Source organism: Nelumbo nucifera, chromosome 1 (assembly GCF_055504915.1).
Source record: "Nelumbo nucifera cultivar China Antique chromosome 1, China Antique-T2T, whole genome shotgun sequence".
Classification (NCBI taxonomy): domain Eukaryota; kingdom Viridiplantae; phylum Streptophyta; class Magnoliopsida; order Proteales; family Nelumbonaceae; genus Nelumbo; species Nelumbo nucifera.
Window position 1 is genome coordinate 69,854,524 of NC_142649.1, and position 72,089 is coordinate 69,926,612.

Sequence of the window (72,089 nt, forward strand, 5' to 3'; positions counted from 1 at the left end):
GATAAGGTTACCTTCTTGGTTCTGTATGTAGATGACATTCTACTCATTGGGAATGATGTAGGAATGTTAACTACGGTGAAAGTATGGCTTTCACAGCAATTCTCCATGAAAGATCTTGGAGAAGCCTCCTATATACTGGGTCTTCGAATCTATAGAGATAGATCGAAGCGGATAATAGGATTATCCCAATCTGCTTACATTGACAAAATAGTCAAAAGATACAGCATGGAAAACTCCAGGAAAGGAAATGTTCATTTCAGGCACGGAGTCACTCTCTCCAAGAAGAAGTCTCCCAAGACTTCTGAGGAGATTGATGGCATGAAAGACATTCCCTATGCCTCTACCGTAAGGAGCATCATGTATGCCATGCTGTGCACTCATCCTGACAATGCTCAGGCAGTGAGTGTAGTAAATAGATTTTAGGCCAACTCAGGGCAGGAGCACTGGACTGTTGTGAAAAACATACTTAAGTACCTTTGAAGGACAAAAGAGTTTTGTCTGGTATTCGACGGTAGCTCACTACAGATCCAAGGGTATATAGATGCCGATTTCCAGTCGAATCCAGATGATAGAAAGTCTACATCTGGATATGTTTTCACGATAGGATCGTGTGCTGTTTGTTGGAAAAGCAGCAAACAGGGGTCCACTGTAGACTCCACGACCAAGGCCGAGTACATTGGCGCAAGTGAGGTTGCCAAAGAAGCCGTCTGGATGAAGAAGTTCATTCACGAGTTGGGAGTAGTTCCGTCCAGCACATCACCCATTCCATTGTTGTGTGACAACAATGGAGCCATTGCTCAAGCTAAGGAGCCACGTGCCTACTCGAAGTCGAAGCACATCGAGAGGAAGTACCACGTACTACGAGAGATTGTTGGTAGAGGGGACCTAATTCAGAAAGTAGCGTCAACAGAAAATGTAGCAGACCCATTAACAAAGCCACTATCACAAAAAGTGTTTGAGAAACACGTGGAAAGCATGGGACTCCGGCTTGTACCTGATTGAACCTAAGTGCAAGTGGGAGCTGTTAGACAGTTTTGTATGCCCTTAGCTTCAATCAATATGATGTACTTTATGAGTTTATTGTAAATGAATAAAAGTGCATATTTGATTCATGTTCCCTTGGTATGTTTCTATGTAATACCCTTAAACTGGACACTTAATGAGACTCGTGTTAGTTTAGAATATTCACAGCCAGTGGGTCGGTCTGGGGAGACCTATCCTGATAAGGTTGACACTGTGGTGCCACCAAGTCGGTCTGGGGAGACCTATCCTGATAAGGTTGACACTGGGCAGCAGTTAGGAAGGTTAAGTGAGCACATAAGCTTAATGGGCCTAAAGCCCATTTCGAACTGGGCTATTTAATTAGTTAATTATGGGGCGAATTCTGAGATGGATTAGCAGATAGGATAGGGTTTTGGCCCTATCCACTAAGAGAGTCCAGATCTGAATGTGATTCAGATCTAAAAACCTCGTAGTGAGATTAGGAGAAAGCTAATCTAATCTGCAGATAAGATAAGGGTTTATCCTTATCACCTAAAGAGAGGGCTGATCCAAATATGATTTGGATAAGCAGCTCCTAATTGGATTAGGAGCTGATCTTTTGGGTTAACAAAAGAAGGAGGGGGCGGCAGCTTGAGACACAGATTCACATCCTCTTTAGTGCTAAGAAACACAGAAGAAAGAATTAAGCAACCCTGCAGAATTCTTTTTTGCCGCCTCCCTGTTCTTGCTGCCCTGTTTGCCAATTCGATCTCCAGTTGTGGGAGAAGTCAAGATTCGATCTTGACATCAGTTCTTGAAGGAAGAATTGATAGGAAGCTGTGCTCACGTGCCATCCTGCTGTTTCTTGTGAAGGACAGAGTTCTTGGAGAAGAACACTGTTGATTCTGCTCTATCCTGCACTGCGCCATCTTCAGTGGGAGCAGTCTTTGGATCCTTCCTTGGGCGTGAACACCTTCGTTGGGGGATAATGTTTCTCTGTATCAGGTATAATCCTCTCCTACTCCTTTTGGTTCAGATCTGGTTCAGTTTATGGTTCAAGAGTGATCCTTGAAAATATGATTTTCTAAATAGAGAATGTGATTCCCAGTTGAAGGGAGAGAAAAATTTTTGGAATTCGCCCCCTTATTCTGCAAGATTTGGGCATCCATACGATGGATCTCTCATCCCTTCACTATCGAGAAGTCCTACTTCGGGTATATAGCTCTAATAGCTCGGGTGTTAAGATCGCCTTAGCAATAATAAAGAAAGCACATCATACTTGGAAGAAAAAGTGGAAATTTCATTACCATAAATAAAAAAAAGAGAGAAAAATAACTAGGCAATAACCGAGCTAGACTGCTCGGGAAAGTTTGACAATCAAAGGGCACAACCGCCCAACCAAAGATCTTTGCAGGACCGGGTTTATGGTACCCGGGAACCACCAGAAGTCCAAGAAGACACTGCCAAAGCCTCAAGGATCCGCCTCCTCATCTTCGTCCTCCGGAGAGTCACGCTCCTCTTCCTCCGCCTAGTTAGCCGTCTCGGGAGACAGGCCCTTCATAGTGATGCCATCAAGGTTGAGCCCGAAGAATTTCTTCCAAACCAACCACCGTCAGAGCTTAAACCCAAAATGGTATGAACTCAAGCCGTATTCCACCTGGAGGTCGTGATATTCCTGGGAGTCCTTGAAATCCCAGACCGCCTTCTCTCGCTCAGCCTCCACCATCTGGTCAAAATTCTGAGTCCGATCCAGAAGAGTAGACTCCGAGTCTCGCACCTGCTGCCGGAGGAGTTCCCTCTCCGCCACCCCCCTCGACGACTCCTCCCTATAACGCGCGCTCTCTTCAGAAAGCTGGGCAATTTGTGCCTCCTGGTCGCGAACGAGCAACTCCTGAGATTCACTCCCCTTGCGAGTGTGATGGTGCTCGCCACGAGTCCGGTCGAGCTTGCCCTGGAGCTTCTGATTGGTAGCCCACTGGTCGATGGCGTCGCCGCGGTGGATGCGCATCTGGAGGGCCATAGCATGGATGGCGGTATTCACTTGCCAACAAAAGGAGGATCAGAAGAATGCAAAGGGAAGCAAAATGAGAGAAGAAAGGAAAGAATCACTTACCACCATGTAGTGAGAGGAGGTAAACGCGGCGAGGTCATCAGGCTCCATTTCCCCCCACTTGGCAACCTTGTCATTACAGATCGCCCTCCGGCTCTTCCGTCGAGCCACGATGTAATCATTCCCCCCCTCCCAGTTCCCCACTGGGAACCGTAGATAAGGGAATGGCTGGAGAGGTTTTTGGGGAGTCACCCCCTGCCGTGGGAGCTCGCCCCCTTCGAAGCCAGTCCCACTAGCTCCTTTGAGGGGAGGTGGCGGAACCTCAGGCGGTGGAGAGGATAAGACCAGCTCGGCCGATCCAAACTCGGTGCCCCCCAAGGGGGGAGTCCGATCGGAGCGCGACCTCTTCTCTCTTTGCCTCTGGTTGCTTGAAAGGAGGCGGCGCGAGTCGATACCAGACATGATGGCTGCCCAGAATAAACCACAAAGTGTTAGCTCGGTAGAAATGAAGTATATATAAGCACAACATTATGACAAGTGCTACGCGACCTAAAAAGGCAACCTACCCGGGCTCAGGCCGGCCTGCACGAGCTTCTCCTCGGTCAAGTAGTTCAAACAAAGGAAGCCTACTGATGCCCAGGACAACATCGTTTTTTGAGTATCAGGGTCCAGCTCGACCCCGGAGTCCTGGATGGTGCCCCTCCAAGAATTAGGGAAGGGCCACCCTTCAGGGTTGCGGACCAAAGACTAATCCCGCTTCCAAGAAGGAATCTTTTTCGGAAGCTCATGCAAGAGCTTGTAGCCACGGCGGGGAGAGAAGTAATAGAGACGCCTCTCCGGTGGAGCCCCGGGGGTGACATTCTTTATATAGAGGATAGCGGAAATAATATCGAGATTCAAGGGAAGACAATATTCCCAACATAAGGATATAGTCCCAACCATGTTCCGAGTGGCATTGGGATAGAGTTGATCGACAGTGACATTAAAGTGGTTTAGCACCTCCACTATCAAGGGGTGCAGGGTGAGACGCAGGCCAGCTTTGAGCTGCTCCTAGTAAATGACTATCTCCTTGGGACCATGCTCCCACTGAAAGTTACCTGTGGGAAGGCAGTAGAGGAGGTCCCTGGGGAGGTGGAAATAACTAATTTGGGACTTAAGTCTCCCCTCTATCATGGAGGAAGGGCCAAAAGTGTCGGGCTCCCTTCCCCGGGAGGTGGAGGCTCCTTCCTCGGAGGCCTCCCTGGCCCCCGGAACCTGCTCCCAAGCTCCCCCCGAGCTTGAGGGAGCATCATCGTCCCGATCACCGCCCTGGTGACGAATATGGTATGGATACCCTGACATGACTGACAGTAATTATGACTCACCGGAAAGGACGGGGTGAAGTGAGTTGAGGAACTCGAGTAGACTTGACAGATGCGCGACCTTAGAATCCGAAGACAACAAGATGGCGTGAGGGAAAATGAGACCCAAAGGGCCTTCCCATTTATAGCCCCCACGTCTCCGAATCAATGACCCAGATTTAAGCGGATCCCACGGTTCGCAGGCGTACTGACCGCACGCCTTCTGAAAACCGAAAGCGATTGGCTGCACATCTTCCATGATTAAGTTAATGACGGCTGCACGATGTCCGAAGTTAAGAGCCACTTCAGCATGTTTTGGGAATTCGAAAAGTCAGAAGATCTCCTGATTCCCACAAATGTATTTAATGTGAGTAGTCAATCAAGTTTGAATTCCGGTCAAATCACTCCGTCATACTTCATGAACTCCTCGTGCTAAGGCAACGATCTCAGCTCGAAGAGTGGGGGGCAATTGATGGAGGATGATTTGACCCGACCTACGAAATGGTGGCACGTGGATCTGACTCAGCATGAGCAACAACTCAACATCATGGCCTAATATGGCTAAGTAACGAGCCCATAAAGCAGATTGCTACGTCGTAGCTCGCAAAAGAAGGAGCTCGCCATAGTACGAGCTCCGGGTTCCCCGAGCTACCCCGAAAGGGATATTCCGAGGAAACTTTAGCTCGCGAGCTAGGGAAACCAGCTCGCTCGAGCCCCCAAGCAGATAAGTCATCCCAGGGACCAATTTTACTTAGGGCAACCCTGAAGTATTCTGAGCTTGCTACAAAGTAGCTTGGAATGAACGACACGAGCATTCCTCAGGAAGCTTCCATCTGACAGGCCATACCAATCAGACTGTGCCACGTCCCTTAACTGACGATGCAGTCCCTGTCCTTTCGACAGTCTGCACCCACGTCTCTCAGCAGGCGGAGGCACGCTTGCCCTTTGGAGACGTGTCACTCATCCGGGCAAGGAGTGCGTCGCAACGACCACCTGTGCAACACTGGCAGGTAACGACTGTAGCAAGGGCCAGTGGCGGTTACGCCCAATCTAACAAGAATGCCCCTATAAAAGCCCTCAGGGCAGAAGAGAAACTTCTTCTAGAGACTTCTAATCTCTCAAGCATAGTGAAAAAGTGCGACCTACACTCTTAGCTACTGCATACTTCTTTTCTCTTTCTCATGCGTTCTAACTTAAGCATCGGAGTATTCCCACCGGGTAAAAATCCCTGGGAATCCTTCCTTTCCGTCTTCTTAGGTGCTGTCCGTCGCCAACAAGGAGCCAGTCAATAGCCAGCTAGGAGTGCCCAGATCGTGGCGCATCAGATATATACAAATATATAATAAAAAAATATAAATATATAAAAAATATTGTGTTTTAAATAATAAATAATATATCATATATTATAAATATATATTTTTATATATAATTCATATTTATTAATTTATAATATATAAAAAATATATAATATACATAAATATATATAAAATATATAGAAATATATGTATACCGGTCAATTTGGTTAATTGCCGGTTTTCTAAATTGGTTAACCGAAATTGAACTAGTACCTTCGATTTTTTAAAAACACCAACCCAAAACCAAATTAATCGATTATGTTAACCAATTTTTCAATTCAATTTTGATCGGTTTTGTCGGTCAATTTGGTTTTTCGGTTTTTTTTGCTCACCCCTAGCTCCATCAGATAGTGGACCTTTGCTCACAAAACCCAATCGATCCCATTTAGCTCCATATATTAGCCAGCCGAATTAAGTTCTTTATTTTATTTTATTTTTGTAATTGTCAATTCAGAAGGTCATACTGTAAAAGGGTTTAATTATGGCCAAAGGGTGGCTTTGGATATTTGTCCCCATGAATAGAAACTAACGAGGTAAATAGGTGTAGGCGTGTAGTTCTCTTGGGCCCTAAACCAAGTGCAAGAACATTCAGGGGGTCATTCTAGAGTTCTCCAAATGAGTTGACCTGCAATCTTGCCCATTAAACTAAGGTCGTGTTTAGCAAGTCTTTCCGCGTGGTCTTCCATCTGTTTAGAAGCCCATAAGACTGAAAGTCGGTCTATTCCCGTTTGGTTCGCATCAGATCTCGCCGCTGAAAGATATTGCGCCAAAAATCCCAGAAGAAGCCCAATTTGGGCTGATTTCGGGAAGCTACGATTGTAGCTTTCAGACTTTTATGCCCTCTTATACGTGTGCAATTTCTCACACGCATACAAAATTGAGTAGTAAGCCCCGATGCTAAACCCCCCAAATCCCTCTCATTCGCACACTCGACACCTTTTCTCTCACTTCTCAAGGTTCGCTTCCTCCATTCCCTTCATCCTCCTCTTCCTCCTCCTTCTTCAATCTTCTTCTTCTTCTTCTTCTTCTTCTTCTTCTTCTTCTTCTTCTTCTTCTTCTTCTTCTTCTTTTGCCATCGCCATCCTCCTCTTCGTCTCTCTTCCGTGGTTCCACTAAAATATTTTTCCCCTCTTTTGTAGGAGATTACAAAGCATTTGGTGCTCGTGAATCTCGCGGCGGTGGTAGTCTATTATTCGGGTGGTGGTTTGTGCAGGTACAACCCCATCCCAATATGTACTGTTAGGGTTTTTCTGGAACATCAATTGTCTTTTTAGGTTTAAACTTCTATATGTTTACTCCTTTTTTTTTTTTGAATGTAGTTAAAAATTGTTAGGTTTAAACTTCTAATGTTAGGTTTGCTTATGTACAACCCCCATCCCAATATGTATTGTTAGGGTTTTTTTTTTTTCGAACATCCATTGTTCTTGTATCTGCACATCTTAGGTTTAAACTTCCATATGTTTACTCCTTTTTTTGATTATTCTGTATGATGTCTTTGCTATTATACTTTTTTTTTTAATTTTCATTGCTTTTATTTTTAATCTGAAAGTATCAGATTTTGATATTGTATGATGCTTGCTTTTATTTTTAATATGAAAGTATCAAATTAACTCCATCTATATCATCCACATCAAAATCAGCATCATGCATTGCTTGGCCTTGATCAAAGTCATCAGCACCCTCTTCAATATCCCCTCGATTTGCAACAGCCTCTCCTTCATCAATTTGACCTACAACAACCTCTTTATCATCATCTATGGTATATATGTTGCTATTGCAGGGCCTCTCATCAACAACACTAACCCTTACTTACTCTTTAAAAATCAACATATAGTATAATCTCTCTCAACTCACCATGGCATGCAAGCATCACTAACATATCATTTTCACATGTTAACTCTCAAATATTCTCTTCCAACTCCCTACCAAGAATCTTGTAATCAATATGAAAATATATGATCATGCTAACCAATATGAAAATGCACTCACTATATAAATGAGGTACATAAGCATGTAAAAGCACTCACTATATTTCTGATCATACTAACTGAGTTAATTTTAAATGCCCTATTAGAGGCTATGATTGGGATTCTTTCAAAGTGTACCATTATGTCTGATTATGCTAGCTACTATATACATTATGTGGCACAATGCATAACAAGGTATGATCATTCATCAACATGCCATAGCCATAAACATGGCTGATTCAATTATCAAATCACTAGAGAAAAATTCCAATCAAAGGCATTGACTTAAAAATTATTAGGAGGAAATGCACAACTCTAATGGATGCTCATCATCTTAAAATCAAGGAAATCCTATCATTTTTTTTATAGTAACCTAATATCTATTTTGACACATATTGGATGGATTCCAGGTAGATGAATGCAACACTTAGATGGTTTAGCTTCTTGTGGATATTGGTCTTATGGTTGGGGCTCATAATAATCTTAGGGTTTAGGCTTTTGATAGTAGGTAGTAAGGATTTACAAGTGCAGATCTAAATGTTAGAGGGGTAACTTTATGATGGACAAATATAGTTAGAACCAAGGTTGCACTTGCAACGGATTGTTTTCTTTCATGTATGACTGTTTGATGATCCAACATTATTTTCTTTCATGGATTACAACATTGTTTTTTTGCATGATCCACCTTAATATGCATTGTTTTCTTTCATGAATTTCAACATTGTTTTCTTGCATGATCCACCTTAATATGCATTGTTTTCTTTCATGGACTCCAACTTCTAGTAGGAGGACACCAAAACTTTAGACAACACATTTATCATTTAAGAAAAAAATTGCTTAAGCCATACATTACCCGCAAGCAAACATCTATCAAGCTAAGCTTCTCTTTGACAACCTTTTCCTTTTGTTATTGCTTTGTATCTGAACACTTACTCCTTTGTTATTACTTAGAAGAAAACATTCACACAAGCTTCTTTGCTTTGTTATTGCTTTGTTATTCGGTGCATTGGTTGTACATATTGGTTGATGTGGGTTGTACTGGCAATTTACTGAAGCTATCATACCCTTGTTATTGCTTGCAGGATTCTATCCACTTACGAACATTCAAAGGGAATAGCTACTTTAGGTGACTTATACAACCATCAAACCTTTTTTTTTTATTTTTTTAGTTGATTGGAAAAAAATATGATTATTCTATAAATTTTCAACAATATTGTGTCAGTAACCCAAAGTGTCATGATGATTAGATGGCAACCAGTGTATCTAACACATCTTTTGAAAGTGCCCCCCATCACAAATGCAAACTGGACACCTACACAAGAATTTGTTTTCATAGATTTACTTGTACAACAAGTCCAAAGTGGGGGAATGGTAGCTGGTTGTTTGAAACCAGTTGCTTGGAAAGAGGTGAGACATAGTTTTTTTACACAATTTGGCCTGAAGTTCAATATGAAATCGTTTAGTAACAAGATACAAGACTTAAAGAGTAGATACAAGGAGTTTACAAAGCTGAGATATGGGCAAACCGGATTTGGTTAGGATAAAGAGAAGCAAATGGTTGTAGCCTCACTAGAGACATGTGAAGGAATGAGAGATCCATCATATGGATGGCCAAACCCTGTAGGAAGGTTGGGAAAATTTTCAAAAATTTCCTCTCCCCTCGTCTGGGAATCACATTCCCTGTTTTATAAAATCTGCATTTTCAAGGATCAATTTTGAACCATAAACCGAACCAGATCTGAAACCAGAAGTAGGAGAGGGATATGCCTGATACGGAGAAATAGTATCTCCCAACGAAAGTGTTCACACCCAAATAAAGATTCCAAAGACTGCTCCCACCGAAGATGACACAGTGAATGTTGGAGCAGAATCAATAGTGTTCGTCCTACAAACCGAACCCTTTACAAGAATTCGCTGGAGGCTATGAGCACAACTTCAGATTAGCCTTTCTCCAAAGGTTGATATCAAGATCCAATCTTGATCGTTCCTACTTGAAAGAGGAGATCGAACTGGCAGTGTGGCGGCGGCGGCGACAGGAAGGAGGCGGTAGAGAGAAAATAGCACAGTGATGCTATGTTCTCTCTTCTGTAACTCTTGCTCTGAGAGTGAGGATGTGATCTTCTAATAGGCTGTCGCCCCCTCCTTCTTTTATAACCTTAAAGGGATCAGCTCCTAATCCCATTAGGAGTTGCTGATCCAAATCATATTTGGATCTGAATTTCCTTTAAGTGATAAGGATAGACCCTTATCTTTTCTACAGATTAGATCAGCCCTCTCCTAATCTTATTAGGAGGTTTTGCAGATCTGAATCTGTATTCAGATCTGGACTCTCTGAGTGGATAGGGTCTTTACCCTATCCTATTTGCTAATCTAATATAAGATCCGCCTCTTTATTTAACTGATCAAATCAGCCCAGTTTGAAATGGGCTTTAGGCCCATGAAGTCTTAGTGCTCAGTATGCTTCCAAACTACTGCCCAGTTGGGCTTCTTTGTATGGCGTGGGACCCAAACATTGATTTTCACATCAGCCACATGGGTTCAGCCCAGCTTCTATTACAAGGCCTGGCCGAATACACTGTTATGGACAGTGCACCCCCTGAGCCCATCACATGAGCTTCTAATGGGCCCAACACTTACGCTAAGTGGTCCTTGGGCCAAGCCACCTTATAAAAACCCAAGGACTATGGGCAGATGCAAGATTAGCCCATCAGGTATTACCCTCAATGGTCTTACACTCAACCTCTCAGCTCATAATGATCATGCACTACCCGACAAGAGAGGACCTCTCCCTCGGCTGCAAGGAACAGTGTTGCACTCTCTGCTCACATGGATCCCGGGAATTAAAACCTTTTGCTAACATTTTGAAACCACATATATATATATATTTATATCCGTATAAAAAATATATTTTGCAAAATAAATTTCAACGATTGAAATCAGCTGCTGGCAGTCTTGGTTTCCATCAGAGAGAGTGCATCCTCGATCATTGCCATTGTCCAACAAAGGGGCTAATCCTGTCACTATGATCACCCACTCAGATGAATTCTTGGATTGTCCCAACATACCCAGGTTTTGACCCTCGCTAAAGATCTCACTGATTGGCACATCAAAGACAACCCAATCCGACACCTAGTGCAGTATCATAATCGAGTCTAGGGGTCAGGTGTAACTTTCCAGTTTTGCCCACTAATCACCAAGGTTTAGGGCAATACTGGAAATCTGGTCTGGTTTAGGGTTTCAAGTAAACCTACACTGTATGTACCTCGGGTCTCACCCTGGCAGCTGAGACAGGCCACCCCAACACTTGGTGGCATGCCAGTGTCAGCCTTAGCAGGATAAATCTCCCCAGACTTATCCAACGGTTGTGAACATTCTAAACTAACATGAGTCTCATTAAGTGTCCAGTTTAAGGGTATTACACAAAAACACACCACAATAACTCGAATCAAATATGTACTTTATTCATTTACAATAAATGTCATAATGTACGTCTATCTGATTGGAGCTAAGGGCATACACTGTCTAACAGCTCCCACTTGCACTTAGGTCCAATCTGGTATAAGCCAGAGTCCCAGACTTTCCATGTGTTTCTCAAACACTTTTTGTGTGAGTGGCTTAGTCAATGGGTCTGCTACATTCTCCGTTGACGCTACCTTCTGAATCAGGATGTCCTCTCTACCAACAATTTCCCGCAGTACGTGGTACTTCCTCTCGATGTGCTTCAACTTCGAGTGGGATCGTGGCTCCTTAGCCTGAGCGATAGCTCCATTGTTGTCACACAACAACGGGATGGATGATGTGCTTGACGGAATTACTCCCAATTCGTGAATGAACTTTTTCATCCATGCAGCTTCCTTGGCAGCTTCACTTCCGGCAATGTATTCGGCTTCGGTTGTGGAGTCTGTCGTGGACCCCTGTTTGCTGCTTTTCTAACAAACAGCACACGATCCTATCATGAAAACATACCTAGATGTAGACTTTCTATCATCTGGATCCGATTGGAAATCGGCATTAGTATATCCCTGGATCTGTTGTGGGCTACCATCGAATACCAGACAAAACTCTTTTGTTCTTCAAAGGTATTTAAGTATATTTTTCACAGTAGTCCAGTGCTCCTGCCCTGGGTTGGCCTGGATTCTGCTTACCGCACTCACTGCCTGAGCAATGTCAAGACGAGTGCACAACATGGCGTACATGATGCTCCCTACGACTGAAGCATAGGGAACGTCCTTCATGCCCTCAATCTCCTCAAAAGTCTTGGGAGGCATCTTTTTGGAAAGAGTGACTCCGTGCTTGAAAGGAACAATTCCCTTCTTGGAGTTCTCCATGCTGTATCTCTTGACAATTTTGTCAATATAAGCAGATTGGGGTAATCCTATTATCTGCTTTGATCTATCTCTATAGAGTCAAAGACCCAGTATATAGGAGGCTTCTCCAAGATCTTTCATGGAGAATTGCTGTGAAAGCCATACTTTCACTGTAGTCAGCATTCCTATGTCATTCCCAATGAGTAGAATGTCGTCTACATACAGAATCAGAAAAGATCTTGGAGACAGGCCACCCCAACACTTGGCGGCACACCAGTGCCAGCCTTAGCAGGATAAATCTCCTTAGACTTATTCAACAACTGTGAACATTCTAAACTAACATGAGTCTCATTAAGTGTCCAGTTTAAGGGTATTACACAAAAACACACCACAAGAACACGAATCAAATATGTACTTTATTCATTTATATTAAATGTCATAATATTCATCAATCTAGTTGGAACTAAGGGCATACACTGTCTAACAACATGGGACAACTATTTGACGGTATTTGCTATAACATATATGATTTTTTATTTAAATTCAATACATTACATATAAATTTATTGGTGTCCCAATGTCTTTCTTTTTTTCAGGCTAATCCCAAGGCCAAAAAGTTTCGTACAGTGGGTTGCCTAGAGTATAACAACCTAGAGATCATATTTGGGGGAACAACACCCACTGGAAGGTTTTCATCATCATTGGCACGAGGCATAGAGTCCTCACCTCGAGATGAGGGAAACATCTCAACTGGACCGCCTGTTGATGAGACCCAACATACGTCAGTAGGAATTAATGAACCAATCAATGGTGATATTGACCAGGTCTCAGCTACAAGCACCAAAACTCCATGTAGGAAGAGACCATCCGAATTTTGTGATGCAGTGGTTGATCAGTCTACATTAGTTGAAAAGAGGTTTGATAGGCTGGTTGAGGCAATAAATGGATTGCCAACAAAGATAGATAGTCCAACATCCATGTCTTTTGTGCTAGCGGAGGTGAACACCATTGAAGGGCTTGACCTTTTTGACTATGACGGGATATATGAGGTTTTCCATGACCCAGCAACAAGAGAATTTTATTTGAACCTGCCCCCAACCATTAGGAAGAGTTGGTTGATGAGTCGCATAGGTGGTTGAACATGGTGGTTGTCTGACTTTGATTAAAAAGTTGTTTAGTATTTTTCCTTTTGGGCTTTTTTTTTCTTTGTGAAATGATTAACCTTGAAACACATATGACTTGATGGGTTGCTTTTTATTTTGTTTAATGGTGAATGGATGGTTTGATAGATACTTATTGTGATTTGTGAAGACAGGTTTATATATTTTTGCTACTATTTTATGGTTATAATTACATGTTGGGTGGATGTAGATGCTAGTGAATGCAGTTTTTACTTACTTTCATTTATTGTTAATGGTATATAGGTACATGGTTAATGGATGGATTTGGGGATAGATGTATGATGAATGCAATTTTATCTGCTCTTATTTGTATGATTTTTTCCTTGTTGGCTACACTTGACACATGTCCACGGTGTATTTATGAGTTGGGCTTGAGGCGGGTGGATGATTAATGAATAGCAGGTGGATGATTGTCATGGTGTAGGTGTCAATGTATGCTTATGGGTCACCACCATAAGCATTTGTCATTTGACATTGTGATCAAACCTTGATATGCATCTTATACTCATTCATTATTCATATGTCATATCAAAATGGTTGATAGCCCTACTAGAATTGCAGTGCTTTTAGCAATTGCACTTGCTGCAATTGATAACGAAGAGCAACGGATGATGACAAATATCCTCCTTGTGAGAGAAATAAAGAAAGAAGAGATGTCAATCCATAAGACATCGTACCATGATGACATACTGATAGGGTCATAATATTTAAAGAATGTCATCTATAGTGGTGGCACTAGATGCTTAGATATGTTCAGACTCACACCAACAGTGTTTCTTAGATTAGTAGCCTCGTTGAGACAGAGAGGGTTAGTGAAAGACAGTCGGTATGTATCAGTTGATGAGCAAATTGGGATTCTATTGCAAGTGATAGGGCACAAGTGCACAACAAATCAAACCGGGATACTGCAGACCATTTTCAGCATTTTAGTGAAACAATTTCACGACACTTTAACACTACTTTGAAGGCCATCTGTGAGTTTGGGAAAGATATTGTGCGACCTGGTGATATGATGATTATGCCATCTCAGAATCAAAATAATCCAAAGTATTTTCCGTGGTTCGAGGTAAACCATTATATTAGTCAGATGTTTGAATTCTCTTTGAACCATTACATACAAAATTGTTGGATTTCTCCCTCTCCTTTTTGAACTGCATTGGTGCTAGGGATGGTACACATGTCCATGCATGTGTTCCAGCTAGTAAATAAGTGTCCAATCACCACCCAGAATGTGATGTGTGCATGTTAATTTAACATGCTATTCACTTTCATTGTAGCAGGATGGGAGAGTGCTGCTCATGATTCAAGGGTATTTTTGGAAATAGTCCAAAACCCAGATAACATGTTTCCTCTTCCACCAGAAGGTAAGCAAAACAACCATAAATAATTATATGATTGTATGAAAGTCACTAGTACATTGATAAATATGATTGCATTTTTTTGTGTAGGAAAGTATTATGTTGTTGATTTGGGCTACACAAATATGTTGGGATTTCTATCTCCATACCGATCTAAGAGATACCACCTGAGAGACTTTCAAGAGAGAGGTGGTCATCCAAGGAATGGTGAAGAGTACTTTAATTATTTGCATTCTTCACTTAGGAATGTCATAGAGCGATGTTTTGGAGTTCTAAAAGTATGTTTCCCGATTTTGAAGTTGATGCCTCCCTAGCCGCTTTACAAGCAAATTAGGATTGTGTTTGCTTGTTGTGTGCTACACAATTTCATCCGGATGTCATAGATAGAAGATCCATATTGGAATAGGTTCCTATAAGAGGATGTTCCTGTTGAAGGAGAGGGAGGGATGTTTCATAATGTAGCACCTACTCCTATTGACATTGGGTCACAAACCACTAGACGGATGGAACAAGTTAGAGATGAAATTATGTTCAAGATGGCTGATTACTACAACTTACGTGTTAATCGTAATCGACCAAGACATAGGAGACAATCTACTTAGCTTGTGTGAGTTGTGATTTGATACTTGGACTGTTTTTTTTCACTTTGAACTTGTATGTGTACTTCCCACTGTTTGCTATAGTTTGAACTTATATGTGTACTGTTGGTTATTACTTGTTTGTATTTTCTAATGTTCGGATATTATGAATTAATTGTACATGTTGAATGGTAGTTATGGCCATTATTCGTAAGGGACATATTTGTGCATGTAGACGAGGACGTATGAGGCTATTCATGGCAAAAACCGAAAAAAATTATGGAAGATGGTTTTATAAGTGCCCAAGTGGTAAGGTATGAAACCAACAAATCAATATTTGTAAGTCATACTACTTAATATGAAAAGTGAGTAATGTGTAATCGGTTTTTGTTGTTATTATATTTTAGCCGCATGAAACGACTTCATGTGGGTAGATAGTTATACATTAGACGAACCTCAAGTGTAGATCATTGAACAACACAACAATGGTCATGACAATGCGGACTATAAGAAGAAACATGTTGTTGCTCTTGGAGTATGTGCATACTGCTGTGGAATGATGTGTTTCATCATTTTGATGATGCTATTAATTATCATTTTGTTAGTATGGAAATGACTTATAAGGATATCCTTAACAAACTCTTATGAACATGTTTATGTTTCGTACACCTATTTAGATATACAATATCATATTATTAGTTGAACTAGTTAAAATTAAATTTGAATGGACCCCACAAATGGTTTATAGACCCACATTAAAGACATAAGGACCCCAGTTAAAATTAAATTTGATTTTGTGGGCCCGACAAATGGTTTATGGACCCTACATTAAGGACATGAGGACCCCAGTCATGCTAAATCAATACAAGGACCATATGGTGTTTATAATCAATGCAAGATAGTAATAAGTATGTGTGGGGCCCACACATATACCCGAATCAATTCAAGGTAATTGGGACCCAGAATACCCCAATCCATTGTCTTGTGACCCAACCATGATGGGTCAACTATTATATTGTTAGTCAGACCAGTTAAAATTAATCTAAGCAGGCCCCACAAATGGTTTGTGGACCCCACATTAAGGACATGAGGACCCCAATCATGCTAAAGCAATACAGGGACCATATGGTGTTTATAATCAATGCAAGATAGTACTAAGTATGTGTGAGGCCCACACATATACCGAACCAATTCAAGGTAATTGGGACCTAGAATACTCCAATCCACTGTCCTCTGACCCAACTATGATGGGTCAACTATTATATTGTTAGTTAGACCAGTTAAAATTAATCAAAATGGGCCCCACAAATGGTTTGTGGATTCCACATTAAGGACATGAGGACCCCACCAATGCAAAAGCCATATGGGATAGTACATATTATTGTAGATGGATTCCACAAGACCCGTGTCCACCATGGTTTTGGGCCACTGTGACCCTTCATGATGGGTCAAATGTCAAACATTCACAAGTAGCCCAGATTAGTAATGTGCAATAACCCACAGTTACCAAATGGTCTTTGGGCTGATAATGTCTTCTAACAGATTGATGAATATGTGCACTTGTCAAACGGTCTTTGGGCTGCCTAAATCTTATGTCAAAAGCTCAATGCATCTATTGACTATCAGATCTACAAGAAGATCTTCTCAAAAAGACTTACCAAACAGGTCCTAAATAATAGGACAAATGTAAAATAAAAGAGAAAAAGAAAAAGAAACATAGAAACGCAATAGCAATATTAATTCTCAGGAGTTAGTGATTAGGTTTAATTAGTATAGTCCCTTACACCATAGTTTTAGGTTATGTTTGGTTAAGTTTCTGCTTAATTTTGTGATTTTCATAACACAAAAGCATAAAGTATGTTTCGTGCTTTTCTTAGTGTGGTAAATATTGTTTTCAAAACAATCATTTGACATTAAAAGTATAAATATTTGGTCATGGTATGTTGTTTTATTATGTGTGACATGATAAATTCCACGTGCCAATTTATTATTTGTTAAAATTCACAATATAAAAATCATAAACATCATATTTGGCATATATTTTGTCATGTCAAGAATTCGACACTTGGCATATATCTTGCCATATGTATATTTTGCTATATTCATAAAATCGCCACATGGCACATATTATGTTACCATGCCATATATCTTACCATGTGTTGCAAATTTTGCCATATGCATGGCATATATTACGTTATATATCATATATTTATGGGCATCATCACCCATGGTTGTATCATGCATGTTTCACAAATTTTATATATCATATATTACGTTATATATCATACATAATTTTATATATCATCACGCATGGTCATATATCATATATTACGTTATATATCATACATAATTTTTTTGAACCGAACCAACTACTGGGATTGACATTTTGGCCAAATAAACCGACCGGCCATACATAAAAATCAACCACTCGAGTTGAGAGTTGATTTCTTGGTTTGGTTGGTTTTAGCCGAATGACTATAACACTCTCCATTTTAACATTTCGGTCCCAATAAAAAGTATAGCTGATCTAAAAAATAGAGTTGGTACATGTACCTAAAAAAGTTAAATATAATTATAAAAATAAAAAATGTCGAGACAAAATTACCAAAATAACATCGTCTAAATGACATTTGAGTCGTTCAGACATCGAGTTAGAAGGTAAGCATTCTCGAAAGAAATGAAAAACAATTAATGAAGAGAGAGTCTTTGAGACACTGAGTCTTTCCATACTCCCCCCCCCCCCCAACTCCTCCCTTCGGCCTAAGCCTGCTCTTCCCCTGCTACAAAGACCCTCATACCTCACAATAACCTACAAACCCCCACTATACATCCCATCCGACAGGTAAACCCCCGCCCCAACCTTAGCTCCGGTTTGAAGGATTCCCTGTGTATTGGTTGTATCACCTTGTCATCACTTCACTTTCTCCCTTTATTCCTGGGCCCCATCTAAAACTACAGTCCTCTACCCCAGATGGCTACAAAGGAAAAGAAATAATGGTAGCAGACAGTTCACAGAAGGACAGTAGAGACATTGTTCTACATTTTGTACCCCTCATTTGACCCAGTTGAAGAAGCAGTAAATGTCAAGGTCGTATATTCCCCAGACAACAGGTAATTAGGTAAACCAAGAAAAACTCTCTACACATGTTAAAAGCCTTTGGGGAATAACAAATGCTCTAACAATAAATTTTATGGAGGGTGGAAGCATTGAATTCATTTTTGAAGATGAAAACGACAAAAACAACGCTCTCAATGGTTGCCCTTGGTGTTATCGACAAAGCTGGATATTGATAGAAGAATGGAAAGATTCGAACACTGGAGTGGTAGACCATATATGGACGCAACACGTATGGCTTCAAATCCATATGGTCCCGAAAGGGATGGTGGAGATGCAAGAATAAGCTTCTTAGCAGCATTTTGCAGGCAAAGTCTTACCAAATTAGGAAAAGACGCGCACAGGACATCTCATCAGAGGCTTATATGTGAGAAAGAAAGTCGAAATAGACCTGTGCAAACCCTTGTACACAGGTCGCTTCATCTTCTATCAAGGGAAGCCAGTTTGGCTCCGTTATTGTTATGAACAGCTCAGCTGCCTAGAACTTGTGCAAATTGCGGACTGATAGGCCATGCGTTGCCATTGCCAACCTATAAAAGGCTGAACTCTCAGGTACAAGATTACAAGAGCTTCTTGGAGGGCCGTTCTATAGATAATCCAGGTGAATGGTTGCGAGCTGAATATCGACCAAAAAAGCCACTGATAATCCCGACTTTCTCTTTCAAACTCAATAGTACTGAAGCTTGCAAAATACGTCATGGTGATCATAGATCCGACACAAGGAGAGCAGTACACATTAGCTGAACCAGTGAATCAACTTACAGCACCGATAGATTGGTTGAGAGTCTCTTTGGCAATGGGAGCAAACTATGGGCACTCTACATCACAAAGAATGGAGGAATTGGAGCCATTGATCTTCGGACAGGGAAGAGAAACGAGGGCGTCCATTTACGACTTTACCAGATGAGAACTCAAATAACATTTTGATGGTGGAAAATGGTGCCCTGATAAACTACTCACCTGGTCCAGCAAAGCATCATCATCAAGCCCAATTACCTAAGGAGCATCATCATCATCCTATGTGGCACCCAAACAGGCCATTGCAAAATGACGACAAGGCTGCTACAACCATACAAACAGGGTATCCAAATGCCGGTGGGCACATTGATCCGAACCTGATCCTCAAATAGGAGCTCTTCTACTCCTTCATCTACACAGGCCAGGTATCGTACCTACTACTATTTTATTTTAGTGAGCCTTTCTTTTACATTGGAATTTTTTTCATCATAACTGCATCACTGCCCGATCACCCTCGCAAGATGATCATCTTCTCATGGAACATTAGAGGGGCACATAAACCCTCAAAAGTCCGACACTTGCGTAATCAGATTAAGAAAGACGAGACAGTTTATGAAACAAAAATGGATAAGCTTGCCGCCACAGTTTTGGCACAGAAACTCAACATCCAGTCCTTAATCCAGCCGTCCATAGGACAGTCAGGTGGTCTCCTCTGCTGCTGGTCCAGTAACATTCGCACCACAATGTTGCACTCGCAACAAAACTTCATCATCCTTCAAGTGGAAAACCTCCCCCACAAGGCCATAACCAACCCTGGATCCTAATCTTCATAGCCTGTATGGACATCCACAAAAACATCAAAGAAAATACATTTAGGCCCAACTAACCAACATACTGCAACAAGTGTCCTTTCCATGGTTATTGATAGGAGACCTAAATGACTTGCTTACAAGCCGAGATCCAAAAAAACTACAAAAATCAAACACCAAAAACATCCAAACACCTACAAAATTTCACCCAAATTTTCAACCTATATGACTTGGATTTTGTCGGCCCACCATACACTTAGACAAATGGACAACACGGCAAAGCTAGAATCTTGGAAAGACTAGACCGAGCCTTTGCCACGTCTACATGGTTAGACATGTACCCAGACTCCTTGGTACACCACCTCCCCATAATATCATCAGACCATGCTCCTATCAGACTGTGTACAGAGCCCATTTCCATGTACAGACAATCCCAGTTCCATTTTCTACCTTTCTGGACTGAGCATAGCGATTGCAGACATGTCAATTCAGTTTGCCAGACACATCACAGGATTTCCTCATTATCAGATAGCCACAAAACTCAGAGAATGCAAAAAGAATCTAAAAATCTAGAACCACCACACATTTGGGATTATACAAGACCACATCATCAACAACCTGCAAAGACAAATCTCCTCTCTACAAATGCAAGATAATAACCCTCAATAGCTCCAGGACCTAGAAGCCCAATATCTATATTGGTTGAGAAGGAGATCTGGAGACTAAAATCCAGAGAGCCTTGGCTCCAAGCTGGAGACAAAAATACAAAATACTTTCATAAAACAGCAAACCAAAAGGCCAGATAGAGAAATCTACAGTGGTTAAAAACACCAACTGGTGAATGGACATCCAATAAGGAACATATTGCTCAGCTCTTCATCAACTTCATGTCAGAAGTAGGTGCTCTCAGTGAACAATTGGTTACCAGCCTACTTTCCATGATACCATGTCCTACCCTCACAGAGCAGCAAAGGGAGACTTTCCTGCCCACTGGATCAATCTCATTCATCAATGTGTCTCCACTCCCACCTTCTCTGTAAAATTAGGAGGTAAATGCTATGGACATTTCAAACTGAATTGGGGCTTGAGACTTGAGACAAGGTGGTCCTCTCTCCCCCTATCTTTTTATCATTGGCATGGAAATACTAACACAAATGTTAGTGTGTGCTGAAAATGAAGGCCTCATTGAAGGTGCTAGAATTTGCAGGAATGGCATCAGTATCACTCACTTATTATTTGCAAATGATTGCATCATTTTCTGCAAGGCAGATCTGCAGCAAGTTAGAGTCCATAGCCAAATTCTAACCACCTTTGAGCAACTCTCCTGGCAAAAAATAAATTATGAGAAATCATCCATCATGTTTAGCAACAATGTCTCAAGGCATCACTGCAAGTTCCTTGAAGGTGAGAAAACAACTACAAGACACAAAATATCTAGGTGCTTGACTAGGTGTGCAAGATAACAGAATTGCAACTCACCAACCCCTAGTGGACCGGGTACTGCTCAAAATCACTGCTTGGAACTCCGGATTTTTATCTCAAGCGGGCCATGCAACTTTAATTCAATCAGTCCTATGCGGGAGACAAAAACAACACACACAATCTCTTGGAAAAAAGCATGTCAATCCAATCAAACTGGTGGACTTAGCTTCCGAAAAAGCAAGGAGGCAGTTCTTGGGAAACAGGTATGGAGACTCATTTCCTCTCCTAATACTCCGTGGAGTCAGGTAATCAAACAAAAATACTTCCCAAACCAAAGTCCCTTCCAAGCAAAGATCACTCAAAAGTCATCTTCATGGTGGCGCTCAGCACATAAATCTCTCAAAGAACTAAGGCCGAATGTAATGTGGCAAATATGCACGGGGAGGAATATCTCAGTCTTTTCGGATCCTTGGATTCCAACCATGACAGGGGGCATCCCTAAGCCAAAAGACAATACCATAGAAACCAGCAGCTCCCAATATGTGTCATCATTACTAAACCCAGATCGGAGTTGGAATCAGGCTACCCTATTTCAGCTCTTCGATGAACCAACATGTCAACACATTCCTCAAATTACTCCCAACACAGATTCCTTGCAAGATGATATACTGAGGAAACGTAACTCCCTGGGGATTTACACAGTGAAATCAGCATACAAATCGCATAAATCTCAATACCCATCAACCTCCCATGCACATTTCCCATGGATGAAATTATGGAAATTGAATGTCCCATATAGATGTATAATAGCAGTTTGGAAGATGCTATTGAATAGACTTCTTACCCGGAACAAATGTAAAAGATGGCTTCCCCCAACCGAAATGAATTGTCCTTTTTGTGCATCATGTACAGAAACAGATCAACACATTTTCTTCACATGCCCTTTCACAACGGCAGTTTGGTGTGAAGCACAAGTTGGACTGAACCCAGAAGATATCAGAGAAGAGGAAGATTTTTTCTATTTCCATTAAAAACTGGTGGGAAAAAAGTGAAGAGACAACTACCTTCACAGGAGGCAAACTAGCTTATCGGGAAAGGTTGCATAATACTGTATATCCTATGGAGAGCTAGGAATGACATCATTTTCAAACATGCCAACATCACCCCTCGTGATATATTACATCGAGTGAGCAGTTATCTTCGACATCAGGATCAAAGGACATCAATAGAAAGTCACATACATACAACAAATTCAATCAGGTGTCCTTCTACCTCAGTTTTCATTGATGGATCCTTTGACTCACAATCAGGTCTAGCAGGACGAGCTTTCTTAATCGAATGCCCCGGTGGAGGCACAGCAATTGCTGGAGGTGAACCATGCTGGGCCATCGACAGTTATGATGAAGTTAGAGCCCTAATTCTTGGTCTAACAGCAACTGAACAAATGGGAATTTCAAAGCTAAAGCTCCACAGTGACTCCTTGCAGCTGATCGAGTTTTTGCAGTATAGATGCAAACCAAGGAAGTGAAAAACAGAAGGATAGGAGAAGGGTGAAAAGCAGAAGAATAGCAGAAGGGTCGACAGAACAGAGAGCAGAACAAGATTCCTTCCTTGTATTGATATTATACAGTTATATATACACAGTTGTACAAGAATCAAGGGATATGACTAGCTACAATTCTGGAATATAAAAGGAAGATATATATACAAGATATTGACCAGGCTTAATATAGAAGATATGCAGAATCTTCCCTTTTAACACTCCCCCTCAAGTTGGAGAGTGGATATCCTGCACTCCCAACTTGCGAACCATAGGAGCAAAATTTTCTCTCCCTAAAGGTTTGGTTAGGATGTCTGCCAGTTGATGTGCAGAATTTACGCACTTTATAACGACAGAACCATCTTGGATTTTGTCCTTGATGTAGTGGCAATCCATCTCGATGTGCCTAGTTCGCTCATGAAAGACTAGATTGGTTGCAATGTGCACAGCCGCCTTGTTGTCACAATATAATATGGCAGGTCCACGATGAATAAGTCCCAAGTCTCTTAACAAAGAACGGAACCATGTTAATTCACAACATGCTCCTGTCATTGCACGGTACTCGGCTTCGGCTGAAGAAAGAGACACTGTTTTCTGCCGTTTTGATCTCCAAGATATTAATGAAGGTCCAAGAAAAACACAGTAGCCTGTAGTAAACCTTCTAGTAAGTGGGCAACCCGCCCAATCAGAATCACAATAAGCTCGTAGTCTAAAATCACTATTTGAAGAAAAGAACAATCCCTGGCCAGGTGCACCTTTCAAATATCGAACAACTCGAAGAGCTGCTTCCATATGAAGTTTCCGTGGTTGATGCATAAACCTGCTCAAGACATGAACTGAATATGTGATGTCTGGCCTTGAAACAGTCAAGTATATTAGTCGCCCGACTAATCTTCTATAGCGGCCTGGATCTTTAAGTAAATCACTCTTATCTGACAACTTCAAACCTTTCTCCATAGGAGTGTCAACTGGTGCCGCACCCAACAATCCAACATCTTTGATAATTTCTAATGCATACTTGCGTTGGGAGATAAAAATTCAATTTTTAGAAGCAGAAATTTCAATTCCCAGAAAATATTTCAAGTCACCGAGATCTTTAAGACGAAATCTGCTATGTAAAAACTTCTTAATCGCAACAATACTGACAGGATCATTCCCAGTAATCAAAATGTCGTCAACATATATCAAGAGTGCAGTGAAAGACTTGCCTCATTTTCTGGTGAATAAAGAGTAATCGGCTCGGGATTGCACATAACCAGCGGAGCTGATAGCATCTGAAAATTTAGAGAACCATTGCCGTGATGCCTGTTTCAAGCCATATAAGGACTTATGCAGCCGACAAACCAAGTGTTCCTCCCCCTATCTCCGAAGCCCTGGCAGTCGAGACATAAATTTCCTCATGAAGGTCACCATGAAGGAAAGCGTTGTTGACATCCAGTTGGTGAAGGGACCAACCCCGAGCAGCGGCTAAGGCAATCAAGCGACGAACTGTAATGATCTTAGCAGTGGGGGAGAAAGTGTCATGAAAATCAACACCCTCCAATTGAGTGAATCCTTTGGCCACTAACCGCGCCTTGTATGTTCAATTGAACCATCAGACTTATGCTTGATTTTATAAACCCAACGACAACCAATTGGTTTCTTACTAGGTGGAAGAGGGGTGAGAGATCAAGTGTCGTTGGCTTGGAGTGCCTCTAATTCGGATTGCATTGCTGCCCGCCATTCAGGATGAGTGATGGTTTCGGAATAGGACTGAGGTTCGGTTGTGTGACTGATATGGGAGATGAAGGTACGAGGTGCGGCTTGTATCGATGATAGGAGACATAATTGTAAAGTGGATAGCGGGTGCCTTTGGTCGGACCCGGAAACAAAGAGGATGACGGCTCGGATGAAACATGTGTGACATTAGAGCAAACGTAATCTCGAACCTTGACCGGCGGACCAACGTGGCGGCTGGAGCGACGAAGTGGTTCAGGTGATGGTGCTGGTGGATCTAGCGAGAAGAGGGGTGGTTCGGGTGTCGGTAAAGTTGGATGGAGGGAAGATGTTGATGCCGGAGATGGTGCATCAGATGGCAATGATAAAGGGACATGGACGATCGGTGAAGATGGCTTAATGTGTTGTTGTGATGGGTTGGAGGGAGGAGAGGAAGGGGATGGTTGTTCTGGTTCTAGAGAGGAAGTAGGTGAGTGAGATTCGTCTGTGTGGGGAATAGTGTTGTGGAAAGGTGAGTCAAAAGCTGGGTCAATGGTAGGAAATGTAGGAATTGGGCTGAAGAAGGTGTATTAAGGGTGGCTTGACTATAGGGAAAAATATTTTCATGGAATTTTACATATCGACTAGTGAATACCTTCTTAGTTGATAAATCGAATAATTTGTATGCCTTTTGACCAATAGGATATCCAATGAAAATTGAGGGCATAGCACGGTGATCAAATTTATGTGATGTATTCACATTAGTAGCATTGGCTAAACAGCCAAAAACACGGAGATGGGAAAAGGAAGGTGCTTTTGAGTAGAGCAACTCAAAAGGGGTTTTGAAAGAAAGAACTGGTGTAGGTAATCGATTAATTATGTGGACAGCAGTAAGAGCACATTCACCCCAGAATTGGGTAGGGAGTTGAGCTTGAAATCGTAAAGCTCGAGTGACTTGTAAGATGTGACGATGTTTGCATTCCACAACACTGTTTTGTTGAGGTGTGTAAACACAAGAATGTTGAAAAATGACACCATTATCTTGAAAAAAAGAACGAAATGAGAGAAATTCTCCACCATTATCACTTCAAAATATTTTAATGCGGGTTTTGAATTGAGTGAGAACGTGGTTAAAGAAGCGTTTTAAAAGGGATTGTATTTCATTTTTGTGTCGCATCAAGAAAATCCAAGTGAAACGTGTATAATCATCAATAATGGTAAAAACAATTGAGCACCTGAAAGAGAGGGGTGTTGATATCGACCCCAAATGTCACAATGAATAATGTCAAAAGGTTTGGAAGAAGAAATCACACTAGTACTGAAAGGTAAACGACTTTGCTTTGCCAAAGGACATATAGGGCAAGCATTATTTGACTGAATAGAAAAATCCAGAAAATTCTTAGCGATAAAAGCCAAGCGAGAGGATGATATGTGGCCTAAGCATCGATGCCAGAGGTCAGTGGAAGAAGTGGTGAGGTTGCAGGTTGGTTGGAAGTTGGTGGATGATGAAGGGTTGGTAGATTTCTTTGTCGCTAGTGCCACTAAATAATATAGCCCATCACGCTGTTTACCCAAACCAATCATCCTCTTCGTATCCAGATCCTGCAAAATACACCAATAAAGGAAAAATGTCACTGAACAATTTAAACCTCTTGTAAGATGACTGACTGACATCAATTCAACTTGGAAAGTAGGCACACATAATACATCATGTAGAGAATAAACAGAATTCAGAGGCAATGATCCTTTGGCAACAATATTAGCCTTTTGTCCACTAGGCAGTAATACAGGAGGCAGCGAGCAAGCTTTATTTTTGTGTGAAAACAATTTAGATGATGAAGATATGTGGTCCGTCGCACCGCTATCAATGATCCAATTACGGGAAGTGATCTTGATCTTAGACAAACCTGGTTTGGTTACAACATTAGCTTGAGGACTAGGCCCCTCATTTTTTACGCTAAGAAGTGATAAGAGCTGCTGCAATTGAGCCTCTGATATCCCAACAATTGGTTTTCCTTCATCTTTAGAATAACCTTCTGAAATATGATTAGCCGCTGGTTTGCCAAACTGATTTGAGCCTGAAGTATTCTTTGCCTTTGGAGGCCTTGTGGATACCCATGTAACTGATAACACTTCTGGACCCAATGGCCCTTATCACCACAATACGTGCATTGAGGCCTGCCTCTGCCAGAACCTGAGCGTTGTCTATTAGTATCAGAACGACGCTGGCCACACTCCTGTGACTACTGGAAATCGACTGGTCGGGTTTGGGAACCATAAGGTCGATTAGTTTTCTTTGTTTCTGTCGAACTACGCACAGCCATAGCAGCACTAGATTTTGCATCGGAATGGGTTGAACTCAAGTGTCGCTGCTTCTCCTCTTGACCGACTAAAAAGGAGGCTTGACAAACAGAAGGAAGCGGATTCATTAGGAGAATCTGCCCGCGGATAGCATTATAAGATTCATTCAAACCCATTAAAAATTGTATTAATTTTTGTTAATCAACTTGCGTCCCATATGCTGTGTCTGAATATGTTGCCAATTCGTCCCACTGGCTCTTCAATTTTGTATAATAAGCAGAGACAGAGAGTTGTTCTTGTTGAAGACAAGCAATATCTCGCTGAATCTCAAAGATATGAGGTGCATTATTTTGAGAGAAACGCTCACGGAGATCTTCCCAAACTTCATGAGCAAAAGAATAATAGATCACACTGTTTGAGATTTATGGGCTGAGAGTGTTAATAATCTAGGAATGGACCATATCATTGCATCGTGACCAAGTCGCATAACCTTTAGGATCAGCTTCTTCTGAAGGAGCCTTGATTGAGCCATTGACAAAACATAGCTTGTTCTTGGAATTCAAGGCCAGTGTCATAGTCCTCTTCCAAGCAGAATAATTGTCTCCATTCAAAGGTTTGGAAATCAAGACCAAACCTGGATGATCTGAATGGTGAAGGAAATAAGGATTGGAGATATTTGTGGGGGTAATAATAATTCCTGGTTTGGATATACCAGAATTGACACTGATCTTGCCGAGAGTAGGAGTCATATTATCGTTGGCCATGAAGACGGAAAAGATGAAGAGATGCTACATGAAGGAATAGAGTGTAGCGATGATTGAGTTAGGATCTTAGTCTTGCTCTGGTACCATGAAAAAAAGAAGGATAGTAGAAGGGTGAAAAGCAGAAGAATAGCAGAAGGGTCGACAGAATAGAGAGCAGAACAAGCTTCCTTCCTTGTATTGATATTATACAGTTATACAAGAATCAAGGGATATGACTAGCTACAATTCTGGAATATAAAAGGAAGATATATATACAAGATATTGACCAGGCTTCATATAGAAGATATGCAGAATCTTCCCTTTTAACAGGAAGTGGATCGAACATCTACACCAAGCTCAACTTACAAAGCTCCACAGTTATGATGAAGTTTACTTTTGTTAAATAGCATCATTTACTAAATAACATTTATTATATAACACTTAAGTGTTTCACAAGTTAGCTTGTAAGAGAGGAAAGTAATATAAAAGACTGAATACATAGAGATGTTAAAAATTAATCATAATAAGATATAATTGGTTTGGGTCGGGTTATTTTCGGTTTATAAACTTACAAACCGAAAATCAAACCAACCATTCGGTTTATACACATTGATGATGAACCAAAACTGACCCAAAAACTTTAAAAACTGGCTATATGGGATTGGTTTGGTCGGTTTGGTGATTTTTGTGAACAGCCCTAAATTTTACCATTTGATGTATATACATTTACATCTTTTTTTTTTTTTTTTGTGAGAAGCACATTTGGCTTTCGAAGCACAAAGTGAAAAAAAATGATTTCATGCTTTTTGTTGTACAAGTGTTTTTTCTTAAAAAAAAAAATCACCTTATCAAATGCTGAAGCATTTTTTTCTTGATGTTGAAACATGAAAGTATTTTGAAAAAGCTTATCCAAACATAACCTTAAAATTTGAGAAGTATTCACAGGCTCGTTTTGATGTAAGTAAATGGATTAGTGGAGTTAATTGTGGAAAATCAGCTCCAACTTGACTTAAATGATAATTGGGGAAAATCAAATGCTGAAGCATTTTTTTCTTGATGTTGAAGCATGAAAGTATTTTGAAAAAACTTATCCAAACATAACCTTAAAATTTGAGAAGTGTTCACAGGCTTGTTTTGATGTAAGTAAATGGATTAGTGGAGTTAATTGGGGAAAATCAGCTCCAACTTGACTTAAATGATAATTGGGGAAAATCAAATGCTGAAGCATTTTTTTCTTGATGTTGAAGCATGAAAGTATTTTGAAAAAGCTTATCCAAACATAACCTTAAAATTTGAGAAGTGTTCACAGGCTTGTTTTGATGTAAGTAAATGGATTAGTGGAGTTAATTGGGGAAAATCAGCTCCAACTTGACTTAAATGATAATTGGGGAAAATCAAATGCTGAAGCATTTTTTTCTTGATGTTGAAGCATGAAAGTATTTTGAAAAAGCTTATCCAAACATAACCTTAAAATTTGAGAAGTGTTCACAGGCTCGTTTTGATGTAAGTAAATGGATTAGTGGAGTTAATTGGGGAAAATCAGCTCCAACTTGACTTAAATGATAATGAAATTCAAAAATTAATTTATATTTAGAGTCCAACTACAATACACTCACTAGTATTTATTGCATTTTAAATCTAGATTTCAACCAAATCTATGGTTTTAAACATGAAGCAATTACCATTAGACCTATTCATGGGCAGGGTAGCCCGATGTTCCAACGGCCAGCCCGGCCAGGTCCATTCTTAATTAGGCTTGAACATGAATGTAGGCCAATGGGTTTGAGCTTGAGCCCAAAGCACTAGGCCCGACTTTTTATCAGGTTGGGCTCAGGCTTTCTTAAATCTAGATTTCAACCAAACACATGGTTTTATCTAAGTGTACTTTCATGTTTCACAAGATGTAATTACCATTAGACCTATTCATTGGGCAGGGTAGTCTGATGTGGCAGTGGCCAGCCCGGCCATGCCTGTTCTAAGTTGGGCTTGGACATGAATTTAGGCCAGCGGGTTTGAGCTTGGGCCCAAAGCACTAGGCCCGACTTTTTATCAAGTTGGGGTCGGGCTTTCTCAAAAAAGTCCGGCTTGAATCCGAGCTCAATTTGATAATATATTTTATTACAAAAAATATATTTCATATAATAAAAATATATATACAAGATGTTTTTTTCTTTGTATGTCTTCTCTTTTTTCAAGTCATAGTGAGATCTTTCATTATTTGTTGGGTTTAAGGGTCTCTTAATAAACAATTTTTTTATGAATAAAAAAATCTTTTCCCTAAATTTCTGGTCAAACTCGGACTCAACACCTAGGCCCAATGGGCAAGATAGACTCGGCCTCGGGCATGAATGTATTCTATTAATATAGAGAGAAATCCAACCTGAACCCGGCCTGTGAACAGGTTTACTTACCATCTAGACTTTGACAATGCTAAAGTTGTTAGCTATGACATTACATTTATCACTGATTCACGACTTTTATTGCACATTGCAACCGATGCATCATAGACTTTGCCTTACGATTATCGGTTATTTTAGCCTTTTAGTGTAAATTACAGATTGCTACTCATATTTTGGGGGTAGTGACACTTAGCCTCCAAATTTTCATTTGTGATAACTGATAAATAAGCATGATATAAGGGTAATTTGGGATTTTAACTTCACCCCATTAACGAGTTTGTATTTTAACAATTTCTTTTTTATAAAATAGACTCAACCTGATATAAGGGCAATTTAAGGTTTTAAAAATGTTTAAACACGCTTGAACTAGGACTGTCAATAGGTCGGATTAAACCTGATAGATCTGATGGATCCATTCCTTTTGATCCCAGATCTATTTTTTCAATTATTATTAATTCGAAACCAGTTCTATCGAGTCGCAAACCAATCGATATTAAAACATGACAGTGACATGAAAATGTTAATACTAACACTAAATGCAAAATGCTGGAATCTAAGTTCAAAATAGGTTTTCGTTGAGGCCAAGCTCAAAGTATAGGGTGGCCGTCTATAATTAATTTTATAATATTCGGATCATATTTGTAGTTTATAATAATCAATTGATCCATTGAATCAACATGCAATGCCCTTTGATCAATGATCATCTAATAAATTATTAATCTAAATAATATCAAAGCAAAAGAGATTATTTTTTCCGAACCGTTGACATCTCTATCTCCTCGACCTTGAATATTGAAAATCTCTATAAAATACGATTTATGTTTTGTTTCTTGCTTTGTGTTTTCTTCCCCGGCCCAAAAAGATCATCACCAGATACGTTTTTACTTATTGCGTGCATCCGATAAGACTCGCCTTCGAATTAGCCATGCAGAACACCAAAGCAAACTTAAGCTCGATTGTATTAACTTAAGTTAATGATGTATATCTTTTAATGTTTTTTAGTCCAATTCTCATATGTATTGACATTGAATAATATGATTATTTTCAACCCATCTTTCAGACCTTATCACCTCAGTGTTTATAAGTTTTTGTTTGCATGTTTCATTCTGTCAATCTGTCATGCATTGCTCTCATTTACATATCCCTCATTCTTGTTGGTTTTTGCATGTTTCATAATATTCCCTCTCTCTTTTTGCTGGTTGGTATATTTGTTCTATGCTTTTGTTGTGCTTGAACTTTGAATTCATCCCAGATAAAATAAGCTACTTCGTTTCCACTGTGTTTGGATGCATTGTCTAGCTACGTGCTTTTTCCTTACCAGGCCAACTTCAGCGACATGATGCCATTATCTACCATCCTTTCAAAGTGTAGAGACAATCTACATCATAAAGTATCCCAAGTTTTTGGAATTAGAACCTACCCTGTAAAGATCGGTTTTGGCCTTGGTGGTTTCAAGGTCGGTTTCAGGGTTTACTCATGAAACCTGTACTTTCTTTACTCTCTCCCTTCACAAAAAAAAAAAAAAAAACTTGTTCTTTAAAAACCTATACTTTGAAACCAGACCCTACCCTGTAACAAATTGTGTAGGGTCAGACCGGTCAGTTCAAGGCTGGTTCAAGGTTAGTTCCATTCGGTTCCGGATAGAACCTACCCATTTTCTCACCCCTAGGTGTGGATGGGGTTGGGGGAAGACATGATTCAAAGTAAACACGTGTGATACACAAAACTTGCATATTGCACAATTCAAAGGGGTGATGCTCATATATTAAAATTGTTTCAGGTTTCAAGCTTTGAACCAGTCCATCAATGGGGAGTGCATTAACCATTGAACATGTCCATCCCAAATCCTAATATTTAGCATTTCCATGACCCTGAAAACTGATACAAGCTCTGTAGGGGAGCATTTGGAAATTGGGTTCATGGTTTTGGAGAACTTCTTTGGTCACAAAAGGAAGTTCATCTAGGGGCAGCTCATCTTTCTCTTATTATATCAGCAATCAATATCTTTCTGTTTCTATAACCTACTTATCCATCGAAATACACAAAAACAAAATTCAACAACTAAATCATGCTGCTCCATGTAATAAACTAATAATATATAAATCATCCGTTTCCCTTCAACCCCTTACTGTTTGACATCATGGATACATCATTACCCTATACCATAGGTGCCAACTGGAAACCATAAGAGTATTGCTTACTACCAGGTTTTGGGCCTCCTATGTAGACTTCTTGCTGTCAGAATGTGACACCTTCCGGTCAATTGACTGCAACTGGTTCCGAAGGCTCTGATTGTCTTCTAGCAAGCGATCATACTCGAGAAGGAACCCTTCTGACTGCTTCTTCAGTGCTTCTGCATTAGCTTCTGCTGCCTTTGTCTCTTTTGTCTTGGCCTCAAATTTGGATTCTAGCTCTTTAACCTTTGCCCTCAAGCTAGCCCTTTCTTCCTCTAAAGCTTTGGTGTCCTCTGGACCCCCATTTTTCCCATCTTCAAACCCTCGGTTCTGTTTCTTTACAGCCTCCATGCTCTTCCTTAGCAAACGCAGCTCCCTGATATAATGATGTAGTCTGTCTATCATCAGTGCAAGGAAAAGAGAAAATCCTGCAAGCAGTTAACCCCAAATTTGGATTCAAATTCAGATTCAGACTAAGCATCAGTCTTCAGGACAATGGACTGAAATATTGAAATAGACATGAAATTTAAAGAAATTCCTCTCATATTAAGCTCCAAATTCCAATACCAAATAAACATTTTATTGTCAATAGACCTGTTCATGGGCCGGGTAGCCCAGCTCATTCTTTATCCTGCTCATTAAGTTCTCATTCCATCACTAAGGCAAAGAGTAGACAGGGAAATCTTCAAATAAGTGGGGATCGTGTAGTTTTACTTCCTTTCAGCCTGTAATGCTACATTGGCCATCATCTGTTTGAATCTTAACTTTCTGCTGCTCCACTTGGTGAATTCCTTAAAGCATATATCCCCAAAACAAACTAAAATGATGTATCATACCAGAGAAGCACCAAAATTCTAAACAACAAATCTCTTAAGGAAACAAACTTTTCAGACCCTCTGAGGCACATGCAAGGTGGAAATAATATACTTTAAAATATCTGTTCTCATTTTCCTCATCAGACCAGTACCACAAAACCCTCCTAGTCCTAGGTTACAACTCAATTAGATGGATAACCCAGTATAGTCATGGCAACTAGGTGATGCCTAGGTGTTTCAGACCCCCCCCCCCCCGGTTTCTTTCCATTATTCTTTTTTTCTTTTTTTTTTTTTTGGAGTAAAGGTAAAGTATACTTTCATTGCTATAACAAAAAAGAGGCTAGAATACTTCAATAACCCAAGCACTCGTTATCCTTCACCTTTCTTTTTTTTTTTCCTTTCCTTTTTAGCCTAAACTTGATCCTCTTCACATCTTTTACTTGCATGCAGAACAAAGAACATTTCAATACAATTAACATCATCATCATCTAAGCCTTGTCCTATCTGCATGGGGTCGGTCAGATTCATGAATCCTGTTTCACTAATTCCATTCTGTCCGGTGCCATATCCATTGTTAAATTATGGGTGCTTAAATCATTTCTTGTTACTTCCACAGTTCCTCTTGGCCTGCCCCTAGCTCTTCTAACCCCTTCAACTTGTAATAGATCACTTTTTGTAGTAGGTTGTAGATGGTCTTCCATTGTAGTCTAGTTGGTTATGATACTCAGCTCTTGCTCAAGAGACCCGGGTTTGAGTACTTTTGCCAAACTCTCATGGTCATTGATCCTGATTTGTCTAGTTCACTACAAAACGTAATATATAATTTAGCTGTCAAGTGTGAGAACCTGATTTGATAAAAATTGAAGGAAAAGCATGAATGAACATGTATTGTGGTGATGTGACGACATGAAACCTCATAACCAAGCATCACCAAATCATCCCCGCCAACAGTCATGTATGCAACACCTGCTGAGGCAACATTATGACTACAACACTCCATAACCATTGCAATGGATCCCCAAGAGCTAGATATGTAAAACTGATAATTCTCAAGCTAGGTTACCCCAGTAGAACGGTTTTCAGGGAATTATAACCCAAGATAATTCAGAAGTCTACAGTTTCAGGATTTATGGAATATTCAACTTGTTAATAATTAAGTACAAATATAAATTAAGAGTGATACAAAAGATGCCTGGCTTTGGACAAACCAAAATCATCGATTTAGATTGATTACTGGAAGAATGTCTATGTGCCTCCTGTTTCCTTACTCTTTTAGTTGAGAAAATGTTCATGTTAAAATTCCTTGTCCTTGGACACTTTTTGCAGATCTGCACAGCTTGTAATACTCCACCATGGGGTTGTTTACTTGTTTTCACTTCTTTTATTCAACTAAAAGAAAACTAAAGCATGCTTTCAAGGCATAAATAGAATACCATACAACCGCAATGCTACATGCCCCTCTTTCAAGCAATGATCTGTGATATGTCTTATCCCTATGAGACTATTACACTTGGGATGAGCAGTTTATAAATCCATCAGTCATTTAGTAATGCAATTTCATATCACAAAGGGCTCATTTACCACCCATGTTGTATGGTCAAATTGTAGGGACCATTGCTTGCTGCAATGGTAAAATCTCAGCCTAATGAGTTTAAGAACATGGTGTTAAGCCAGAGTGCAGCCACTTCATGCAAGAAATGCTTAAGGTTATGTCCATATCATACACCCTTCCCAAGTCCCATAGATAGCCAGGACCAATTTTGGATAATGGCCCTTTACTACATGATCCCATGATGGAGAGCTGAAAGATGTAGATAACTACTGTAGGTTGCTTCAGCATTGACGAAGGTCAAGGGCATAATATCACTTATTTGAAAAAATAAATAAATAACTGGATTTCAAAGCACTGTGAATGTCAAGAACCTATATATTTTGATCGAAGAAAGGTCAAAAAACATCACACTCTGAAAGCAGAAGCACCAACCAAAATGTTATTGCTGCATGTAGTTGACTTTGAAAAGTAGCTTGATAGCTAATAGTTGGGACAGGGCTTAGTTGAGTTGAGTATGTAAGAAAAAATTTAGCAACTAGTAGCAGAATTGGAATAACTATGTAGCTGCAATAGATCTTCCAAATATTTTCAGGAGACCTTGATATCTTGGCATGTTGCAGAGGAGCTGATAAGGAATGTTTAGAAAATCCAGCATCTCAAGGAACAGTTCAGTAAGAACAAATAAAGTGCTATAAAGAGATATCAAAACATAGCACAAAATGTATTGTCCAGGTATAAGAAGTTACATTGACCAAAATAAATAAATTTATTGAGCCAATGCCAACTTATGGAACAGAATAGATCAGATAGGTAGCTCCAGTATTATGTAAACAAGACAGGAGGGGAAAAAAGGGAAAATGTACACAAAGATAGAACAAGCTACAAGTGAATAACACAATGGCCTACTATGATCATGGGAATACTGTCACAGCCTGCTAGAATAATCCTTCCACTTCACTAGGACTCAAATCAAATATATCATAGTTATATGTAAATTTCTGGAGCAGTTGTGGTTTCACTTTCAATATTTTAATAATATATGGACTTTTGCCTTTGCTACTGCTACTCAACAATCCACTGGGTACCAGCCACTTCTTTTATACTCGTTCACTTTCCAAGAAACCCTTCCCTAAACTGGTGGAGAACGTTATCCCTTTAAAAGGAAGAGAGTTCCCTTTCAGTAGTATGGGATTTTTTTTTCTTTCGAAGTTTCAACAGATATATTTTGTATATATGCATCTTAAGGATTGTTAAAATGGTTACCTCTCAAAGTTATCTATTTTGTAATTTAAGTTACACTTTATATCATCATTTTTATTATCTATTGTTATTTGTTAATCCCTTTGAGAAAGCAGTTGCTTAATGTAAATTAACTTTTTGTCATCTTAACTAAATTATCAGTATATTACTAAACTCAAGAACACATTGAATACTAAAACCGTTGCATATTCCTTCAAATTGTGCATCATTTTGTCACAGTCCAATTACAACTCTACTGCCAATACAACATAGCCACTGCCTGGTCATTCTGAATAAAAAACGTTATCTTCATCCTTCTTTGATGGAAAAATGAAAGAATACCCTGGATTGGATATGAACAAAGTGTCAAGTAAATTTTATACAAAGCTTCATTGTTCAAGAGTACGAAAAATTAGGACCGTACCCAGTCTATCCCTCCCTAGACCCCAGATCGCTTGGACCAATATTGGGTTATGGCTTCATTGTTCAAAGGCGTACTAAGTCTAGAGAAATAGTCTTCTACAGATATTATCCATACCCATAATTCAACATACAAAAGGGGTAAACTTTCAATCCTCTTGAGTGGATACATGAGTATTCAAACGGATCCACAAATGCAGAGCCAGTTTCAGTCACATAAATGGGGAAAAACAAAATTGTTTCAACAGAATTATGGAAAGATGGAAATTATATCCAACCCGATAAATAGAAAAGCAGTCCATTGAATTATTACTGAAACCATAAACAAACAACTCACGAAGGATCAATTGGAACTCATTTCAGCCAACCAACAACAAATACGCACTTCGAATGCGAATCCGATCAAACTGAAATTAAGCCAATGAGGTTGTGAAGAACATTACCCATAAGAGACGCTTCGAGAAGGTGCTTCGCCATAAGTACCTGATCCGTCGGATTGACGATACCGGCGGAATCCATGGAACGATTCTGGATCTTCGTCATACTGTATACACTCGATAACAAGACAACTAAGATGGTCCCGCAGACGGTCTTCACCATGACAGGGCCCCGTCCTCGCTTAACCCGATCCAACCCCATGATAATAAGCTTTCTCAGAGGGGTTTTAAACAGGAAGAGCAGAATTAGAGCCATCTCGGCGAATATAAGCGTAAACAAAAGCTGAATCATATCGGGCAAAACGAACAGAAACCTTTGATGTTTCAGAAGACAACTAGTGAGCTTAAAAACAGAGAGAACTTTGATGTTTCAGAAGAAAATTAGTGAATTTAAAAGGCTCAAGGAGAAAAGAGGTGTGGGGGCCCAGAACAGAACGCGGACGCGGAGTTTGAAACCATAAGATGAGACAAGATGTTGGGTGCAGCAATGGAAAGGCGAGGTTGAAGAGTAATGGGATCATCAATTCTTCATCTATATAGTTGCAAATGCAAATTGTGCTCTGTTTCTTGAGTTCTTCTCTGTGCTTTCCTTTTTGCTCTTCTTCCTGGAAAAGACCATATAACAAGCTAAGTATTTCGGCTTGGACTTCGGACCGTTTTCACTTTGTTTTTCACGGGTATGGACTTGGTGGGAAGTGGACCGGGCCCAATTCTCTACGTAGGCTTAGACCGCAGTATTGTATGACTTGGACCAGACCAGACGGTTTAACCGGTGAACCAGTGACCTTTCTTGATCCTTAAATATAATATTTTCATGGTTTCAATGGGCTAGCAACCCGGTTAACTTGTAAAACCGTGACCCAATTTGCATCCTGATTTTGTGTCAGTTTTATGGATTAGAGGATTACTTATGTCATGCTGGTATGGTAATAGACTAATAGTATGTTCTTGGCCCATTCAGAGTCTCTAATTTTCACCATCAATGTCGTGGAGACATGGGCCCATGTAGACCTAAGTGGGCCCAATTGAATGTATAAGTTGTGGTATCACATTGATTGAATGGTTGGTAGTCCAGCTCCAATGCTCCATGTATGTGCCACTGGCACTCACATATGTCAGTCTAACTTTGCATTGGAATCCGAACCCGCTTCATACGGGTGTGGAGAAGCATCAGAACACGGTCCGCTCCATTTCATGAACCAACGGTGTTACGGTGAAACTGAAACATGGGTGATGGCCTGATGGGGCGGCTGAGCTCTTTTAATGAACACAAACACAAATACACAATCCAGCAGGCAGCAGCTAACACGCTTTAAACCCGGATACGTGCTGTCAGCAAAAGAGTGCTAACACGATTAAAACACGGCATTCCTCCGGAGTCCGGAGTCCGGAATCCGGATCGTATCCTTTCCGATTCATACAATGTCGTCATTAAAAATTTAAAATAGCATGAGAAAGTAGGAGATAGAAGGCATTATTCAGTTTACGTGGATGAGGATATGACATGCAGTGCACAAGTCCACATTATATATTTATCCTCCGCCCGGTAGAAATACATCACATCACCTCACCTCACCTCATTCATTTCTTCTGTACCATCCCACCCATCACTTCTTACCATTCCGAAACTTCTAGATATTATATATATATATATGTGAATTAGTCCGACTTCAGAAACTGAGAATTGAGATGCATGACTTGTCATGGATTGAATAAAAAGTGAGAGAACTGAGAAGCGTAAGAGATCCAGGCAGGATCCCAACGGAACGAGGAGCAGATCCAGTATAAGGTGCGTGTAAGATCAGTATGAGATGCCTTGTGTGAGGAACAGATCCAGACTCGGATCCAAACATCGGTTTGATTTCAGTTTAGTGTTTTTGAAAAACGGAAGGATAATTTGATTTTTGGTTAACCTGAAAAAAAAAAACTTATGGTTAATCAAAGAATTAAAGGGTTTTTATGATTCAGTCCACCCTTAGGAAATTCTAACTCTACCTAGGGGTGGACTGAATCCTGCCCGTGGATTAATGTCAAATTCACGGACAGGATGTGATTTATTGGGAGAGTTACTAGTAGACTAGGAGGGCTGTAAAAAAAATTTCTGAAGCTGAATACAGTCCAAAATTCCCAGAATTTAAACTGATCAAAAACCGAAAGCAGTCACTCGATTAACCGGTGGTATTAATTTGGTTCGAGGAATTGCCAAAAACTAGCGATACAGATTTGATTTCAAAATGAGCCTACGGTTGGATTACGAAACTGTGAAGAATCTACCCAATCAGTTATTGGATAGGTTCTACCTATGAAATCGATTTCAAATCGACCTTAACGATGAAACCGATAAAAAAAAGACACCAAATAAATAATGGGTTGTCTCTTACTCATCTCTGCCACGAGAGAGACCTGTTTCCTAGTGACTCCATCGAGATTTCTCTTAATTAGGGGCCGGTTTGAACCATAAATAATGGGTTGCATTCCCACCCAACTAAAAAGAGGGATTATAACTGTCCAATAATGAGTATTTATTTATCATTTTAAATCTTGGGCTTCATCATCCTAACGGTAAGAGCAACGTGGTCATGGAGGCTCAAATAACTGTTGGTCAACGTTAGTTCATTGTTAAATACGTGCTTAAATAAGAACGAATTATAGCACCCATTGAATTGGAATTTTGGATGACTTATGCCAATAATCTGATTTTTTCAAGGCAAGAATCAAATTTCATTTAAATTAAGAAACTTGTATGAATACAGGGAAGTAATCATAGTATCAAGCAAAAAGAGCATATATAAATCCTTAGAAAGAATAAAATATAGACTGTGCATAAAGGAAAACAAAAAAGAACTTCTGCAACCAACATAAGGTGAAGCAGAATCACCAACAGAAGAAACAATTGAATACATCTCCAACCACCGAAAGTGAGGGATAGAGATAGAAGCTTGCACCAAGAAACTAGAGCCACCTGGAACTATAACCTCCAGAACTGTACACGCCAGAGCTGCAACCGTCGGAACTGTAATCATCTAGAATTGTAACCATCGGAATTGTAATTGCTGGTGAAAGCCACTGATGGTGAAATACATTCCGGAGTTGTAACTGATGTTGCGCGATCTATCTGCTCCCTACTGGAGGTGATCTGGCTTCCAGGCGGACGGCGAACTAAGTTGGTCTGCAAAAGTAGGATCAGAGAACCCGGGGTTGCTAGCCCGGCGAGGTCGCTTCAATGCTTAAGTCAGTATACTTGTTGCGAGCTGAAATAGCTTAAGAATGCAGAGAGCTAGAGAGCATGGAAATCACGCATACCTTGAACCTCCGGGGTGGAGCCTTTATATAGTCAAGTCCTCGCGGATTTTGCAGATTAGTTCTGGGATCTTCGTCATGATAGGACCCATTTCCGCGTTAGTTGGAAGATAATGCTGCCAACCGATAAGGTTCATCACTTCTGCCCGAATCGGTCAGGGAGATAATGCTAGCCGTTACGCGGTGTGATCCTGTGAGGCCTGGGATCCGTTGGAGGGGTTTTCGGGATCACCACGTAGTGGCATGTTGGTATCCCCGAGTTGATGTCTTTAAGTCCCGAACTGGGTTGAGTGCCGAAGTGCCTTGGCATCGAGGTGTTCTTGTTGCGATTTGGTACCAAGGCGATCTCATCCCGAGGTGGCCTTGTCTCGAGGTCACTTTAGCCCGAGGTGGTTGGGTAACCGAGCTCGATCTGCTGCGGACTGGTCATGATAAGATGAGTTGTCATCTCTTGGTCAGGTCGTGCCCACGTGTCCCTTCTTTACTAGGTCGGTCCAAATCACCCTTCATCAATTGCCCCCCACTCCCCGAGCCAGGGGTCCCGATCCGGTGCGGGGAGTTCATGACAAGACGAGTGGATTTAGCTTGAGGTTTGAGCGGCTTGTCGGACGAATCGCTGGTCGGACCTGTTCGGCTATCCGGCTCAACTAGGAATAACCCAGGTCGTGTCTGGTTTACGCGTGGACGTTACGCGATCTATAACTCCGCGGATGTCAAAAAACACGCTAAACCGATTTCAACCTCGGGGGTCACGCAGCCGGTTTTTCTAGGAGCCGTTGGATTGCCTCGACCTCGACCGTTGATTTTCGGACATACCGGCTATAAATAGGGGGCCTGAGACTCATTTGCTTTGCCACAAATTCGCAAATCTTTGTTTTGAGGTCGCGTTCAAGCTTCTTAGCTCGGTTTCTCCAGTCCGGTGTCTTCTTTTAGTTCGGTCTTTCTTTGGTGAGTCTTCCCTAGCTCTCCTTTTCTGATTGTCTTTTCTTCGCAATGTCTAGATTTAGTTTAGATAGTCTTTTAGATCGCCTTACCGAAGAAGCTACTTCAGGTCAAGAAGCGGTTTGCGGTCCTCCTAAGGTGGAATCAACTCGGGAAGCGCGAGAGTCAACCTCGGGGGTCACGCAGCTGGTTTTTCTAGGAGCCGTTGGATTGCCTCGACCTCGACCATTGATTTTCGGACATACCGGCTATAAATAGGGGCCCGAGACTCATTTGCTTTGCCACAAATTCGCAAATCTTTGTTCTGAGGTCGCGTTCAAGCTTCTTAGCTCGGTTTCTCCAGTCCGGTGTCTTCTTTTAGTTCGGTCTTTCTTTGGTGAGTCTTCCCTAGCTCTCCTTTTCTGATTGTCTTTTCTTCGCAATGTCTAGATTTAGTTTAGATAGTCTTTTAGATCGCCTTACCGAAGAAGCTACTACAGGTCAAGAAGTGGTCTGCGGTCCTCCTAAGGTGGAATCAACTCGGTCCTCCTAAGGCCTCCGGTGGTCTGGCATCCACCTTGCATCGAGATCGGCAACCAGGTAACTTTGGCCCATCGACGATGACAGCGGACAGGCTCCAAGCCTTTAGCTCGGTATAGGCTTCCAAGTGACCTTGTCTACAGTCTTCTGATAGGTAACTTTCCCTGGGAGCACGGTCACGACAAGATCGTGATCTTCGAGGAACAGCTCGTAGCTGGTCTTCGTCTTCCATTTCACCCCCTAATCGTCGAAGTCATTAAACTCTTTAACATCACCATAAATCAGTTGCACCTGAACTCCATCCGCAACATAGTAGGAACCATCTTGCTCTTCCACGACTATGACCTGCCCCTTGACCTTGATATTTTTTCTTTAATCCTTTCAATAAAGAAGAATTCCTCCTGTGTTCTACCTAAGCACAGGCGGACTTACTACTTATCCCCACGTCCGGGCTACAAGCTCTTACACAAACTCCCAAATAGGGTCCCGGCTTGGAAATGGGGCTACTTTTTAGTCCGTAACACTGAGGGGTGGCCTTTCCCGACCCATTGGAGGGCGGCCATCCAAGATCTCGGTGTCAGCCTGGACTTGAAGACAAGGGAAGCGCTCCAGTCCTGGGCGGAGCTCGGTCTCAAGTTCGTGGACTATGTGACCAAAGACAAGCTTGTGCAGGTCGGTCTGAGTCCTGGTAGGTCGTTGCTTTTGTGCTGCCTTTGTTTTATTTTGATGTTGTTTCTGACGTTTTGCTTTTGTTACAGCAACCATGAAGCTTCCTACGAACGAGCTCCTTGGAAGGATGAAGGGGAAGAAGAAGCGAGCTGTCAAAAGACCTCGCATTGAGTCTCCGCAAGCTGCCATCCCTGAGCCCGAGCAGCCCTCCACTACGCAACCTCTAGTGATTGATCTGGTCGAGGAGGAACCAGGAAGGGTCTCCCCGCCCCGCGCGCCCGAGGAGGCAACATCTTCGGAGCCTGCCCCTACGGCTGTCACTACTTCGGGCAGCGAGGGGGCAGTTCAGAGCATCCTAACTCCAAAGTATAGCCTCCTCAAGAGCAAGAGCGTGGTATACGCCGAGGAGGTCGCCAACTGGGCCAAGCTTCCGATCGCTTAGCTCAGAGCTCGAGCGACTACTCATTGTATGGTGGTAAGTTGTCTTTACTTCTTCAATTATGTACTTGGAGAACGTTTCTTGTACTAACTGCTATTCTTCTCTTGGAAGGTGAACTATGCTGTGCACGCTCTGACATACCAATCCAAACTGCACCTGAAGCGAGCTATTGCAGCTGAGTCCTCGTCTCGCGAAGCTCGCGTCGAGCTGAATCTGGCCTGTAACGAAATCAACCAGTTGAAGAATGATGCACGGGCTTAGAAGGAGCTGATATCATTGTTGATGTCCGAGAAGGAGGAGCTCACGAGGGAGAAAGCGGCGCTGAAGCAGAAGGTGGATAACCTCAAGGCCCATGTCAAGGAGCGAACTAAGATACTCCAAGCAGCGGAGGAGGCCAAGGCCAAAGCCGTTGAGGAATATAAGACCTCGGAGGAGTTCCACGGAGAGCTAATCGAGGTGGGGACGGAAGGCTACCATAAGGGCTTTAAGCCTAGCAGGTGGCTGACCTGACGTGAATTTCCACAGGTCAATCTAAGCACCATCACCACCTCAAGGGTCACAGATGAGATGGTTGTCGAAGCTGCTGAAAACCCAGACTTCGAGGTGGAGAGTGACGGCGAGCTGCTCGACGACATCGAAGAGGCCGGTGCTGATGAAAGGCTTGACCTTCCTACTGAAGGCTCGGGCAAGGGCGAAGAGCACCTAGACAAATAGACTTCCATATTGTATACCCCGGGCTTGCGAACTCGGTCTATAGTAGAAATCTTTTTCTCTTTTTTTTTTTGTAACGAACTCCTCACATTAATGAAATACACTTGTCTTTTTGTCAAATGTTCCAAGTGCAAATAATTCCCTAACTAGCGAACTAACCAAACAGGTATAGGTTACCCCAAACCGTCGAGCTACCGAGTTGGATTACTAGTAGGGGTAACTTCGCATGATGTATGCCGAGGTGCGTGGACATTGTAGGGCATATACCCGACCTGTCTGCGCGCGGGCTACTTGGTAATGTTAGTTGTCCCTTTGTTGGGGTTCAACTTTGTCATTATATGCCGAAGTGGGCTAGACATCGTAGGGTTTATACCCGAGCTGTCTATACCTTAGGCATGAGATTTGTTGCCTATGCCGAAGAGGCGATTAGGTCTTGTCTGCCCATGCCGAGGAGGCGACTGGGACTTGTATGCCCTTGCCGAGGAGGCGATTGGGACTTATGTGGTGCCGAGTTCTTTTGTCAGCTCGGTACCTTAGCCTTAGGCTCTGGGAGTGACTCGTAGTCCACTCTCCTTACCCTTGGTTTTGCCCATGCCGAAGAGGCGACTGGGTCTTGTGTGCCCATGCCGAGGAGGCGACTGGGACTTATCGTAGTGCCGAGGTCTTTTATTAGCTCGGCACTTTAGTCTTTGGATTTTTGGGAGTGACTCGCAATCCTCTCTCCAGTTCGGCGATCACAGGTAGTATCGTCTCAGGTTGCCGATGTTCCACGCTCGAGGTACTTGTTTTCCTTCCAAGGTCTCAAGCTCATACGTACCTTCCCCGAGTACCCGTCTTACTTAGTACAAACCTTCCCAGTTCGGTCCGAGCTTACCGACACCGGGCTCAGGTACCATAACTTTCCTAAGAACCAGGTCGCCGACACGGAAGTGTTGTTTCTTGACCCGGGCGTTATAGTACCGAGCCACCCTTTGCTGGTAGGTTGCAATCCGAATGTATGCCAGGTCCCATACTTCTTCCACCAGGTCGAGGTTGGTACGGAGCTCGTCGTCATTTGTTTCCTCGTTATAGGCTTCCAAGCGTAGCGTAGACACCTCGATCTTTGCTCGGATCACCGCTTTCATGCCGTAGGTGAGGTTGAAGGGGGTCTCACCCGTGGCGGTCTTAATGGTAGTTCGGTTGGCCCATAACACACTGGGCAGCTCGTCTACCCATAGTCCTTTAGCTCGGGCTAAGCGAGCCTTCAGTCCACGGAGTATGGCTCTGTTCGTGACCTTTGCTTGCCCGTTTGTCTGAGGGTGTGCCACCGAGGTGAAGTTCTGTTGTATCACCATCTCAGCACACCAATTCTGGAATTTGATGTCCTCGAATTGCTTTCCGTTGTCGGAGATAAGTACCCGAGGTAGCCTGAAACAACATACTATATTCCTCCAAAATAAATTTTGTATGTTGCGGGCTCTGATCGTTGTTAGGGGTTCCACCTCCACCCACTTCGTGAAGTAATCCACTGCTACCACCAGGAATCTCCTTTGTCCTGTCGCTAACAGGAAAGGGCCAAGAATGTTGATTCCCCACTGTGCGAAGGGCCACAGGCTGGTGAGATATTTGAGGTCGGTGGTGGATGTTGGCATTCCTTTGACATTTATCGCACTTCTTGACGAGTTCAAGTGCGTCTACCTTCATTGTGGGCCAATAGTACCCCTATCACAACGCTTTCTGGGCGAGAGCCCTGCCCCCCAAGTGTCCGCCACACAAGCCTTCATGAGTGTCGCGGAGAACGAGCTCAGCCTCTGAGGGTCGCAAGCAGCGCAAGTAGGGGAGCGTGAAAGATCTCCGATACAACTGTCCATCTATAATGACATACTTTGCTGACTGGCGCTCTACCCTTTTGGCTGCGTTGCGATCTACAGGGAGGGTCCCGTGAAGCAGGTAGCTCGCGAGTGGGTCAATCCAGCTCGACTCTACTTGTACTACAGGAGCGACCTCTCCTGCCCCCCCAAGAATGCTAGGCCGAGGCAGGTCCTTTATGTACATGGTCCTCATTGTGTTACTGCTTGTGTCGGCTAACCGAGACAAGGCGTCGGCCTCAGCGTTCTTTGATCTCGGGATTTGCCTGATGAAGTAAGATAAGAAGCCTCGTAAAACTTCTCTGACGTTGGCTAGATAAACAACCATGGTGGGGTCGCGGGCTTCATATTCGTCATTGATCTGGTTGACCACGAGCTGGGAGTTGCTGTAGATGATGAAATGTTTGGCCTTTACTTCTTTCGCTAAGGTAAACCTAGCTATTAACGCCTCGTACTCTGCTTCGTTGTTGGACGCGGCGAATCCGAACCGGTGCACGTATCCAGTTTTACCCCTTTTGGACCGTACAGAATTATGCTCGCTCCGCTTCCTTGCTAGTTGGATGAGCCATCAACATGGAGGATCTAGGGCTCCTCGTCCCAGGTCGGACTTGCTCAAATTGGGATTGGTGTCGCGCTGGTTGATGCTTCTTCCGTGTGCCCAAGCTCGGCTAGTTTGGGGGTTACGGTGCTGAAAGTGCATTTTGCCACGAAATCGGCTAAGGCTTGGGTCTTAATCGCCGTTCGAGGTTCGTACCGGATGTCGTACTTGCTGAGTTCGATGGACCATTTCGTCAGTCTGCCAGACACCTCGGGCTTGAGCAGGATTTGCCTCAGAGGCTTGTTGGTGAGGACGACGATAGTGTGGGCTTGGAAGTAGGGACAAAGCTTTCGAGGTGCTGTGACTAGCGTGTACGCCAGCTTCTCGATCTTCGGATACCTTGTTTCAGCATTCTGCAAAACCTTGCTGACATAGTAGATGGGTCGTTGGACCCGATCTACCTCTTTTGTTAGTACCGAGCTAACTACCTTGTCGTTTGTGGAGAGGTACATATTTAAAACATCTCCCTCAGGTCGGGTCAGAACCGGGATGCTAACTAGGTATTTTTTCAGTTCGTCGAAGGCGAGCTGACACTCTGTGGTCCATTCAAAGTCCTTGCTTTTCTTTATGGCCTTAAAGTAAGGCAGGCAGCGATCTGCTAACTTGGACATGAAGTGGCTTAGAGTGGCTATCCTGTCGTTCAGTCTCTGAACCTCCTTTATTTTGCGAGGTGGCCTCATATCTAGGATGGCCTTTATTTTCTCGGGGTTGGCTTCAATACCACGTCGGTTGACTATGTAGCCCAGGAATTTACCCGAGGTGACACCGAAGACACACTTGTTGGGATTCAGTTTCATGTTATACTTACACAAGATTTCAAAAACACTTTGCAAATCATTCAATAAAAATTTTGAAAACTGGGTCTTTATGACCATATCATCTACATAACATTCAACCTTGTTGCCGATTAACGGCTCAAAAATTCTATTTACAAGTCTTTGAAAGGTCGCCCTGGCGTTTTTTAGTCCAAAGGGCATAACCTTATACAATACAGACCAAGCTCAGTTATGAAGGCCGTTTTTTTTTCATCGGCAGGGTCCATCTGAATCTGGTTGTATCCCGAGTAGGCGTCCAGAAAGCTCAGCAACTCATGCCCTGAGGTCACATCCACTAGGCGATCGATCTTGGGGAGTGGGAAACAATCCTTTGGGTAGGCCTGATTCAGGTCGGTATAATTGACGCACATGCGCCATTTACCGTTGGCCTTTTTTACTAGAACTGGGTTAGCTACCTAGCTCGGGTAATTGACCTCCCTGATGAAATTGGCCGCTAAGAGTTTCTCGACCTCCTCGTCGACTATCCTCCAGCGCTCCGGGGCGAGGTTGTGTTTTTTCTATCTAACAGGCCTGACTAAAGGATCAGTATTTAACTTATGAGTTAGGATTTTGTAATCTATGCCGGGTATTTCTGTCGCGGACCACACAAATACATCTAAATTTTTAATTAAAAAACTTACCAGCTGAGAACGTAGTGGTTCCTCGACCGAAGCGCCGATTTGGAGAGTTCTGACTGGATTTTCTGTTGAGACTGGGATGTGGATCGTCTCTTCCGTTGGCGTAGCTCAGTCTTCGGGATACTCCACAGGTCACTCTAGCTCGATATCAGCCATTAGCTTGGCTTTCCCCTTGAGAGTGGCAACGTAGCATTTGTGAGACTCGAGCTAGTTGCCTTGCACAACCCCTACTCCATAGTTTGTAGGGAACTTTATCGCCAAGTAGTAGGTGGATACTACTGCACGTAGGGTGTGCGTAATGGGCTGACCTACTATGGCGTTGTATAGGGATGGAGTCGCGACCACTAGGAAAGTGTGTTCGAACCTTACAATGTTAGGCCATGTGCTGACCTCTATAGGTACTGAGACTCGCCCTAGCGGCCTGACCTCTTCGCCGCTGAAGCCTACCAAAGGTGTATCTGTCGGCTTAAGATCACTTTCTTGGAGCTGGAGCTTGTCGTAGGCGTCATTGAACAGAATGTCGGCCAAACTGCCTAAATCCACTAGGATGCACTTCACTTCGAAGTCATTCAGTCTCATCTTTATCACCAGGGCATCGTCATGGGGGTACTGGATCCCACGTGCATCATCTTTTGTGAAGTAAATGGGATCTTCGAGCCTGGGTCGCTTCGGTGGATTCTGCTCTTCATGCTCTAGTTCGCGAACTGAAGCTTTACTCGCCGCTAAGGTGCAGCCCGCAATGATGGATCCGCCAGTAATCATGTTTATTACTCCGGGGATCGGCCTTTCTTCTGGTAACTGCCTCTACGGCTGCTCATTCTGCCAGCTATTGGACTCGGGAGCATTTCTTCTTTGCTCCTCCTGCCAATCTACTTGGTTTTTATTTTCTTTTTGTATGAAATTTTTCTAGATATCCGCAACGGATGAGTTCTTTGATTTCGTCACAGAGGTTTCTACAATTTTCGGTACTATGACCGTGATCTTTGTGGAAGTGACAATACACATTCCTGTTTCTGGTGGTAGGGCCCCCCTCAACCAAGGTGGCCACTTGACGTAGGAGGAGTCCTTGATTGCGATAAGGATTTCTCCTCACTTCGCGTTGAGAGGTGTGTAGCTCGTTCGTTCAATTGGTGGAGTTCGGGAATGCCGACTTGACCTGTGAGATTGTGAAGGAGATCGGCTCCCGGACTTGTTTCCTCCCCTAGTCGAGGACTTGCTCTTTCTTGGCTTGCTTCCACCGTTACCTACGCTGTCACCTTCTCTTTTCCTCTTTTCTTCTGGATTCTCAGTCTTTTGGTTCATCTCTTCCTCGGTCTCGATGAACCGATCGGCGAGCTTGAGGAATTCCGTGATGTCCTTCGGCTTATTGGCCACCATATGCCACTTCAATTCTCTATGTGTTATACATTTCTTCACCACCGTGAACCTCATTGCTGGATCTAGATCGGGGATCTGCAAGAAGGTGTCATTGAAGCGTTTGATATAGCTTCTAATTGACTCCCCTTCTCTCTGAACTATGTTTAGGAGGCTTTCTTGGGACCTCGGACACTTCTTGCTGGTGATGAAGTGCGAGGTGAACAACTCTACGAACTGCGCCCAACTTCTGATCGTCCCTGGTGCGAGGTTCCTGTACCACGTGCGAGTTACTCCTTTAAATGTTGTGGAGAAGGCTATGCACATGCAAGACTCGTCAGCCCCAGCTAGGTGCATCTGGGACTGGAAGGAGTCTACATGATCATTTGGATCGAAGGATCCGTTGTACTTGTCCAGAGGCGGCATTTTAAAATCTTTTGGCATAGAGGTTGTCAGGAGCTCGGAGGATAGAGAAGATGACCCAGACATTTGGATCGAAGGATCCGCTGAGCTCGCCTCCTCTTTACCTTTCACTTGCTTTGGTTGGCTGGGAACGGCGAGCTGGCTACGAGCTGTAGTTCGTCGTGCCTTAAGACGCTTTTGTTGCTTCTTCTTAACCAGCTCCGCATTAGTGCTGCTGACTTCTGTATGATTTGGTACCGTTTTGGCGCGGAGTGGCTCTGGGTGCTGAGCCTGGCTACCATGAATGGATGGGCCTTGTTTTGAGTCTGCGGCCAGGGGCCCAAACCAGTTGCCTGCGAGCGAGCCCTCTTGATGAGAAAGGCCAAGATAACGTGGCCCTGGCGGGCTAAGTATCTCCCGATCTGTTCAAGTTGCCCTGAGATGCGGGCGGGGTGACTTGTCTGTCCCTTCTGCTACAGGACGAGACCTGACTCCCAAGAGGAAGTGGGACTTGGGAGGTCTCGCATCGGCGGGGAGAGCAATTCTGCTGACGATGGCGGGGTTGATTCTGCTGCGCCGCCGGGTGCCGAGGTGGAACCGGTTGCGAATTCTGCTGTAGCGGAGGGAATTGCTACTGGTACTGTTGCTGGTAAAAGTGATGGAGTACTTGTTGCTGATAGTGTTGGAACTGTTGGACCTGTTGCATTTGGACCTGAATGGCCTGAACGCAGTGTACCAGGTCGTCAAGTTGGGATTGCCCGACTCTAGGAGGAACTACAGATGGTTCAGCAAACGTCGTGCCGACTACAGGAGGGAGTGGCGCATTCACTTGTGCAGACGCTTGGGGCATGGTCAGCGTTGGGACCCCAGCCGTAGTAAGCGGTATGGTGAACTGACCGATGCAGACAGACGGGAATTGAGGCTACCCTTGGAGACGTTCGCTTCGTTGTTTTGTCCGGCATTGCTGGAGGATGCCGTGGATTTGATTCTATTATTGATGGTGGAGAAAGGCTTTTTGTAGCATAATCCCACAGACGGCGTCAAATGATGCTACGTGATCTAGCTGCTCCCTACTGGAGGTGATCTGGCTTCCAGGCGGATGGCAGACTAAGTTGGTCTGCAAAAGTAGGATCAGAGAACCCGGGGTTGCTAGCCCGGCAAGGTCGCTCCGATGCTTAAGTCAGTATACTTGTTGCGAGCTGAAATAACTTAAGAATGCAGAGAGCTAGAGAGCATAAAAATCACGCGTACCTTGAACCTCCGGGGGTGGAGCCTTTATATAGTCGAGTCCTCGCGGGTTTCGCAGATCAATCCCGCGATCTTTGTCATGATAGGACCCGTTTCCACGTTAGTTGGAAGATAACGCTGCCAACCGATAAGGTTCATCAATTCTGCCCGAATCAGTCGGGGAGATAATGCTAGCCGTTACGCGGCGTGATCTCGTGAGTCCCAGGATCCATTGAAGGGGTTTTCAGGATAACCACATAGTGGCATGTCGGTATCCTCGAGCTGATGTCTTTAAGTCCCGAACTGGGTTGAGTGCTGAAGTGCCTTGGCATCGAGGTGTTCTTGTTGTGATCTGGTACCGAGGCGATCTCGTCCCAAGGTGGCCTTGTCCCGAGGTCACTTTAGCCCGAGGTGGTTGGGTACCCGAGCTCGATCTACTGCGGACTGGTCATGATAAGCTGAGTTGTCATCTCTTGGTCAGATCGTGTCCATGTGTCCCCTCTTTACTAGGTTGGGCCAAATCACCCTTCATCAGTAACCGTCACTGTAACCGCCGGTGAAATACACTCCGGAAAACAGCCACTGACGGTGAAAGCCAAAGAAGTGATGAAGGCCACCGTCCAACAGTAAAATCTTCAAGGAAGAGTCAACCTCTTGTATCAAAATCCCTACATAAAAGAATAGAAAGAAAAAACAAAAGATAAAGGAAAAGAATAAGTGAGAGGAAAGACTGAGAAGTTGGAACAAGAAAATCAAGAAAAAGAGAGAGGAGTGAAGGAAAGGGAGAAGCTGAAAAGTATTTTTTACTAAAATACTTCGCATTTTGAATTTGGGCATTCTTCATTTTGAGGGCAAAAATACAATTTCAATGCTACTATTCAGTTCATTCATTTCTTTCTCATTAAATCCCATTTTAAGGTATTAACTCATATTCTCTATCACCGAATCCAATATTTAAGATGCTTTTGTTTTTTATTATTAAATTCCTTTAATTAAATCAATAAGTTTTATCATCAATATCATTATCATTAGAAATTGCCACATGCAAGTCATGCGTGCATTTACTAGTCTTATACATTCTTACATAAGAATGAATCTTATCACATGTTGGATTTGAATCCTAGGTGATCTATGCCAATAACATGATTGATTTTACATGGCAAAATTGAACCCCATATTGGTTCAAGGAAAGGAGGAAATGACACCTATCAAAATTACCCATCTTATACATGCTTACGTAAGAACAACTTATATCACTAGTTGGATTGGAACCCTAGGTGATTTATGCCAATAACCTAATTCTTTTTGCAAGGCAAAATCAAGTAGAGATATGCTACCAACAAAATGCACCCAACGATGTCTCAACAAACACTGCAGTTGTACATTGGGAACATCTCCCCATGAATGACAAGGGAGATGTTCCCAATGTACAATTACAGTGGTTGGTTGGGATGTTGTTAGGACCGTGTGTTGGTAGCTGATCCATACAACAAAATTGAGCCACACACAAGCTCAAGCAAGGAGGAAACAACACCTATTAAAGCTCCCATCCTTTTTTCTGACATGAGATTTCTATGAACTATAGGTAAAGAGAGAATCCATCAAGTAGAAATGAGCACAAAAACATTTTCACTTTTTTGTTCTTCTCCAACTGCCGAAGCAAAAGCTCACAACAAAAGAGACCAGCTTTGAATTGAAGGTTTTTATTTTTAGGGTTTTGGAGCCGAAGAAAGCTTTTAAACCAAAGAAAACCCTAGTTTTAAAGAATATGAGGTCGTTTGACAAGTCTTTTTAGGAAGATCTTCCAACAACCAAGGTTCAAAATTTTGATATGATACACCCCACTACAAGAAAATACATCTTTAGCGGCAGTTTTTGACCTGGCTATTTGGGGACTGCCGTTAGAAATATTGATTTTTAGTGACAGTCAATTAAAACTACCGCTAGAGACCAAACGACCGGCGCTAAAAAAAAGGCATGATCTAGGTTTCCTCCCTCATGCCTCTTCCTGTCCTCTCTCTCTCTCTCAGTTGTCCCTCTCTCGCTCAATCGTTCTCTCCTTCTCTTGCTCTCCCTCTATGTCTTGGGCATCCCTCTCTCTCTCTTGCTTAGTCGTCTCTCTCCTTCTCTCTCTCGGCCTCTCTATCAGGCACATACGCAGCATCAGATTCATAGGTAAATATCTCTTTCTTCCCTCTTTGTGATTGATGATCTATGTTGTCTCTTTTTCTCTATTTGTTAGGGTTTCTTCATTATTGCCACCACTTATGCTCTGTCTTCTTTGATAAATGCTACTCCATTAGCCTAAGTACTGGGGAACTCTAAAGGACAATTTCAATTTGCCAAGGAAGTACTAAACTTCTCTCTTGCTTTCTCCTTCGCATTCTTCTATTTTTTTTTTTAATTTTTTCCTCTATTTTGAATGAAAATTATACTGGCTATTATTTTATTCCTCTGTAGTCAGCCGACTACATTTGTGTCTAAGAATGGTTGGTTAGTCAACCGATTGTCTTAGTGGTTGGATTTGGTTGGTTAGCCATGATCTTTTCTTCTTAGCATTATGGCTTCAAATAGAACCAACACGCTTCTTTTTTATTAATTTTGTTATGCTGAGCATAAGCTTGGGTCATTTTCAAATCGCTTGCCTTAGTAGATTGACTTCATTACTCTTGATAGATAATTGTAAAAAATCAACTCATATTTTCATAAATATAAAAACTCAATGTATTAAATAAATGATTTTGAAAAACAACATCCAAGAAAAAACTCAATATAAATGTGAACTAGATTTATCCTGTTTGGTATGCAGGCTGAAGAGGTTGATGGAGATGATGATTTGGAAGTTGAGCCACCTAGAACACATTTAATGGAAGACACTCCTGATGATAGCATTGATTGGGTTCGTGAGGGTGTTGATGGAACAACTATTGAGGCTAGGGGTGAGCATTATTCGGTTAAAACCAAAACACCGAACCAAAAATTTCGGTTTTGGTTTTTGGGTAATTCGGTTTTTGGTTTTGGTTTTCAGACTTAGAAATTCGGTTAACCGAAAAAACTGAGTTAATTGAAATTCATTATATAATATGTAATATATAATATACAATATATAACATTTAATATATAATATGCTATATATTTATATATTAATATATTATATATAATGTATTATAATGAAATTCAATTTCATAATGTATATTATAATATATATATATATTATAGGTTATAATATATAATATTTTATATATATTAATTAAATTTGGTTTTTAACTGAAATAACCGAAAACTGAACCAAAAATTTTGGTTTCGGTTCAGTTTTCATTTTTTTTTATTTTGGTTTATTCGGTTCAGTTTTTAACCAAATAAACCGAATGCTCACCCCTAGTTGAGGCAACCATTTCCGATGATGATGATGATGATGATATACATGAGCCTACATATGATGAAGAGTCAAAGGATGATACCCTTTATGACTACATATGATGTTGATTAGTTTGCATGATTCAAAATGTGGTTCCTTACACTTATTTGTACTTTGAAGAGAGGTCACACATAGTGGCTCTCTTTGGGTGCTATAATTTTGCTTACATTTTGGTAATGAAACAACTTTTTTAATATTAAAAAAAGATGTATGTGATAGTAGATATGTTATTTAAATATATTTGTGCAATTTAAAATATTATGTTGGTATTGTTCTATTATGGTAGACATACGATTTGAAATTTGTTGAAAATGTTTGTTTTCTTTCTCGTAGGAAATTATGGTTGCAGATACTTCAGTTGGTGTTATTATTTTACGAATAGCTTTTTATTTGGGTCTTATTTTTATCATATTCATTTTGAATATTTTAACTTCTAATGTACTATGAAATAGATACCTTAGTGCGAAGGAGGGGTATGGGCCCCACAAGAGCTATTGACATTTTGAACTTGACAAAGGATAAAAAAAATCCCCATAACATTAAATGAGCTAGGCCAAGGAATCAGAGAAAATACAAAGAAATTAATTAAGCTTATGGGACAATTGTAAGGAATGGTGATCTTTGTCCTCTGGGTTTTAAGCAACGGATTTCATCATTTCCAACTCCACGTAAGGAGGACATTTGAAATCTTGTACTAGTATGGGTTTTTCTTTTTTTTTTTTTTATTTAAGCCTGTTTATTTGTTTGAATTCATATATTAATCACTAATATATTTGTTTAAATGTGTTCTTTATAGGGTAAATTTGAGATAGATAGCAAATGTAGAAAGTGGAAATTGTCCTTGATTGGGACAAAATGAAAAGATTACAAGTCACGTTTGAAAGCCATGTAATATGATCTAGTTACCCTTGATGAGGCAATGCGGAATTGTCCAAAAGGGGTTCCTATCAATCAATGGCAGATTCTTGCCACTTTTTGGAACTCTAATGAGAGCAAGGTATTATCTCCTAATTATATTGATTAACCTATATTGTTTAAGTGTCACAATATGCATGGCCTTACACTTGTAGTTTTATAAAACTGTAGAAATAGAGTGCTATAGCTAGAGGAAATCAGGAAGGGCAATGGTTGTTTATTGAAATAGTGAACACACACACACGTATATAATGATAATTATATGATTTAGTATAAAAACCTCGTATTAGACTCACAACAATTGTGTTGTCTTTTGTAGGAACAATTAGAGAACTTGGCATCACAACGGGCCACGACTTTTGGTGGGTCCTCAACCCCTAATGATGATGACTTTGATCAAATATTTGGAGCAGAATGACACAAGTACGTGTGAACATATGGAATGGGTGTTACTCCTTCCACTATGAGCATGAGTTTTAAAAATAGAGCATCAGAGTCTACATTAACAAAAGGTGGTTGTAGGCATGAGGATAGCAATGAATGATTCAGGCGGATAGAAGATAGCCTTGAAAAGGTGACTAGGGCATATAGAGTTGTATAACGCCAAGTGGGAAGGATAATATCCATACTTCCTTAAAATCTTCAAGACATGCTAAATCATGATTAAGATTTACCTTCAAGAGGCGCAGAGGTAATACATGTCTCAAAGTACAATTCCAATATTGACATACTAGATGTGTTTACAAATATGCTTTCTTGTTTGCTATCATTGTTAGGTTCCCGACCAATTGAATGCACCACGTGAAGTATCATAGCATGTCCACGTGAAGCATCATAACATGAGTCAGCATCCTTGTACAGGTATCATAATAAAAAATCAGAATCAGATTTGGATTGAATCCCAAATTACCTTTAATCCATGGTTATTGGCATTACCATTCCTTAGTTAACTCTTAATAAAATCTAATATTTCTGTTGAAATCTGATTCAGATCCTTGTACAGTATCTAATCCCAGATTCCTCAGTTAACTCTTAATAAATGTGATTGGCATTACCTTTAATCCATTGCTTCTTCCTGAGGTAGAAGTGGAGCTTCTTTATTTTCCAGTGGGGTATCTTGAGATAGTGTGGCAGTCTAGTACAATTTATCTGTTCCTAATTCTATTTGAAACTCTTATGACTTATTGACCGGAGAGGATATTGAGATTCATGTTGTATCTTGCCTTTTATTCACTAGTGTTCCTTTTGATATTTTCTAGAATGTTTGGGCTCCTCTTCTGTTTGCCTCCTTTACTAATGCTTGCTGCTACATTTGAGCTGGTATTAAAATTAAAACACTGCATTCATGGCCTCCTATCAACATTCAATTACAGAACTTCAAAATTGACATATAGGACCATCCAAATCAAGATAAGGACTTTAAACGATATTCTTTATGGAGGCAAGATGAAATTACTTATTTGGTTGCTTTCTGTATTGGAAGATTGGTTACTCAATGCAAGAAGTGAATAGAAGGATGCAATAACATGTAAAAAAGCCAGAAGGCACACTAACATCACACTTTAAGTGGTGATCTGTCCACGAATTGCAACCTAGCTAGTTGCTAATTCATGAAATATTTAGAATTCAGAAAGATAAAGCTGGGATTTTGAAGCTTGCTTTGTCTCTTTAGATTAAAGAACTTTCTAGAAAAGTTAGGGGTTTCGATCTTTCTGGGTTTGAAAACTTTCATCATCTTCTTTGACCCCTTGAGGTTAAATGTGGCTCTTCTAATGGTTTTCTGATATGCATAATGAAGGGTTGCAGATACTTCATTTTCCTGATATGGTTAACTGTACTTAGGACACTGATAAGTTAGGTGATATTTTGCACCTTCACATTCATGGAAATGCCAATTAGGTCACTCTTAAGTTGTCTTAAGACCTCTTGGTTATTCTTGTATGCAGGAAACAACTCGTTGCTTTCAATGTCAGTGACTTTTTCTTTATTTAGGTATTCTTGTATATTAATACATGTCCTATGCTTATAATGTTTAGGTATTCACATACAGAGTAGCCTTCTATGTCTATGCCTCCAGATTATTACTAACCAAGTTGTAGATCTAGGTCCTGTTGATATTAGAGAATGCTATAAAACCGTAGAACCAGTTGGTTCCTAAAAATATTATCAAGGTTACAGGAATAGCTAGAATTCTACTAATTGTACCTGCAGCTCAATTGGATGATGACTTCTAAATTTGATTTCAGGAGATGCCCTGTATTCATTGAGGACTTCACTAAATGCTTGTCGCAATCATCTCTCTGAGTGGATCCAGAGTCAAGTTACTCCATGCACTTGGTCCTATGTTAATTGTGATTCTTATTCTGATGTTATTGCTCAGTAAGTTAGGTTTGATATTTTGTCTAAATAAATTGTTTGATGTATCTTCCCATTCATTTCGAGTGTTAACTGGGATGTTATTCCATACTGGTTACATTTACCAAGTTCAATTAAGTATCTAATAGTTTGGTATACCAAGATATCTGGGATGTATCTTGCAAATCCTACTGAACTGTTTTGTATACCATGTATTGTGCTGTTAGGACTCTTCTCCATGGTTTGCTCCATTGTTGTTGAGTGAGGAATCAAACAACGTTACTTTTGTTCTTCCTCTGATAGCTCCGAAAATTTTTTCTCCTCTTGTAGGTTTGAAGTCTTTTCTGACTCATCAGGCTTGTTGTTCTTCCCTGAAATTGTATCAGCGGTGTCTGGCGAAATGGTAAGCTCCTCTGTAAGTAGATCAGCTTTTATATGCAGTTTCTTCTCTTTCTCAATATGCCTAGTATTAGTTAGATCCCTGCTGCATAGAGCACCATTCACGGTATATCAAAAAATGGAAATGCCTGTAAAGCTTCTATGCTGGGGGCATAGGCGTAGCTTTCATAGTCTGTAGGGGTGGCAATTGGTTGGAGTCTTGGAGAGAGTAATCAAATTCCATTGGATTTAAAAGGGAAAAATAAGTGTTGAAGTCAAGTCAAGTCTAACCCGGATTTTGGAATTAACCACTTTGGCTGTTGATGTCAAGGATGTCAGTGGGTCGGGTTGACTGTAAAACCCACAATGATCCGACCCTGTTGGGTTAGAGTCGGGTCAGACTTAATCTGATTTTGGGTTGAGGTGAACTCGTACTGTATTTGACCCATTAACATTGATATCAGATTATCAGGTATGCTTGAAAATAATTGGAGGACGAACCTCTCAAGTTAATTCGGTTATTCAAGCTGAATTTTTTGCTATTTTGCAGGTGTTACTGGAATTACAAAACTGGAATATTGAAGAAGTCTATTTATGTTCTAATGCACAGCAGCTGATAAGAACGTTTACGCAGCATATGGATACTCCCTGGTCATGCCACTGGCTTTTGTTGAAAATCAGGAAACTTAAAAAAGTGAATTTTTGTTATGTAAATAGACAGTTTAACAAATCAGCCCACGCGGTATCCCAATTAGCTAAATCTCACTCTTTTTCTTTTTTTGTTAGTTCAGATTATTTAGAAGGGATACCCAGAGTTGAGGACTTTATTTCCCTTTCTGTGTGTTAATATAGTATTTACCTTTCAAAAAAAAAAAATATCAAGTATACTATACATAGGATGGGTCAGGTTAGGTTGGATATTCCCCTCCTTAATTAATTGGGCCGGGACGAGTTTGGGCTGAGCAAAGCAGACCCATCGATATCCCTAATTATCACTTTCCTTTGACAAAATAAAATGGAAAAAAATGCAACTAAAATTAGACAAGAACAAGACAGAAGAATTGGTCCAGGACTACCAGACCCAGACCCAATGATGGGTTTAAGATTGGATCAATGAAAAACTCATAAAGGAAAAAGTCAAATGTCTGTAAAGAAAAAAAGGAAAATAAAGGAATTTACACAATAGTAGAGTCTCTCCTTAAAAGATTGTTGAGTTGGGCCTAGTTGTTTTTCTATTCTTATTTTAAGCTATTTAGTTAGGAAGTTGTTGGGCTTTAGGCCCATTAGTTTATGTTTTTAAGTTGTGACTGTTCAGCTACATTAGTAGCCGCCCTACTAAGGGCATCCTTGTAATATCTCATCCTTTAAGTTAAGTATAAATATAATGAGGGGTTGGCAGTTAGGGTTAATCCAAGAATCCTGGTTGACTTCCTACTCTTTTTTCCCTCTCTTTTCTTCTCTACTACTGAAATCTTTATCTTCCTCCCCTTTCCTTTCACAAGAAATTCAACTAAATCTACAATTAGTGATTTCTACTTGGTATCAGAGCAGATCAAAGGTTCTTTGAGTTGTTTCCTCATGCAGCCCTAGATCAGCCGACTGCATGGTGATTTAAGAGGTTGATCGAAGTTATCAGGTAAGCCCAGTTTTTGGATTTTTTGGTGGATCTATGTGCCTGTAGCTGGTCTAGGGTTTCTCATCAAAATCAGGAAAAACTGGAGAAAGGGGAAGAGTCTTGTTTCTGTTTGACTCTTCAATTTTGGCATAGGAAGTGGCGCCCTAATTTTTTAGGGTTCCTTGGAGTTTTCTATAAGGGGCGGTTCAAGTCCTGCTTGATTTGGAGGCTTCTAGAGAGAGCGGTTGCCTCTTCTCTCTCTTCTCCCGTCCCACAGAAAATGAATCTTTTGTTGGAAGACAGTCTAGGACACCAGAAAGGTGTTGCTGGTTCCAGAAGTGTTTCGTTTGATCTTGTTACATATTTTAGTTATTTTCTTTACATTTTTTGAGAAGCATGGAGGTTAACGGAGTTGAAAATAAGCCCGGGAGTGAAATGTGACCAGTGGGAGGAGGTGTTGGAGGCCTTTTCAGGATTGAGACCATTACTATAGTTAGGTTGGATGGTGCAAATTACTTGGAATGGTCACAATCTGCAAAGATGGCCATTGGTGCTCGTGGGAAATTAGGGTATATCACTGGTGATGAAGTGAAACCCGAAACTAGCAACTCCTGGTGGGTACAGGAGAATTATATGGTGATGACTTGGTTATGTAATTCCATGTTGCCCTATATAAGTAAAATTTTTTTATGGGCAAATATATCTAAGGAAATATGGGATGGGGTTGTAGAAACCTATTCACAAAGGGAGAATGTTGCTAGGGTTTATTAGTTGAGAAATCAGATTATTTCTACAAGGCCGGGAGATAGACCTATTGCAACCTATTTTTCATCCCTTAAAACCCCGTGGCAGGAGATTGACCATTTAGAGACATTTGCTTGGGAAACCACTAAGGATGCAGCTACCTATCAGAAACATTTAGAGAAGTATAGGGTGTTTGAATTTCTTGCTAGTCTTAATCCTGAGTATGATATTGAAAGACAACATCTTCTTTCCAGGGACAGTGTTACCCTCTCCCAGGCATATGCCTTTGTGTCAGGGGAGTATGAGAGATGTGATGATGAAAAATCCTGTTTCTGATCAGTCTTCCATGGTGAGTACTGTGAAACCTAAACAAAGTGAAGATCGGGGTGGCAGTGAAATCAAGAAGGAAGATAAAAGAGATTTGATCTGTGACTACTGTAAGAAGCTTAAACACACAAGAGATACTTGTTGGAAGCTTCACCCACATCTTGTGCCGACTAGACTAAAAAATAAGAAGGGAAATGCACACATGGCAATTACTGGTGACATTCCGGGCCCTCCTACTACAACTGCTCTAGAGTATGTTGCAGCTGCCGCAGTAAGGGCTGAACTTAAGAGGTATGGGCAACTTTTGAACCAACGGGATATAGCCAGTTCTAGTTCAGCAGCAAGCAGACAACAAGGTACAGGTGGCACTGGTGGAGTCCACTCTACTTCCTTTGCTCACACAGGTAGTTCACACGTCACTACAAATTATGTTTCTACTTCAGGTAAGGAGGGACCTTGGATTATAGATTCTGGAGCCTCAGAGCACATGACTCATAGCTCTACTATTTTTTCTTCTTACCAACTTTGTTCTAGCAGAGATAGGGTCTCCACAGCTGATGGATCCCATGTTCCTATTGTTGGGAAGGGATCTGTCAAGATTAGTGATTCTATTTCTCTTCCCTCGGTCCTTCATGTTACTAGATTGAGCACTAATTTGTTATCTGTTAGTAGTTAGATAAGAACCTGAACTGCTCAGTAATTTTTTCTCCTGGTCATTGTATTTTATAGGATCTGGATTCAAAGAGGACGATTGGGAGTGGTCATGAAGTGAATGGGATCTACCTCCTGGATGTTCTTCCTCCTCATTAGAGTCATCATGTCAGCAGGGATAGTGAGTCAGGGTCTGTGGGTCAAATTATGCTTTGGCATAATCGTTTGGGCCATTTACCTTTTTCTTCTTTGAGTCTTTTGTTTCCAAAACTTTTTGAGTCTGTTAGTTTGTCAAGTCTAGAGTGTGAATGTTGTCAACTTGGAAAGCATTGTAGACATTCATTTAAACTTAATAATAAAAGGTGTTCTTCTTCTTTTAATGTTATTCATTCAGATGTGTGGGAACCTTACCATGTTCGTTCTATGGGAGGCTATCGATATTTTCTCTTATTTGTGGATGATTTTTTATGATACTCTTGGATTTACCTGATGAGATCCCACGATGAAGTACTATCCTTGGTGAGGCAATTTTGTCAGATGGTGCTAACACAGTTTGGAACAAGAATAAAGGTGTTCAGATCAGACAATGTCAGGGAATATTTTGAAAAACACCTTGCCTCATATCTGTTAGAATATGGTGTTGTCCATTAGAGCAGTTGTCCCTACAACCCAGAGTAGAATGGTGTTGTAGAAAGGAAGAACAGACACATTGTTGGGATTGCAAGAAGTATAATGAGCACATCTACAGTTCTAGTTTGGTTTTGGGGTGATGCAGTTCTCACAACAGTATATCTGATTAACAGGGTGCCCTCTCGTATACTTGGATTCAACACCCCATTAATCAGATATACTGCTGTGAGAACTGCATCACCCCAAAACCAAACTAGAACTGTAGATGTACCCATCATGCTTCTTGAAATCTCAACAACGTGTTTGTTCTTCCTTTCTGCAACACCATTCTGTTGTGGGCTGTATGGACAACGGTTCTGATGGGCAACACCATATTCTAATAGATATGAGGCAAGGGGCAACTGATGTGGGTTGTAGATGTTTCATATTCCTCTCAGGGTGTTTGGGTGTGTCTACTTTGCACATATCCTTGGTCCTCACTGCTCGAAACTTGATCCCAAGGCAAAGAAGTGTGTCTTCCTTGGATATGCAGAAAATCAAAAAGGGTACTACTGCTATGATCCAGACTCTAGGAGCCGGTATGTTACCATGGATTTCACTTTTTTTGAATCCACATACTTCTTTTTCAAAGAATCCTTCTCAAGGGGAGTGTTTTGGGGAAGTGAGTCAGCAGTCTATTCCTATCCCAATTCCAGTCCCTGTGTCTACTCCTGTGCTTGACCATCCTACCTTACCACCTCCTTTGTGTCCTGCTTCTCAGCATTACTTTCGACAGAGACTTCACAAGGAGGTTGATTCCACTGCAGCAGAACTCACATCACTTCCTGTCGATTCCTTGGAGACTCTAGATTCGGCTGACATGGATTCAGGTATTCCTCTTGGTCCGGCTACTGTTTTAGTTCCCATTGATTCTACTAACCCTGTTACAGATAACCTTGATCTTCCTATTACTCTCAGAAAAGGGTAAAGAAAGTGTACTGCTCATTGTATTTCACAGTACTTATCCTACAGTGGACTTTCTCCTTCCTACTGTGTTTTTCTTTCCTCCCTTGACTCAGTTTCTATACCTAAGGGTGTTAGTGAGGCTCTCTCCAAACTTGAGTGGAAGACAGCTATGCAGGAAGAGATGGCAGCTTTGGTTAAGAATCAGACATGGGATATTGTGGATCTATCAGAAGGCAAGGAGACAGTTGGATGCAGATGGGTTTACACAGTAAAATATAAGGCAAATAGAAGTATAGAAAGGTACAAGGCAAGACTTGTTGCAAAAGGGTACACATAGACCTATGGTATTGATTACTTAGAGACCTTTGCACCAGTTGCAAAGATGACCTCAATTCGAATACTTCTTTCTTTTGTTGCCTCATACTCTTGGCCCTTGTTTCAACTTGATGTGAAGAATACTTTCCTAAATGGGGATCTGTAAGAGGAAGTGTATATGAATCTTCCTGTTGGCTTTTATAGTGATACTGAAAAAGGAAAGGTATGCAGGCTTAAGAAGTCACTTTATGGCTTGAAATAATCTCCTAGAGCATGGTTTAACAGATTCAGAAAGGCCTTGATTGCTTTTGGCTACACTTAGACTCAATCCGATCATACATTGTTTGTGAAGCAAAGGGGATATTTGGTGTCATCCTTAATTGTTTATGTGGATGATATTGTTGTCACAGGGAATGACTTAAGTGAGATTGATTGTCTGAAAAGGAATCTACATAAAGAATTTGAAATTAAGGATCTTGGAGAACTGAGATACTTCTTAGGCATTGAAGTTGCAAGATCAAAACATGGAATTTTTATCTCTCAAAGGAAGTATGTCTTGAATCTTCTTCAAGAGACAGGGAAGCTTGGAACGAAGGCAATCAGTACCCCTATTGATCAGAACCATAGAATCAATGCATCAGAAGGTGACAGTAAAGGACATTGGAAAATATCAGAGACTTGTGGGTCGGCTGCTATACTTGTGTATGACAAGGCCAGACCTTTCCTATGCAGTAAATGTTGTAAGTCAATACATGCATGCTCCATGAGTCCAGCATTGGGAAGCAGTTGACAGGATTCTTGCTTATTTGAAGGGACACCCAGGCAGAGGCATATTGTTTACTGATCATGGACAGTTGAAACTAGAGGCTTATACAGATGCAGATTGGGCATGATGCCTTGATGACAGGAGATCAACTTCAGGAGTGTGCACCCTTGTTGGGGGTAACCTTGTCTCGTGGAATAATAAGAAACAAACAGTGGTGGCAAGATCAAGTGTTGAAGCTAAACACAGGGCCATGGCACATGGAGTTTCAAAACTTCTCTAGATTCATTCCCTATTAAAAGAAATTGGTGTACAGGCAGAAGAACCTATGATGTTATACTGTAATAACCAGGCATCAATTAACATTGCCCATAACCCAGTCCAGCATGACCGAACTAAGCACATTGAAGTGGATAGACATTTTATCAGAGAAAGAGTAACTTCTGGAGAAGTTTATCTTCCATACATTGCTTTTGATCTGCAGCTCGCGGATGTTCTCACAAAACGTGTTGCAAAAAACAAGCTGGAGCATGATCTATGCAAGTTGGGAATGTGTGACATTTACTCTCAACTTGAGGGGGAGTATTGAGTTGGGCCTAGTTGTTTTTTTATTCTTATTTTAAGCTATTTAGTTAGGAAGTTGTTGGGCTTTAGGCCCATTAGTTTATATTTTTAAGTTGTGACTGTTCAGCTACATTAGTTGCCGCCCTACTAAGGGCATCCTTGTAATATCTCATCCTTTAAGTTAAGTATAAATATAATGAGGGGTTGGCAGCTAAGGTTAATCCAAGAATCATGGTTGACTTCCTACTCTTTTCTCCCTCTCTTTTCTTCTCTACTACTGAAATCTTTATCTTCCTCCCCTTTCCTTTCACAAGAAATTCAATTAAATCTACAATCAGTGGTTTCTACTAAGATATAATCATAAATTTGGTAAAAAGTATAACTTCGACCTGTATGTAGAATATGTACTCTCAACTATCTAGTAGCTATAATCCTGCACATCCAATTCAATGGAGATACCGCGAGAGATTTGTTTGGAAAACTTGACGGATTAAACTGATTTTAGGTTCACAGCTGGGGGTGGAAATACAAAACCAAATTAAATGAAGAATCATGTAGAATGAAAAGGCTACCCCCCCCCCCCCCGGCGGCAGATTAGAGAATGCTTTAAAATAGCAAAATCAGCCCTACCTTGGCATCCTTGAAAGGCACATAACTGCTTTATTAGCATCATCTACCATCTACTCTCTTTATATCTGTGTTATTTTTCTTATGCACATCACTACTTTGTCGCTTCTTTTTCTTATATCTGTTTCGAAAAGAGGCTTCTTGGCTAGGGTTTTTTAGATGAAAACCATGGAGACGGTTTAGCGGGATTTTCCTCTAAATCAATCTTTTCTATCCTATACATCCATTAATCTGCAGAATTTTTTACTGGTATGCTATTTTAATTTGATAAATATACAATTTGTCCTACTACCATGTATTCTGACAGATGGTCAGAACTTCATCTGGGTTCGAATCCTACTGAGAGGTCCACTAGAGATCAGAAATTGTTGAAGAAACAACAAGATGTTTCTTTTGTCCCTTCCAGGCGATCGGAAAATAAAGAAATGGTTGATATGTTCAAGATAATTACGTAGGGTTATTACTCTATTTGCATTGGCTTTGGAAAGATTTAAAACCAAAATGAAGTTGCAGACAAGCAAGAAAAGCTCTAAGATCCTGTCATTGTTTCTGAAGAAATTTGGGTGTAGCTACAAAATGTTGAGTCTCAGATTAAGTCAGACTTGTAAGTGTCATAAGATCGCTAGTTTACTATTTGAAGAAATGACTAGTTGGGGGTTGTCCTTGATTTTTTTTCTCCTTTTTCTTTCCCACAAGAAAGTTAACAAATGCTGGTAACTCTAAGGCCCTGTTCGCTTTTCGAATAGTTACTTATCTAGGTAAATGCACTTATTTGGGTAAGTGTTTCCCAGGAAAAATTTACCTAGGTAATAACATTTACCCATGTTCTTTAATTTTTCATGTAAATAAGGTAATGACCATTTTAGCCATAAAAATCTATAATTAAAAGGGGAATTTTTGTCCCATTCAAGTGTTGGCGACTTCCCCCTAGGTGGGAAAGTTATTTACCCACCTGGGTAAGTGATACCCAAGAAAATAAATTTTCCCTGGTCCCCACGTAAATCTGAAAAAAGAACATGGGATTCTTGGTCAATGAGAACCAAAATCCCATTGACCAACTTTCCCCCCTCTCAAAATCCAAAAAAAAGAACACCCTCTAAGAGGAAACATTTGGAATCAAGATGCCAAGGTATCAGCTTTCTTGCAATGCCTTATCTTATTGAACTGACAAAAACACTTGCATTGTTGACTCAAACATGCCTCATCCCCTCTATTTCATTGATTTAATGCCCCTTGGAATATTGGAAGCCCCGAGGGTTTTGGTAAGATAGCATTCTTAAAGTAATTCCATTTACTCCTCTGCATTGAAGGCATTAAGGTCATCTGTAATGTTTTGTGGTCAATATGATGATGATTACATTTAACTTTTTTCCTTTAGTTGTGCTTGACTGAATGAAGTTTAATGCAGCACAAAAAGAAGGGCTTAAGCTCATAAATGAGTAGTTCAAAGAAGAGGCTGTGACAAAAGAACTGGGCATGTTGTTCAGCTCAAGCTGTGAGGCTCATTCCTAATAAGCTCACTGAGTGGTAGATAATCCATCATTTGCTAGAGCTGAAATGTTGAAGTAGTTGGATCTAAGTGGTAACAACTTTGGAGGAAATCAAATTCCAGACTTTCTTGATTCAAAAATCTCCCAAAATGGCATAGTGAAGGGAACATCTCTTGTACAAACCAAGAATCTATAAAATTGAAATTAAGATGTATTTGTGATTTAAATGTTTTGAATGGAGAATGGATTTTTAAATTTTATTTGTAATTGATGTTTTTTCTTTATTTTTGTATTTCATTTCAATTTAGACAAATGTAAAGAAAGCAGGTTATTTGAAGCAAATTAGAAAAAATATTGGCTATATGAAAAAAAATAAAGTATAGATTTAGCAGCAGTCGTCAACGTGAAAACTGCCGCTAGAACTTCTAGCAATAGTTCTTTTAATGACAGCTTGTCGGCTACTGGCAAAGTTTGTAGTGGCAGTTTTAAAGACCTTTAATGGCAGTTTCAACTACTACTAAAAGTCATTTTTCTTGTAGTGCCCATATTGGGCATATTGTGTTGTATCTTTTGGGTCCCGATACACCTATGTACAAATGTTTCGGGACTCCACTCTTTTTCAATAAAAAAGTAACTGTATTTAACTCCCCAAAAAATGCTTCTGTGTATATCTATCTATCTAAGTACTGGTACACCTCTACCGATACACAAAGGCGTATTGATATTTTGAACCTTGCCAACAACCTAGATGGTCAAAATATGTAATGAGCTTTTGGGGTCTTGTCTTTAAAGATCTAGACTATTTGGTAAGTATTCTAGTCTACCATGGTCTACAAAGTTGTTAAATGAATGATTTTAAATGCAAAAAGACATGAAGCTTCCAAATTTTTGGCCATTTTGGGCTTCCATAAGATTTTTAGGGCATAGGTCTTTCTAGCTTTTTTGGTCTTTCATTGCCAAATGGAGAAAGACCAAATTTTGGTCTTCCAAGTTTTGAAAAGCCCAAAGGACAATACAAAAAGACTTTCCAAATGCTCCCATGTAAAAAACAATTTTAAGATATTGTTAGTCAGCATTCTTCAAAATTAGGAGGCATGAAATCAAAACCTTAGAACCATAGTATGATTCTATGGTATGGCCTGCTATATCTCCACCCCTATTTCCCCTGTAATGTGAAAAAAAAAATGTATTGTGACATGCATTGAGAAAAGTGGAATTAGCTTATATTAGCAGGGTGCACATAGGGCCTATTAGCCTAATGGCATTAGGATTTGTTGGTTAACTAATCATGTAAGCAGAAATGATAGATTGATCTGTAAATATACAATATGCGGTCTACATTATGCACTCAAGTTGTATTCTTATTAAGGATCCAACAATAAATCTTGCTAATCAAGATTCAAAGTATCACCACTCAAGAGTTATAAACCATTGAAACACATCCTTACATTTGCTTTTTGGTTTTGACTTTTTGACAATACTAATAAATGTAAACATGCTTTGCACGTGACAAATTTTGGTGATAATGATGATAATAAATAATATGCTTCCAAATTTTTTTACAATTATCTTATCTTTTTATGTCTATAAAAATTATTTTTATTTGCCACACTTATTTTCTTAATATGATGAATATACGATATTCAAGATGTGCCTAAATATTTTCTACCATTTTTTTTGTATTTTTAATATTTTTGTTTTTAATTTTTATTATTCAATATGACAATGGTTGACAAATTTGACCCAAAAGGTTGAGTTATTGACTCACCACCAAACGAAAAAAAAAGAACTCAATTTTGAGTTGCATTTAAATTTCTATTTTATTTTCATCGTTAATGATGATGCACAATCTGGACGCTCTCTCGTGCCTTGTGATCTGACTCGAATGGGGGTCCAACCTGGCAATGACGAGTTGTATGGTCGAGCTGGTATCTGTGTGACCGAGCTAAGTGCAAGCTGTAAAAGGAAAGGAGGTGAGGGTGTCGGGGTAGTTTTTACTCGGGGAGGGCACTCCGATGCTTAAGTCAGTGAGTGTGTAGGAGTAATCTTTGAGAGCATAAGGGAGCTTTGAGGGTATCAGTGTGCATACCTTTTTGGGTGGATATGGACGTCTTATATAAGCCCCTAGACTCTAGGGGCTTAGGGTAATAGTCTTGAGCTCTTTATGGAGTTTCCTTATTTTTAGGTACATTAAGGTGTTAGTTGAGAGATTTTCGTAGGATTTATGACTCGTTTGCGTAGAATCTGGCACACGACACAGTAAGCCATTTTAATAGTCGCACTATCGGTGCCTTTGGTAGCGAGCTGCTGGGGAAGGTTAGCGAGCTCTTCCTCGCAGATCGCCTTAGGTCCTCTCAGCTCAACCGACTCCTAGTATAGCTCGCCGTAATCTTATGGGTCTACCAGCTTGGCCTTGCCAAACTGTACTAGGACAGTTTGCCTCCTAGGACAGCTCACCATAATCCTACGGGGTTAGCTAGTTCGGTCTCGTCGAGGCAGAGGTTGGCCTGGGTGAGATGCTCCGAGCTAGCTCGCTGATTGGATGCCGAGGTGTAATTTGGATGCCATGTGTCTCCGAAGGTAGGTCGCCAGGTCTCTAGTAGGTCTCTGGAGATAGGTCTCCAAGTCTCCAGTAGGTCTCTAGAGGTAGGTCTTCAGGTCTCCATTAGGTCTCTCGTGGTAGGTTTTCAAGTCTCCATCATTTTGGCTAAGGTAGGTCATCGCCTACATGGTGTCGGGTGTCATCCAACTGTTTTTGAGATGCCACATGTCATGACGTCAGTGGAGGGCCAAATCTGCCCTCATCAATTGCCCCCCCACTCCTGAGCTAAGGTCAACTCAGCGAAGAGAGTAGCTTGTTGTAGGTCCTTTGGCCCAGAGTGACTGGTTTGTTGAGCTCATAAGTATTGGCCCAGGTTGTCTGGTCAATAGTTGCAGGTCGCAGGTCGGTGGAATCAAGTCGCCAGGTCGGCGGAAGGACCTTCTATAGAGCAGGGTAAAGGACCTTCTGTAGAACAGTTCACCCACTATCACGTAGTGAGCTGATTGTCATTTTATCCACCGAGCTGCATTTCTTTCTTTCGACATTGTGTCATGTTTTTGGTAGTCGAAGATCGGGTCTATCCAGCTCGGATCTACAATACATGAAATATCTTCTGTAGAGCTACTCACCTACTATCACATAGCAAGTTGCTTGTCATTCTATGAGACAAGCTGCATTTCGTTCTTTTGGTAATACACCTTGTCGAAGGTTGGATCTATCTAGCTCGGCTCTATAGTACATGAAAGATCTTCTGTAGAGCTGCTCGCCTACTATCATGTAGCAAGTTGCTTGTCATTCTATGAACCGAGTTGCATTTCGTTCTTTTGGAAATACACCTTGTCGAAGGTTGGATCTATCCTGCTCGGCTCTATAGTACATGAAAGATCTTCTGTAGAGCTACTTGCCTACTATCACATAGAGAGTTGCTTGTCGTTCTATGGGCCGAGCTGCATTTCGTTCTTTTGGCAATATGCCTTGTCGAAGGTTGGATCTATCCAGCTCGGCTTTATAGTACATGAAAAATCTTCTATAGAGCTTCTCACCTACTATCACGCAGCGGGCTGCTTGTCGTTCTATGAGCCGAGCTGCATTTTGTTTTTTTTGTCAAGTCAATCGTGCTTGCAAGTTTGGAAAGGGCATCAGTTTCTGTATTTTCCAATCTTGGAATTTGCTAGAGATACCAAGATTCGTAATTGGAGAGGTGCTCTCTTACCTTGGTCAAGTAGGCTGCCATGGAGGGTTCTCGCGCTTCATATTCCCCATTCACTTGATTTATGACGAGCTAAGTCACTACACACTACAAGGTGTTTGGCTCCTACTTCCTTTGCTAGTGCCAAGCCAGCCAACAATGTTTCATATTCGGGCTCATTGTTAGAAGCTCGGAATTGAAACCGGAGCACGTACTCCAGCTTTACTTTGCTAGGTCCATAGAGTATTAGCCCAGCTCCGCCCCCCTGGTTGGACGAGCCATCCACATGAAGTATCCAGGGCTCCTCATCCCGCTCCGCTATCTCGTGAGCTGGGAGTGGTGCTGCACTGGATGAGGCTTCCGATTCTGGTTCTGTCATTAAACGAGGTGGCGAGCTGAAGGTGCACTCAGCAATGAAGTCTGCTAGGACCCATGCTTTTATCGCTGGCCGCAGCTTGTATTGGATGTAGTATTAACTGAGCTCTATTGCCCATTTTGTTAGTCTCTCCGAGACCTCCGGTTTGTGAAGGACCTACTTCAGAGGTCGATTGCTCAAAATTATAATGGTATGGGCCTGGAAATATGGTCTTAGCTTTCGGGCGGCTAGCACCAGTGCGAAGGCGAGCTTCTCTATGTCAGGGTATCTCGTTTCCGCTATGTGCAGGACCTTGATGACATATAGACAAGTCGCTGTGTCTTATCTACTTCTCTTACGAAGACTAAGGTAACCACCTCGTCACTTGTGGAGAGGTAGAGTTTAAGCTCGTCCTCAGTCTCAAGTTTGGTTAACAGCGGAAGCGAACTAAGTTCTCTTTTCAGGTCGTCAAAGGCGAGCTGCTGTATAGAGGTGGAGTGGCTTGTCATTGAGTTGAGCCCTGAGGTGGCGACCTGCTTTTTCTTCGTGACGAGTTGTTGCGCTTTCTTTGAGGTGACTTGCTTTTTCTTCGTGGCGAGCTATTGCTCCTGCTCCTAGGCGACCTGCTTTTTCTTCATGGCAAGTTGTTGCACCTACTCCGAGGCGACCTGCTTTTTCTTCATGGCAAGTTGTTGTGCCTGTTCTGAGGCGACTTGCTTCTTCTAGGAGATTTACTTCCCTCCATTTTCTCATTGTTGCTTGTCCCTTCCTTGTTGTTCACTTTACCTCTTGACGCTTCCTTGGTCGAAGTGGGCTGGCTTTTTTTTCTTTTAGAACGGTGGGTACGCCTTCCACGCTTTTTCTTGGTTCTCGTGGATGAGCTGGCGAACTCAGTCCCAAGAGGAGCCAAAGCTCGACTCTCCACCGATAGTTGGTTGTTATCGAGGGCTGTGTTGTCGATAGGAGGCTGGTTGTTCAGGTCATTCTACTACTGATTCTTCTGTTGCTATTGGCCATTCTGTTGCTGGTTGTTCAGGTCATTCTACTACTGATTCTTCTGTTGCTATTGGCCATTCTGCTACTGGTTGTTCTCCCATGCCTACATCTAATTGTCATAGGGGGGGTTATCAAGGTTCATCATGGATGTTCTTGCCCCCCAGTGATTGATTCTTCATTCTTGATGTTAGTGCTGCTAAAAAATGTCATTGATGAAGGGATGAGAGATCCATCCTATGGACGCCCAAAGATTGCGGAATAAGGGGGCGAATTTCAAAAATTTATCTCTCCCTTCAACTGGGAATCGTATTCCCTATTTAGAAAATCATATTTTCAAGGATCAATCTTGAACCATAAACTGAACCAGATCTGAACCAAAAGGAGTGGGAGAGGATTATACCTGATACGGAGAAATACTATCTCCCAATGGAGGTGTTCACGCCCAAGGAAGGATCCAAAATCTGCTCCCACTGAAGATGGCGCAGTGAAGGATGGAGCAGAATCAACAATGTTCTTCAAAAGAACTTGACCCTTCGCAAGAATCAACTGGACGGCTTGTGAGTACAGCTCCAACCAATCTTTTCCCAAAAGATTGAGATCAAGATCAAATCTTGATTGCTTCCAAGACCTGGAGATCGAACTGAAGGAATGGCAATGGCAGGAAGGTGGCGGCAGGAGAGAATTCGCAATATGCAGGAAATCTCTCAATCTCTCTTTCTTCAAAGAGAAGAATGTTGTTGATCATGTAAAAGGCTGCCGCCCCCTTCCCCTTTTATAATCTCAAAGGGATCAGCTCCTAATCAGATTAGGAGTTGCTAATCCAAATCATATTTGGGTTAGAAGTCCCTTAGTGATAAGGGATAATCCTTATCTTATCTGCAGATCAGATAAGCTATCTCCTAATATAATTAGGAGGTTTTCAGATCTAAATCTCATTTAGATCTTGGACTCTCTGAGTGGATAGGGTATAAGCCCAATCCTTTTAGCTGACCCACTTTAGAATTCGCCCCTTTAAATGGCTGATCAAATCAGCCTAGTTCGAAATGGGCTTAAGGCCCATTTAAGGTTATGTACTCAAAAAGCCTTCCAAACTGCTGCCCAGTTGGGCTTCCTTGTATGGCGTGGGACCCAAGCATTGATCTACACATCAGCCACATGGGTTCAGCCCAGCCTTTGTTACAAGGCCTGGCCAAATGCACTGCTGAAGACAGTGTACCCCCTGAAACCCATCAAATGGGTTCTATGGGCCCAACACTTGCACTAAGTGGTCCCTGGGCCAAGCCACCTTGTAACA

General features: G+C 41.3%; 1 protein-coding gene across 1 annotated transcript; it reads right to left on the reverse strand.

Moving 5' to 3' along the window:
- Positions 1 to 31,840: 31,840 nt before the first annotated feature.
- Positions 31,841 to 37,110, reverse strand: LOC104594039 (uncharacterized). Its single transcript, XM_010254153.3, has 2 exons — positions 36,523 to 37,110; positions 31,841 to 32,481 (listed from the first exon to the last, which is right to left on the reverse strand). The coding sequence occupies exons 1-2, from the start codon at positions 36,806 to 36,808 to the stop codon at positions 32,099 to 32,101; spliced, it is 669 nt and encodes a 222-aa protein (XP_010252455.1). The 5' UTR covers positions 36,809 to 37,110; the 3' UTR covers positions 31,841 to 32,098.
- Between the last annotated feature and the right edge of the window lie 34,979 nt (positions 37,111 to 72,089).

Coding starts and splice junctions, on each gene's coding strand:
- LOC104594039 (XM_010254153.3), bottom strand. CDS start 36,808: ATGATTCAGCTTTTGTTTACGCTTATATTCGCCGAGATGGCTCTAATT. Junction 32,482..36,522: donor TCTCGAAGCGTCTCTTATGG/GTAATGTTCTTC, acceptor AACTGCTTGCAG/GATTTTCTCTTTTCCTTGCA.